This window comes from Cnephaeus nilssonii (genome assembly GCF_951640355.1).
Source record: "Cnephaeus nilssonii genome assembly, chromosome: 3".
Classification (NCBI taxonomy): domain Eukaryota; kingdom Metazoa; phylum Chordata; class Mammalia; order Chiroptera; family Vespertilionidae; genus Cnephaeus; species Cnephaeus nilssonii.
This window is the reverse complement of record NC_137074.1, coordinates 88,027,618-88,099,706: the sequence shown is the minus strand read 5'-3', so window position 1 is coordinate 88,099,706 and position 72,089 is coordinate 88,027,618.

Here is a 72,089-nt window from a genome sequence, read left to right as displayed (position 1 = left end):
TGTACTTCTGATGCCAGTACTATGTTGAATAGGAGTGCTGAAAGTGGGCATCTCTGTCTTGTTCCTGTTCATAGGAGGAATGGTTTTAGTTTTTGCCCATTGAGTATGATGTTGGCTGTAGGTTTATCATATAAAGCTTTATTATGTTGATGTATGATCCCTCTATTACCACTTTGCTCAGTTTTTACCAAGAAAAACTCTTGTTGGATTTTGTCAAATGCTTTTTCTGCATCAATTGATAATATAATGTGATTTGTTTTCTCTCAATTTGTTTATGTAATGTATCACATTTATTGATTTTCAGATATTGTACCATCCTTGCATCCCCGGAATAAATCTCAGTTGGTCATGGTGTGTGATCTTTCTAATGTAATGCTGGATCTGATTTGCTAGGTTTATGTTGAGAATTTTAGCATCTATGTTCATTAGAGATATTGGCCTGTAATTCTCTTTCTTTGTAGTGTGTTTATCTGGTTTTTGGATTAGGGTAATGCTGGCTTCATAGAAAGAGCTTGGAAATGTGCCTTCCTCTTGAAATTTTTGGAATAGTATGAGGAGGATAAGTTTTAGTTCTTCTTTGAATGTTTGGTAAAACTTTCCTGTGAAGCCATCTGGCCCAGGGCTTTTGTTTCCTGGAAGATTTTTTTTTAATTATTTTTTTTATTTTTTATTACTGCTTCAATTTCCTCCATAGTTATTGGCCTATTTGGATTTTTTTATTCTTCTTAATAGAGTTTTGGAATGTCATATTTATCAAGGAATATATCCATTTTGTCTAGGTTGTCCAGTTTGTTGGAATAGAGTTGTTCATAGTATTTTTTTAAACAATGCTTTGTATTTCTGTGGGGTCTGTTGTTATTTTGCCTCTTTCATTTCTAATTTTGTTTATTTGGATCCTCTGTCTTTACTTCTTGGTGAGCCTGGCTAGAGGTTCATCTATCTTGTTTATTCTTTCAAAGTACCAGCTCTTGGTTTCATTGATCTTTTGTAGTGTTTTTTTTTTTTTTTTTTAGTCTCTATGTCATTTATTTCCACTATGATCTGAATTATTTCCTTTCTTCTGCTCACTCTAGTCTTTTCTTGTTGATGTCTTTCTAATGCATTAAGTTGTAGAATTAGATAATTTATTACCAGTTTTTCTTATTGTTTTTCTGTCTTTTGTGTGTTTTTTGTTTGTTTTGTTTGTTTTTTTGAGGTAGGCCTGTAATGTTATGAACTTCCCTCTCAGGACTGCTTTCACTGTGTCCCATAGATTTTTTATTGTAGTGTTTTCATTTTCATTTGTTTCCAGGATTTTTTTTTTTATTTCTTCCTTGATCTCTTTGGTAACCCAATCATTGTTTAATAACATGCTTTTTATCCTCCAAGTGTTTGAATTTTTTTTGATTTGTTATTGTAATTTATATCTACTATTATACCATTGTGATCTGAGAAGATGCTTGATATTATTTCAATCTTCTTGAATTTGAAGAGACTTTGCCTGTGTCCTGATATGTGGTCTATCTTTGAAAATATCCTTAATACACTTTAGAAGAATGTGTATTCTGTATCTTTGGGGTGAAATGTTCTGAAGATGTCAATTAAGTCCATCTGATCTAGTGAGTCAATTATAATTGCTGTTTCTTTGCTGATTTTTTGTCTAGAAGATTTATCAAGTGATGTCAATGGGATATTAAAGTCCCCTACTATGATTTTATTGCTGTAGATCTCTCCCAGAATATTTTTTTTAAATGTATTTGGGTGTTCCTGCATTGTGTGCATATATGTTTACCAGAGTTATATCTTCTTTTATATCGATCACTTTAGTACTATGAAGTGGCCTTCCTTATCTCTTGTTATGGCCTTCACTTTGAGGTCTATATTGTCAGATATAAGTATTGCTACCCCAGATTTTTTTTCTCATTTCCATTTGCCTGAAAAATATTTTTCTCTTCCTTCACTTTCAGTCTGTGTGAGTCTCTTATTCTGAGGTGGGTATCTTGTAGACAGCATATATATGGATCATGTTTTCTTATAGATTCAGCCTCTCTATGGCTTTTGATTAAAGTATTTAGTCCATTTACATTTAAGGTTATTATAGATAGGTGCTTGTTTTTGCCATTTCTATTATTTATGCCTGTGTTTCTTCTTCCACTTCTATTTCTTTTTACAACAGTTCCTTTAGCATTTTTTGCATTGCTGGCTTGGTAGTGATAAACTCCCTTAGCCTTTTTTTTTGTGCATGTGTGTGTGTGAAGATCCTGATTTACCCTTCAATTTTGAATGATAGTCTTGCTGTACAAAGTATTCTTGGATTCAGTCCCTTGCTTTGCATCACGTTTTATTCTTCATTCCATTCCCTTCTGGCCTTATGTGTTTCTGTTGAGAAATTTGAAGGGAGATCCTTGTAAACAACTCTCTGTCTCTCTCTTGAACCTATAAGATTCTCTCTTTGTCATTAACGTTTGCCATTGTAATTATATCATGTCTTTTTGGGTTCATCTTGTTTGGGACTCTCTGTGCTTGTGTGACTTTTTTCTTATGCAAATCAGGGAAGTTTTCTGTTATTTTTTCTTCCAATAGGTTTTCTAATCCTTGCTCCTCTTCTTGTCCTTCTGGCACCCCTATTATATGTATATCACTTTATTTCATGTTGTCCCAAAGCTCTCTTAGGCTCTTCTGCTTTCTATTTTTTTCTCCAATAGCTGTTCAGATTGGGTGTGTTTCTCTGCCCTACCTTCTAACTCACTAATTTGTTCCTCCACTTCTTCTAGTCTACTGTTGAAACCTTCCATAGTGTTTTTTATTGTAGCTATATCATTTTTGATTTCCGCTTGATTCTTACAAAAGTTGATTTTTCTCATCCATCTGGTTTATGAACTGTATGTCCTTACTCAGAATTCTTTTTCTGACATATTGCATGCCTCTGTTCCATTTAGTTTCTTTTCTGGTGAGTACATTTCTTTCCTTGGGGATTATTCCTTTGTTTCCCCATTTTTGCTGTATTTTTCTTGCCCTGGGCACCCTGCTTGGGGTTTGAGAGATTAAATACCCTATCAGGGCAATAGTCCAGAAATCATTAGCTCAGAGGCTGGGTCTGCCTTGAGTCTCATACCTTTATTGTCTCTGCTCTGAGTTGTATCCCCTTCTCCCACTGATCTGGTCCCTCAGTTGTCTGCTTCAGATGCTTGGGGTGGTGGGAGCATGTGCACAGTTCCTCTGATGGGCAACTCCCTGTGAGGACCCAAAGCCCACTGGCATGCAGTTTGCTATGTGGCCCAGCACTTTGGCAATATGGCACCCTAGTACCTTTGGCAGTGCATTTGTAGCATGGTCATGTGGTCCCTGGCTGTGCCCACCTATTTGCTCCAGGTTGCCCTGGCAGCACTTTCATATGAATAGGAGTGAGGCATGTGCTGGGTTGCTCTGGGTAGCCCCTGCAGTTCTGTCCCAGGAGCCAGGGAGAAGTGGATGCATGTTGCTTTGGGTAGCACACACCATCTTTCTTGTAGCCCAGAGTAAGACGTGTACTGGTTACTCCAGTTCACCCCTCCTCTGTTTGGAGCAGGGGTGAGTTGCCCTGGGTAACTCATTCTGAGCTCCCCTGTGGCCTGGAGTGAGGTGTGCATTAGTTGCTCTGGAGGGCTCCAGCACGACTGTCCCAGGGGCCAAGATGGAGTGGTCACTGATTGCTCTGGGATGTACAGTCAGAACTCCCCTGTGGCATGCTCAGGGTTGCTCTAGGTTGCCCCAGCAGCAGGTCCCGGTGCAGGAGGGTGGAGCAGGTGCTGGGTGGCTTCGGGTCAGCCTAGCAGCATGGTTCTTGGGTCCAGTGCAGAGGTGGTTCACAGGGGTCACCCTGGCCTGCACTCACTGTGATGTCTTGGAGCCAGATCCTAGGACACTAGGTCCCAGTGGCCTAGTGAGGAGGCCTGGTGCAGGAGCTCACTCTAGCAGTATGTGCTCCCTGCAGACATCTGGGACACTACCTGGAGGTACTGCACCACTCACTGCTGGGGCATGGTGGTGGTTCTATGTAGAATATGCTGGCAAGCGGCATTCTCTAGGCGTCCTCTGCCCTTCCTTATTGAAAATTGTCTCCTCAGCTGTGTTTAATTTGTTAATTCAGGGTGGATGTTCTCTGATTTAGTTGCTTTTCTGTGTTGGCCCTAGGAGGAGGTGCACAACACTGCTGCCTATTCAGCCGCCATTTTTTCTCTCCCTAAAATCTTATATACTTCAAATGATTTTGACTTAATGATGACTTGCTAATATTTTATTTTAAATGTTATTTTTGAGCATTTATATTTAGTGAAGTTCACTTGTAATTTTCCTATGTCTTTAGTTTTGATATAAAATTTAAAATTATTTGGGTATGTTTTCATTTTTCTTCTAATGTGAATTTGAATAAGACTAATACCTATTTCTAAAAGGCTTTAAGATATTTTCTTATAAAATGGCTGGACCTAAATATTTTTGAAATGTATGATGTGAAAGGTGGATAAGGAAAGGTGAACAATTTTTACTCATTCAATATTCTTTTTTTTTTTTCTTTTTTTTTTTTTTCCAATTTTTTTATTAAGGTATTATATGTATACATATCTTACCATTGCCCTCCCCACACCCCACTCCCATATATGCCCCCACCCCCCAGAGTTTTGCATCCATTGGTTATGCTTATATGCATGCATACAAGTCCTTTGATTGATCTCTTATCTCCCCCACCTCTCCCTAACCTTCCCCTTGTAATTTGACAGTCTGTTTGATGCTTTACTGTCTCTGTATCTATCTTTTTGTTCAAGTTTATAATGTTCTTTATTATCCATAAATGAGTGAGATCATGTGGTATTTTTCTTTCATTGACTGACTTATTTCACTTAACATAATGTTCTCCAATTCCTCCCAGGTTGCTGCAAATGATGAGAATTCCTTCTTTTTTATGGCAGCATAGTATTCCATTGTGTAGATGTACCACAGTTTTCTGATCCAGTCATCTGCTGACGGGCACCTAGGCTGTTTCCAAATCTTAGCTATGGTGAATTGTGCTGCTATGAACATAGGGGTGCATATATCCTTTCTATTTGGTGTTTCTAGTTTCTTCGGATATATTCCCAGGAGTGGGATTACTGGGTCAAATGGGAGTTCCATTTTCAGTTTTTTGAGGAAACTCCATACTGTTCTCCACAGTGGCTGCACCAGTCTGCAATCCCACCAGCAGTGCACAAGGGTTCCTTTTTCTCCGCATCCTCGCCAACACTTGTCGTTTGTTGATTTGTTGATGATAGCCATTCTGACAGGTGTGAGATGGTACCGCATTGTTGTTTTGATTTGCATCTCTTGGATAATTAGTGACGTTGAGCATGTTTTCATGTGTCTCTTGGCCTTCCTTCTGTCTTCTTTTGAAAAGATTCTATTTAGGTCTGTTGCCCATTTTTTTATTGGATCATGTATCTTCCTTTTATTAAGTTGTATAAGCTGCCTGTAGATGTTGGAGATTAAACCTTTATCAGTGATGCCATTTGCAAATATGTTCTCCCATGCAGTGGGCCTTCTTGTTGTTTTGTTGATGGTTTCTTTTGCTGTGAAAAAGCTTTTTATTTTGATGTAGTCCCATTTGTTAATTTTCTCTTTAGCTTCCATTGCCCTAGGGGCAGTGTCAGTGAAGAATTTCTTTTGGCATATGTCTGACATTTTGCTGCCTGTGGATTGCTCTAGTATTTTTATGGTTTCCCGTCTTATGTTTAAGTCCTGTATCCATTTTGAGTTTATTTTTGTGTATGGCGTAAGTTGGTGATCAAGCTTCATTTTTTTGCATGTATCTGTCCAATTTTCCCAACACCATTTATTGAAGAGACTATCTTTATTCCATTGTATGTTCATGCCTCCTTTGTCAAATATTAATTGAGCATAGTGGTTTGGGTCAATATCTGGATTCTCTATTCTGTTCCATTGATCTATGTGTCTGTTCTTGTGCCAGTACCAGGCTGTTTTGAGAACAGTGGCTTTGTAATACAGCTTGAAATCTGGTATTGAGATCCCTCCTACTTTATTCTTCTTTCTCAGGATTGCTGTGGCTATTCGGGGTCTTTTTTTATTCCAGATGAATTTTTGGAGAGTTCTTTCAAGGTCTGTGAAATATGCCGTTGGTATTTTAATGGGGAGTGCATTGAATCTATAGATTGCTTTGGGTAGTATGGACATTTTAATGATGTTGATTCTACCAATCCATGAACATGGTATGTTCTTCCATCTGTTTACGTCTTCCTCTATCTCTTTTTTCAGTGTCCTGTAGTTTTCCGTGTATAGGTCTTTTACCTCCTTAGTTAAGTTTATTCCTAGGTATCTTAATTTTTTTGGCGTGATGGTAAATGGGATTGCCTTTTTAGTCTCTCTGTCTGTAAGTTCACTATTGGTGTATAGAAAGGCCATAGATTTCTTGGCGTTAATTTTGTATCCTGCTACATTGCCAAATTCATTTATTAAGTCTATTAGTTTTTTGACGGAGTCTTTCGGATTTTTTATGTACAATATCATGTCGTCTGCAAATAAAGACAGCTTTACTTGTTCTTTTCCAATTTGGATGCCTTTTATTTCTTCTTCTTGTCTAATTGCAATGGCTAATACTTCCAGTACTATGTCAAACAGGAGTGGTGAGAGTGGGCATCCCTGTCTTGTTCCTGTTCTTAGGGGAAATGTTTTTAGTTTTTGTCCATTGAGTATGATGTTTGCTGTGGGTTTATCATATATAGCTTTTATTATGTTGAGGTATGAGCCATCTATCCCCACCTTGTTGAGAGTTTTTATCAAGAAAGGGTGTTGGATTTTGTCAAATGCTTTTTCTGCATCAATGGATATGACTATGTGATTTTTATCTTTCAATTTGTTTATGTGATGTATCACGTTTATTGATTTGCGGATATTGTACCATCCTTGCATTCCTGGGATAAATCCTACTTGGTCATGGTGTATGATCTTTCTGATGTACTGCTGGAGCCGATTTGCTAGAATTTTGTTGAGGATTTTGGCATCTATGTTCATGAGGGATATTGGTCTGTAATTCTCTTTCATTGTGTTGTCTTTATCTGGTTTTGGTATTAGGGTGATGCTGGCTTCATAGAAGGAGATTGGAAGTGTTCCTTCCACTTGAATTTTTTGGAATAGTCTGAGGAGGATAGGTTTTAGTTCTTCCTTGAATGTTTGGTAAAACTCTCCTGTGAAGCCATCAGGCCCCGGGCTTTTGTTTGCCGGAAGCTTTTTGATGACTTCTTCAATTTCGTCCATAGTTATTGGCCTATTGAGCTGTTTAGATTCTTCTTGATTGATTTTTGGAAGGTTATATTTTTCTAGGAATGTGTCCATTTCCTCCAGGTTGTCCAGTTTGTTGGAATAGAGTTGTTCGTAGTATTTTGTAACAATCCTTTGTATCTCAGCAGGGTCTGTTGTTATTTCACCTCTTTCATTTCTGATTTTGTTTATTTGGGTCCTCTCTCTTTGCTTCTTGGTGAGCCTGGCTAGAGGTCCATCAATCTTGTTTATCCTTTCAAAGAACCAGCTCTTGGTTTTGTTGATCTTATGTATTGTTTCTTTGGTCTCTATGTCATTTATCTCCGCTCTGATCTTTGTTATTTCCTTCCTTCTGATTACACTGGGCTTTTCTTGCTGCTCTTTTTCTAGCTCTTTGAGTTGTAGTGTTAAGTAATTTATTTCCATTGTTTCTTGTTTTTTGCAATAGGCCTGTAGAGCTATGAACTTCCCTCTCAAGACTGCTTTCGCTGTGTCCCATAGATTTTGGATTGTTGTGTTTTCATTGTCATTTGTTGCCATGATGTTTTTTATTTCTTCCTTGATCTCTCTGGTGACCCAGTCCTTGTTTAATAGCATGCTGTTTAGTCTCCATGTGTTTGATTTCTTTGGATTATATTTATTGTAGTTGATTTCCAGTTTTATGCCACTGTGATCTGAGAAGATACTTGATATAATTTCTATCTTCTTGAATTTGAAGAGACTTTGCCTGTGACCCAGCATATGGTCTATCTTTGAAAATGACCCATGTGCACTTGAGAAGAATGTATATTCTGTGGCTTTGGGGTGAAATGTTCTGAAGATGTCAATTAATTCCATCTGGTCTAGTGAGTCATTTAGGATTGCTGTTTCTTTGCTGATTTTTTGTTTAGAGGATTTGTCCAGTGGTGATAGTGGGGTATTAAAGTCTCCTACTATGATTGTGTTGCTATTAATCTCTCCCTTGATATCCTCCAGGAGTTTTTTTATGTATTTGGGTGCTCCTATATTGGGAGCGTATATGTTTACCAGAATTATTTCTTCTTGTTGGATTTCTCCCTTTAGTATTATGAAGTGGCCTTTCTTATCTCTTGTTATGGCATTTACTTTGAGGTCTATTTTGTCAGATATAAGTATTGCTACCCCAGCTTTTTTTTCATTTCCATTTGCCTGAAAGATATTTTTCCATCCCTTCACTTTCAATCGGTGTGAGTCTCTTGTTCTGAGGTGGGTCTCTTGTAGACAGCATATATATATGGGTCGTGTTTTTTTATCCATTCAGCTACTCGATGTCTTTTGATTGGAGCATTTAGTCCGTTTACATTTAAAGTTATTACTGAAAGGTATTTGTTTGTAGTCATATCTATTTTTGTGTCTGTATTCCTTCTTACCTGTTTATTTCTTCTTTTTACAGTATTCCCTTTAGCAATTCTTGCATTGCTGGTTTGGTGGTGATAAACTCCCTGAGGCTTTTTTTGTCTGCAAAGCTCCTGATTTCCCCTTCAATTTTGATTGATAGTCTTGCTGGATATAGTATTCTTGGATTCAGTCCTTTGCTTTGCAACACTTTGTATACCTCCTTCCATTCACTTCTAGCTTGTTGTGTTTCTGTTGAGTAATCATTTGACAATCTGATGGGTGTTCCTTTGTAGGTAACTCTCTGTCTCTCTCTTGCCGCCTTTAGGATTCTCTCTTTATCATTTATATTTGCCATTGAAATTATGACATGTCTTGGCGTGGGTCTTTTGGGGTTGATCCTGCTTGGGACTCTCCGTACTTGCGTAACTTTTATCTTTCCCATATCCGGGAAGTTTTCTGTCATTATTTCTTCGAATAGATTTTCTAATCCCTGCTGCTCTTCTTGTCCTTCTGGCAGCCCTATTATACGCATGTTACTTCGTTTCAGGTTGTCCCGAAGCTCTCTTAGGCTTTCCTCCTGCTTTTTAATTTTTTTCTCCAATTGCTGTTCATATTGAGCTTGTTTCTGTACCTGATCTTCTAACTCACTAATTCGGTCCTCTGCTTCTTGTAGTCTACTGTTGAAACTTTCCATGGTGTTTTTGATTGTAGCTATATCACTTTTCATTTCTTCCTGATTCTTGCATAAGTTGTTGATTTTCTCATCCATCCGATGTATAAATTCCATGACCATTACTCTGAACTCCTTTTCGGTCATGTTGCAAGCTTCAGTTTCACTAATTTCCTTTCTTGGCGACTCCACATTTTCTTTCCTCTGTGAGTTATTTTGTTTCCCCATTCTGGCTATTACCAGAAAGCTCAAGCTTCCGTTTGCGTGGACCTGGGCCGTGTGCTGTGGGGACTTCGCTCCACCCGAGTTTCACTGAAGTGCTCTGACACTAGGACGTGTGGCTGCCTTTGGTTGGTGGGAACCAGACTTGCCCAGGATCAGTGTCCCCAGTGTTCCGTGTGGTCTCGTGTGCACGTTTAGAATCAGGGGCCCTGTCTGCACCACACTGTTGATATGTGCTGAGAATGAGATCCTTAGCATGTGCCAGGAGTCAGAGTTTCCCTGTGTCTGCACCAAGACTCGAGTGTCAAAGTCTCTGTTGCCTTGTGCGGTTTCTCGTTGAGAATCAGGGTCCCTGTGTGTGCATGCACCAACAATTGGGGTCGCTGGCTCTTAGTGTGAATGCGCTGTGAGTCAGGGATCCCAGGCAGCTGTGTCCGGCGTGCCAAATTCCCTGAAGTGGAGCTGCGTCCTGTGTGTGCTCTCTCTACTGAGCCAAACCGGCTAGAGCACACATTCTTAAAAACCTGAAGGTGAGCCGGCTCAGTTCACTCTCCCAAAGTCCTGGAAGGGGGGCGGAGTCTGTCCTGCGCGCCAAATTCCCCAAAGGGAAGCCCCTCTGTGCACGCTCTTAAGAATCCCCGAAGGGGGAGCTGTGACCCGCGAGCCAAATTCCCCCAAATTCCCCGAAGGGGAGCCCTCTGTGCGCACTGACAGATTTCCCCGACGGGGAGCTGCTTCTGTCCCGCGCGCGAGCGCGCGCCAAATTCCCTAAGAGGGAGCCCGTCCGGCAGCTTGGGGGAGGGGCGGGTCTATCAGTTACTATGGCGCTGTCTGTGCGTGCGCCTGTGAGCAGCTTAGGCGAGAGGCGGGTCTATCAGTTACTATGGCGCTTTCCGCGAGCGCTGTGGGCGCTCAGCAGCTTGGGGGAGGGGCGGGTCTATCAGTTACTATGGCGCTATCAGTGCCTGCGAGGAGGGGTATAGGCTCTTTGACTCACGGAAATCTGCCGGGAAGTCTGGATTCTTGTTGTCTGTTGGTCTGAAGCTGTGATAGCAGTTCTCTGTCCCCAGTGGCTGCAGGGTCCTGGTTTGTGTCAGAAGCCAGGATCCGAGTCTCAGGCAGCTCTGTTTCTCAAGATGGCGTGGTCTTCGCGTCCGCACCAGCCGCCGAGAAGTGTCCGCTTTGTGCGCGGGGCTCCGCCGTCTAGGGCTGCCCTGTTCGGGAGCCCCTTGGAAGACCTGCAGAATCTAACTGACCCTATCTCACACACACACACACACACCACACACATCTACACTCTCCTCTATGGGTTCCTCACTCACACTCTCTCTCTCCCTACCTTCCTGCCGGTCGCCATCTTTTTTCGACATCTCATTCAATATTCTTAATGGCATGTGACTACTGAGATTTTATTTATTACTTTTAGAGTAAATAGTGGGAAATTACATTTTGCTCAGCAAATCATTTATTTACATTGTTTTCTTAGCTCAAGAATTTCCATACAGTGTAAATTATTATAAGGATTTTCCCCCATCTGTGAGTAGCATTGACAGTAATAGATCTTCAAATTCCCAACAAAAAGATACAAGGTTTCTTATTATGCTAATTGAATTAAGCCAATTAGAGAAAGACAAAACCATATGATCTCACTTATATGTGGAATTTAATGAACAAATAAACTGACAAACAAAATAGAAACAGAGGTATGGATACATGGAACAGACTGACAGTTGTCAGAGCGGATGAAGGAAGGTGAAGGGAGTTGCCAAAGAACATATGTGCATAACCCCATGGACACAGACAACAGTGTGGTGATGGCCAGAGGGAAGGGGGATGCAGATGGGCAAAGGGGGGAAATGGGGACACTGTAATACTGTCAATAACAACAATAAAAGATACAAAGTTCCTTGGTATTTCCCTTCCACTGTGGGTGTATTTTCTTTCTAATCCAGCCATTCAATGACTTGGAAGCTCTTCAAGGGTTGGCCACATTTCTAATTCTTGACCTTTCACAGATTTATTGCCTAGTATCTATCCTTGTGAACTTAAAAACTAACATTGCAGTTTAATTAGGTGTACATACGATTCCCTGGTTATGACAGTCTCTTCTAAAATTCTTATCATTCTACACTGTTTCAGTCCTCTTTTCTTTTGCCTCCTTTCTCTCTTCTCCTCGTCTTATGAACAAAGTTATAATCCTAATATATAAAAACCCAGGGTTCGTAACATCCAAAATGATTGAAAGTTCATGCCATGCAACCCAGTACTAACTGCCACAGCTGTGGGTGCCCCGACCCAGCACTGACTGCCAAGGGGGCTGTGGATCAGGCCTGAAGAAAGGCCTGGAGAAAGAAGCAGGGTCTGATCCGTAGCCTCAGTGGTGGCTGTTGATCAGCACTTGGCTCTTTCACTCCGAGCCTGGCTAGCAGATGCACCTCTCTTTCTCTTGGGCCTCCCTGGGGCTGCTGATTAGCCCTGCTTCTCTGATCAGGCCCGTTGATAGTCCCGGAGACGCTGACTGGCATAGAAACCAAACAATCAGAACCAAATCTGGGTGAAGTGTGAGGAGCCAATGGCTGCCTAGGAGGCGGAGCTTTTGATGCTGACTGGCATAGAAACCAACCAATCAGAACCAAATGTGGGTGAATTGTGAGGAGCTAATGGCTGCCTAGGAGGTGGAGCTTTTGACACTGACTGGCATAGAAACCGACCAATCAGAACCTAATCTGAGTGAACTGTGAAGGCAGAACCTAAGGTTGGGGCTGAGGAGGGGTTTTAAGGGCAACAACTGTTTGGTATAAGGTATAAGAAAGTAGTTCAATTTTTTAATGACCAGTTTGACAGTATAGTGCATATGGATGGCTCTCAGTCCAGATATAAGGATTATGTATTTTTGTCTGCCAAGAGTATCTCCTTCTGTTGAAAAAGGCTTTCCCCCCACATTTAAGCAATCCTATCCTATATAATCTATTTATACTACTAAAAGGGTAATATGATAATTAGACCAGGTCGACCAGCCATCTTCCAGACATCCGACTTCCTTCCGGACAAAGCCATGGTAGTGGGGGCCCAGGCAGAAGCTGTTAGGGGTGATCACACTGGCAGGAGAGGGCAGCTGGGTGCGAGATCAGGCTGGCAGGGAAGGGCAGTTGGGGGCAAGATCAGGCCAGCAGGGGAGGGCAGTTGGGGGCAAGATCAGGCTGGCAGGGGAGGGCAGTTAGGGGTGATCAGACAGGCAGGCAGAGGCAGTTAGGGGCGATCAGGCAGGCAGGCAGAGAGGTTAGATGCAATCAGGCAGGCAGGCAGAGGGGTTAGGGGCAATCAGGCAGGCAGGCAGAGGCAGTTAGGGACGATCAAGCAGGCAGGCAGGTGAGTGGTTAGGAGACAGCGGTCCCAGATTGCGGTCGGACATCCCCCAAGGGGCCCCTGATTAGAGAGGGTGCAGGCTGGGCTGAGGTAACCCCCCCTTGCAAGAATTTCATGCACTGGGCCACTAGTTATATAATAGTTTTATCTTCAATTTCCAAGATGCTTTCAGTGGGCAAGATTTTTGCCAAATGACTCATGTTTGTAAGTCAGAAAAGCATATTTTAACATATATTTAAAAATCCCTTTCTCTCTAAACTTCTATTCACCTTGGGCTCTTTTTATTGAATTTTAAAACTTTTATTGATTATAAGAATTTAATATTTGTATTAAGGACATTAGTTAGTTATCTCATATTGTTTTCTATATATTTTATGCAATTTATTATTTGTTTTAATTTTTTATATTTTTTAACACTTATATGTCTAAATTTTAGTAACTACATTTTCTCTATGTAGCTTTGGAGTTTTTTTATAATTATAAAGGATTTTACCAAAAGTAAAATAAACAACCAAAATAAAATTAGTTTTAACGTTAGTTTTTTATGCTTTTTATGTATATTTATAACTTTAATCATGTGGAATTTATTTTAGCTTAATAATTAAGTTTGGTATCCAGGTTTATTTTGCCACAAAAAAAGTAGACAGTTAATCTCAAAATAATATGTATTTTTACCACTCAAAATATTCATTTTAAAAATAAAGGAGCTCAGCCAGAGTATAACTTAATATTATAGGTAAATAATAATTAAAGTGGGGCTTAAATTGAAATATCATACAAAATTCAGTCCTCTATTTAATTCTCCTGTGAATCTGTTAGCATATTAAAAAGTGTTTTATAATCCATAACACTCTTAAGATACCAAATATTTTTTTATTAAAGTCATTTAAGTTTTTATTGTTGTTGTGTTTAAGTTTACATTTGTGTGTTTGTGAGTGTAAATGCTCTCAATGAGAAACATCATACAATTAATAAGAACAACACCTTTATTGAGTAGCAAAAAAGTAATGGCCATAATGAAAACTGAGTGCAGACAGTAATAAAGCAAACAGCATTAGAAAGATGTGAAACATGTACGGTAAATTTAATTGGTGTCTGTTTGTTTACATAGAGAAGTAGCTTTATAAAATTGGAGTTTACAGTAATGTGATCTAAAAATGTAACTAATTATTTTATCATACATACTCAAATATGAGTGTACCCTGATTTAAATATAGAGAGATTTGTTGCCCTAATTTTGTTTTATTCTATTTATTGGTTAAAATTATAACAATACTGAAAAATAAATAGGAAACATTTAGATATGTACACATCAATAAGAGAAGTTGTGTTCAGTAATTATTGAATTAAGGCAAATTAATTCTGTGTCTATTTGAAATCATATATATGTATATATGCTGTGTCTATTTGAAATCAATTAGCATGTATGTGAGGTATGTTTATGGAATTATAAAATAGTGCTCTGTTCTTAAATAATTTAATATTTGACAACATAAATATATTGATACACAGATCATTTAAAAACAAGTATATATTATGACTCAGATGTGTAGGAAAGTAAGTGAAGCTCTAGATGCTGAGAGAAATGGGGGTGGTGCAGTCAAAAAATAATGAAGTAAAATTGAGACCTGGATGATTTTTCTGCACCCCTTTAGATAATTTTATATCCAAGTTGATGTGTAATACATTAATTTAAAACACCAGATTTGTTTCCCTAAGTAAGTTTGATATATATATAAACTGAACAAGTTTGATATATATATAAACTGAACAAGTATTGTGGTCACATTTTACCCCATTGTAATAGAAAAATAAACTAACAACTAACATTAGTTGATCCGATTTGCTTGATATTTTGACAAAAAAAAAAAAAAGAAACTACTGGCAGCCCAATTATTTCACCTTTCTTATTTATCTGATATACATGGTAAATTTATTCTAGATAATAAAAGCCTAATATGCAAATTGTCCCCTCAACCGGGAGTTCGACCTGGAGTTCAAGCGCATGCTATGATGTGCATTGACCACCAGGGGGTGGCGTGGAACATGGCGGGTGGCAGCGATGCAGTGCTGGCAGCGGGTGGCAGTGGAGGTGCTGCCAGCCCCAATGGGCCCCAACGAGAGCGTGACTGTGGCAGGATGGTGGAGCAGGTGAGTAGGCAGCACCAGGCTAAGACAGGTGTGAGCGGGAGCGTGATCGACCCTTGGATTGCCCCTCAGATTGCCCTCAGATCACCCCTTGGATCACCCTGCAGACAGACACCAGCCGCAGCAGCAGGGGCGGGGCCACCACCCAGCTCCCAGATCGCCCCACAGGGGGGATGGAGGAGCAGGTGAGGGGGAGGCGCCAGGCCAAGGTGGGGTGCCAGGCAGGACTGCGGGGCTGCGAGGCTGGGGGCTCAAGCTGGGGCCCAATCCCTGCAGGCCATCCTGAGGGACCCCACCCATGCACAAATTCGTGCACAGGGCCTTTAATATGTAATAAAAGAAAATAGTCAACTGTAGAGCACTCACCAGGAACACCAGAACAAGAATTATTTGGTGGTGGAGTCTGGTAGAATCTCTTTCAGTGTGTTTTATTTGAAACGAGGAAAGGGTGCAGTGTAGTGCTGTACAAAAGCAAAGCATGAGGTTTGGGCATGGATGACTGAAGGCTCAGGGTTCCGTTAGTTCTAGGACTTTTACTTTCTTGCCAGGTGATTTCTGGCCCACTGTTTAAATTCTCTAAGCATTAGCATCTTGAATTGCAATACAAGGAAAATGACACTGTCCACAATACCTACTTTTGGGTTTTTATGAGAATCGATTTAGAATTTGTAATGGAATTTACAAATCTATAACATGTAAACTGGGTACCGTCAACCTTAAGGCCCCCTTTGAGCTGCCTCCACATCTGTGTTACTGAGAAGCAGTGAGCCCTGTGAGGAGCAGTGCTACTGGGTCCTGTGATGGTATACTTGTTGGTGCTGGAGGAAGCCTAGGTGTTATTGTGGGGCGTGGTGGACAAAGATTCAGCGTTCAAATACAGAAGTTACAACATTCAAGGCTAGTTCTCAGACCCTTTCATTGTAATGTTGTAGTAAAGGGATAGGGGAAAAAGGGGGAAAAAATCTTAGAATTCTCAGTAAGAGTTTTGAAAGGAAATAGCAGTATAAAAAAAGCAGAGTATATGGTCCTCCATTTGAGTACATACAGACACAGATTTGAAAAGATTACATTATCTCTGTAAAGACGGATGAGATATTAAAACAAGGCAAATTAGAGCAGAATACAAATGAAAAGCCAGAAGCATTCCTAAGGCAGTGAAACTGTGAAGTTCCTCTTAAGACACAAGAGAAGCCTCTGTTTCTTTAAGGAGTGATGCATTATATTATCACACTGTAATATTAAGGGCATTAATTTATAGGATATATTCTTAATGGAAGGCTTTTTATAAAATTGAAAATAAAAAGAAATACAAATACTTTATAAAGAGATCTATCCTGTCCAAATTTCCTGTAATGCTACAATACACAAGCCAAAGGACTTTTATGTTTTGAAACTAAAATATAAAGACCATTCTTAGCATTTCAATAAGATTAATGAACATTTAATGATACTTTATGCATATTGGAAATCATGATAGAGTATTAAAATATTATCTACAGCTTAAATAAACAACTGCTTGAAATAATCACCATCAAATTGTATGTATTTAAAAAAAATAATGATTACTTCATATGTGTTGTTATATTGAGTTTCAGTGGGGTTCATGTATGCAGTGCCTTTGTGCCTTGATAATACCTTCCATTTTTTCAGTAACACTTTAAATAAAACTGCTGCTGCTTCAAATAAGACCTGATTCTGCCATTTTGGATTTATGCTTTTTCTTACCCACATATATTTAGTATGACTGTCTAATATCACTCATGCTAACTGCCAGAATTATCATGCAATAATATAAAAATATTACAGTATTTCCCATACTTGTAAATGTCATATCAGCAATCAAACTGTCCATATATTTTATTGAAACACCTTGTTTCTTTCTACCCCACTGCTTCCTAATAACAAGAGGTGACCATCTGAGGATCTCAGAGCAATTTAGCACAAAGTGTGGCTATGAATAGCAAATGTATTTTTAGGCCGATTCTTACAAAGATAATGAAAAGTCAATGGATAAAGTTAGGTAGGATATTCATCACCCTTGCTCAAATTTTTCTACATTGCTGCCAAAGATGAAACAGATAAACTCAATTTTTTTCTCACCATTGCTTATTTGTTTTAGTTGCTTTAGTTTTCTTAAATCTTAACATCAAGTAAGGTATTTAATAATTTGCTTGTAACCATATTCATTGTCTGTTTTTCCAATTATAAAGTAAGCCTCATGAAGGCAAAATGTCTTTCTTTTTTTGTTAATGTTCATCTCTGTTCTAGTATTTGGCAAATTGTAACCATTAATCGTTGTTTTTTCAATGAATAAATGAAAAAGGATACAGATAGAATGATCAGACACTACAGTTAAAAAATACAATTTTAAATATTTACCTACTATAAAATTCACTCATTTTTGCATTGAGTTGTATGAGTTTTGATAAATGCAGTCATTTAACCACCACCATAATAAAGATAAAAAATTGTTCTATTGACCTGAAATATTTTCTTGTGTTATTCCTTTGTAATCAATCACTCCCCATATTCTTTTTCTTTAAAATATATTTTTATTGATATTTTTACAGAGAGGAAGGGAGAGGGCTAGAGAGTTAGAAACATTGATGAGAGAGAAGCATGGATCAGCTGCCTCCTGCACACCCCCCACTGGGGATGTGCCCACAACCAAGGTACATGCCCTTGACGGAATCAAACCTGGGACCATTCAGTCCCCAGGCCTACGCTCTATCCAGTGAGCCAAACCTGCTAGGGCACTCCCCATATTCTTAACTAGTGGCCCAGTGCATGAAATTTGTGCACATTGAAAGGTAATTAATTAGAGGATATATTTTAATATTGCTATTTGCCCTTTCTCTATAATAGAGGTGTGAGAGATGAAAGGAAATGAGTAAAATGTATATGAAAATAATACATAATTTTATTAATAAATAAACAATAACAAAATGATATAACAACAAACACATGATATAAAAACAAAAACATGATATGAAAACAGCAAAAACATGATATAAAAACAACATTGATGCAAATGATGACTGATAAAGTGATTAAACTTATTCTAATATCTTCCTGTATACCAAATTAAGAGTGAAAACACTTTCAGAGTGTTTGACTAATTTCCCTTGGGATGAAGTATTTACAACTTTAACTTTAATGTCACATGCTCTTCGAACTTGAGAGAAAGCAACATATAACTGACCATATCCAAAAATGGCTTCAGTTAGGAATTTTCCTACTCTGCCTAGAGTTTGTCCTTGTGATTTATTAATAGTCATTGCAAATGCTGGAATCACGGGAAACTGTCATAGAATTAATTTAAATGGGAGGCCAGTGTCAGATGGGGACAAATCAATTTTTGAAATCAGAACAAACTCTTCCTCTGCAGATTCTGTTAATACTTCAGCTTCGATTATGTTAGGTCATAATATTTTGATAATAAATCTAGTACCATTACAAAGACCCCATTTACTATTTAGATTTCTCAATAGCATGATAATTGCACCCACTTTCAATTTTAATTTATGACACGGCATTCCTGAAGGAGTAATACTATTAAGAAATTAGGTAGGGAAATGTTACTTTTCAGCATCATCTGTTGAGTCAATGGAATCATCACTCAAATAGGTGCGAAAATCTCCATTAGTACATCCAAAATTTCTTCATTTAATTTTTGAACATGCTCATTTTTTGGACATTGAATCGCATGTTTAGATATATTTTTAATATTATCTATAGATACACTATTTCCAAAGGTAGCTTCAATAATAGATCCATTACAAATCATTTCATGGGGGATTTCAATAACATCCATTCCTAAATGAAAACTGCTATCAAGTTTGCATCTCCAAGTTTTACTAACCATTCACTATAAGCAGAATTCTCTGATCTCATATTTGTTTTAAGAGACAACTTTCTGAAACATCCCCACACATAACAGTACTTTAAACTCTTTTGTACTATGGCCGATGGCATAGCATGTGGCACAATACTGAGACATTGTTGAAAATCCCCTCCAAGGAGAACTTTCCCACCAAATGCAACATTTAAATTCATAATTTCTCTTAGTAATCTGTCTATGGCATTTATAGCATGACTGGATGCCATGGTGAATTCATAAGCAATGAGAAGTTGGGCCTTTTTAATGGTTTTAGCAACTTCAGTCTTTATATCGAGTCTAGAAATTGAAGTTTCATTTAATAGAATTGGTCATTTATATTGGGAATGAAAGCTTCTTCCACCAAGAAGTAAATTTGCAGCAATTCCTGTAGATGCTGTGGGTAAAACAGTACCACCACGACCTCTAATATAATGTATTAAAACTTTATATAGATGTTTTTCCACTACCACCTGGACCATCCAAGAAAAATCATTTGGGGTGCACAGTTTGATCTTCGATGGTTGAAGGTATAGTCTGAAAGGCTGCCAACTATTTATTATTCAGAGAATTTATCAAAACCTCTGCCTGTTGTCGCTCGTATGTATTTGCATTCATTAATCAAGGACAGTCCAGATGTTTGAAATGTGAACATTTCATTCCATGCAATGTGAATACCTCCTGAATTTCGTTAAGGGCGTGCGTATCACAGTTTACACAGGCACCTTCTCTTCGGTGCAATTTCAAACAGAAATCTTCAATAAAATGAAGATATTCTCATCCCATAATTTGTCTGTGGCAGAAGGACATCCAAACACACATATGTATGCAAAAAGTTGCCGTAGTTGTTTGGGCATATTAAGGATGATTGCATCATCAAACATATCTTTCCAGATAGTGTCCTCAAGTAATAATCTTCAGTGTTTAGCAGCTACATGAAATGTTTCATAAGTTACACTTCCTAGAGTTCACAGATCCTCAAAACTTATCGCACCTTTTACATGCAGAAGCAAAAGTCTAAGGTAATATTGTTCTGGTTCTCTAAACCTCACAGTGAACAGTCTACCTAATACTTTATTCCCACCCTTTCAGTGTTTTGTCCACAAAGAATTATTAAACACACTAGAAGCCCTGTGCATGAAATCCATGCACGGGGGATTTGTGTCCCTCAGCCCAGCCTGCACCCTGTCCAATCTGGGACCCCTCAAGGGATGTCCGCTTACCCATTTAGGCCTGATCACAGGACTGCTGGCTCCCAACTGCTCACCTGCCTGCCTTCCTGATTGCCTGTAACCGCTTCTTCCTGCCAGCCTGATCACCCCCTAACCACTCCCCTGCCAGCCTGATTGATGCCTAACTGCTCCCCTGCCAGCCTGATTGACCCTAACTGCCCCCCCTGCAGGCCTGGTCACCCCTAACTGCCCTCCCCTTCAGGCCTGGTCCCTGCAACTGCCCTCCCCTGCAATCCTGGTCCCCTCCAACTGCTCTCCCCCCTGCAGGCCTGGGTCCCCATCAACTGCCCTCCCCTGCTGGCCATCTTGTGGTGGCCATCTTGTGTCCACATGGGGGCAGCCATCTTTGACTACATTGGGGCAGACATCTTGTGTGTTTGAGTGATGGTCAATTTGCATATTACTCTTTTATTAGACAGGATAGAGGCCTGGTGCATGGGTGGGGGCCGGCTGGTTTGCAATGCAGGGTGTCCCAGATCAGGGTGGGAGTTCCCTTGGAGCATGGGGTGGCCCAGGCGAGGGGCCTGTGGTGGTTTGCAGTCTGGCGATGCCCCTGGCGAACTAAGCAGAGGCCCTGGTATCTGGGATTTATTTATCTTCTATAACTGAAACTTTGTAGCCTTGAACGGAGGCCAGGGCCAGCCAGGGCAGGGCAGTAAGCTTGGCTTCCTCCTTCTCCAGGACAACTCAAGTCTCCTGCTCTCTCAGTGGCAACAGCCATCTTGGTTGGGTTAATTTGCATGCTCACTCCTGATTGGCTGGTAGGTGTGGCTTGTGGGTGTAGTGGAGGTATGGTCAATTTGCATGTTTCTCTTTTATTAGTGTAGATAATGCTGTGTAATCTCCCAATAATAATAATTACATGCATCAGAATCTTCTCTATTCAATAAGAACCAAGCCATCAATGTTGAGTTATGCCTTTTAGCTCTATCTAAAACTTCAGCAAAATCATCAGTATGAAAATACAAATTTTGTTCATTTGGCAAATGAATAGCTGATCTTGTGATTGAATGAGATTGGTCATGCATTCGCATTACAAAAAGTCTCCAAACAGCCTCAGGAGTGCTCACATCCTGGAGTCAATGAAGTCCTATACTTCATCATGATTGATAATATTTTTTTCCCCAAATTTGAATATTTGCACAATCGTGCCCTTTACATATGTATTTAAATTAATATTTGACACTTTTAATTGATGTGCAGACTTCAATCTTTATATGATAGTTATAGTTTAGGCACAAATACGGGTTATAAGGAACAATCCAAGTGTTATCCACAACTTTATTTCCAATAGACATGGTGCTACCAGATCTTCGTTTGTATTTGGGATATCCACCAATATTTCCAATAGTCACATTTTGAAATTATTTTGGATATCCCTTTGAACATTTTCCATTTCCCATACATGGACTATTTGCATTTTGTAGTCCACATGGTCCATGTACCATATTTGATTTTACAATTTGAAAAAGTTGAGGACACTGGTCTTCATCTGGAATTTCTGCCTTAACTATATGGTCAGTGTCATCTTCTGTTTGTAATTTGAATTCTCTTTCTAATATCAATAATATGTGAGCATGAGGCAGTCCATGTTTCTGAAATTCAATGACATGAATCTTAGCTATAACTTTGCCAAATAAATGGAATTTACATATATCATTTAAAAGAGCATTCAGCTTAATATTAAAAACTCTGGCTACCAAGTCAGGTCTGTTTTCAACTTTTTCCAGTGTTGTAAATTGTTTGTAATATCTGGCCATTTGGGGTTGTATGTTATGAAGAAATTGGGCTTGACATACTTCTTTAAAATTGCCATAGCATCTTGATATGCTGCTGCATATTTCTGGGACTACCCTCAAAAGACGAAGGAAGTATTATCATTTTACCAATTGGCACATTGTCATTTTCAGATCTAGATTTGAGGTAATCCATCAAACCACTATATTTTTCAACTCTCAACTTAGATTGGTTTGATTTAATGAAATTTATCCAATTGGCCTCCGTTTTTTAATATGAATCCACAATAAACTGTTGAGTTAATTTTCCTGCATTTAAAATAGGATTGAATGTGTCCCATACAGAGAGATGAAATCCAGAATACTGCATTTGTGTGACTCGTGTCCTTACATTTCATCTAGTATTATTGTCAATTATACTGTTGTCTCTGAGTCTTAATGCAATATCTGTTCCCCAGCCTTTTTCACCATGTGGAAAAAGAATAGGATATGTCATTGCATCTAATGTAAGAAACAGGATACTGATTTGTTTCATTTTAGTGGCATTCAAATTACTGGGATCTGGTTTACAATGAATGAGCAAGTCCCTCTCAAAAGGAGGTTCTCCATCTTCATTTCTGAATATGATGGAAATTTTGGTTACATGGGGATAATTATATCTACCTGGGTCATTGTAACAAACATATTTAATCGCCATTATTACTTCCATGGGAGCAATACCTTTTGCCACTGCTTCAGATTGGGCTTCCTTTTCTACCTCATGTAGCATCTTGTACAATTTTGTTATTTCATTTATTTCAGGCATGAGGTTGTTGATGTTGATGATTAGTCTTTCTGAGCAACCTTCATTTTTTGGCATTGCTAATCTTTTCCTCATTGCTTCAGCCGTATCTAAAATATAGAGTTAAGCAAACTTCCGAGAAACACCATCCGAAGGATGTAAAGTTCCAGTACGGTGATAAACTTGTCTGTGTATTATAAAACAGTATGGCCCATATCCTGATGGTGAAAAAATATTTGCACCCATGGAAGCAAAAGCAAAAGAATTATTTATAGAACGAATATTTTCCATGAAATTTTTACTGTCTGAATCTTCATTTGTCATTAATCTTTTTAAATATGCCAGGTATTCTGGAAAATGTGTATCATTTGGACAGACTTTCCCTTTGCTACAACATTGAGTAAATTTCCCATCAGATGGTTTTCCATCAGAGAACTTTAGTGATAGGCAAAATTCACATCTAACAGTCATCCCACCACAGCTATGTTCGAGAATTGCATCCTCATGTACTCCATTTTTGCTGAGCAGGCAGTCCCTACCAGTATTGGTAGTACTTGTTGATGACTGTTCTCTAGACAGATTCTGTTGTTGCCACTGCCTTCTTTTAACTTCAAAGGCACATTGGTCTTCAGACATTTTCTGTCGATGATGCTTCCTTTTTCGGCTTCAGAGCAACATGTTTCCAATAACTGCTCTTCAGATACATTCTGTCACAGGCACCGCCTTCTTTCAAAATCAGACGCATGTTGCTCTTCAGACATTATCTGTCGATAATGCTGTCATCTTTCAGCTGCAGAGGTATGTTGTATCAACAACTGTTCTTTAGACATAGTCCCACCTCCCTGCTGTCACAGTCTAGATGCAGGTGAATGAGATTTCTGGCTGTCAGGCCACTGAGAGCTATCTGACCAATGGCTGATTCTGGCTGATTCTGTGGGGGTGGGACTTCCTCCTCCCTGCTGTCAGTCTCTACAGTAGTGATGAGGAATCTGGGGTGACCCAGGATGCCAAGCCTTCCCACCCACTCTCCGCCAGCTCCATGGCTCCAGCCAGCACCACCATCTTTGTCCCATCAATTTGCATATTCCCTCCTTTTGGACTGTGGGCACAGCCATCTTTATCGTGAAGTGATGGTTAATTTGCATATTTCTCTTTTATTAGATAGGACTAGGGGCCCGGTGCATGAAATTCATACACTGGGGGTCGGAGGTCCCTTAGCCCAACCTTCCCCCTCTCACATACTGGGAGGCCTCAGGGGATGTCCTACTATGGCTGAGGCTCGTGCCCCACGGGGAGCGGGCCTAAGCCGCAGTCTTGCCTCCCTTTGTGGGAGGCAACTGGGCTGATCAGGGGAAGGCACCAGCCCCATCACCCCACTGCTGCAGCCACTGCCAGTCACCACAGCCACCAAGGTTTATTCATCAACACAGACTCCAGTCCCTTCACCAAGAAAAAATGACAACTTTCTTTAGGCATTTTCAAGATGTGTCTTTCATAGTATATGCATTTATTTATTTATTTTTCATCCTCACCTGAGGATATGTTTCCATTGACTTTTAGAGAATATGAAAGAGAAAGGGAAAGACAGAGTAACATCAAAGTGAGAGGAAAACTTTGATTGGTTGCCTGATATGGGCCCCAGCCAGGAAGGAGCCTGCAACCTAGGTACATGCCCCTGATCAGAATTGAACCCAGACCCTGCTGTCTGCAGGCCGAGGCATTATCCATTCAGTCAAACCAGATAGGGCAAGATATGACATTTCTTAGCCCTCCAGCAGCGGACCTTCATTTTTTTCTCCAGAAGTGTGGTGGAAAAACTCTAGATCAACTTTTTGGATTCTTATTACCCAAGTTACTAAGAATATTACCAGTGACATACAGGAAGCTTAGCCAATGTGCAGTCAGAAAAGGTGTTTCCTCTATAGTTCACACCAATCAATGGCTGGGCCCTGCCCAGGCCTAAAGCCTCTGGCCAAAGCTTTAGGCCTGGGCAGGCCCCTCCAGCTCCCTCTGATCACTGGCTCAGCCCCTGCCCAGGCCTGACCAGACCGAAAGCCTCTTGGGCAGGAGCAGACCCCCAGCTCCCTGCGATCAATCGCATGGGGTCCGCTCCTGCCCAGGCCAAAAGCAGACCCCCAGCTCCCTGCCCAGGTGATCGATTGCAGGGGGTCCCCTCTTGCACCAGGCCGAAGAAACCCCCAGCTCCCTGCGATCGATTGCAGCGGGTCTGCTTCAGCAGCAGTCCAAAAGCCTCCGCCGGAGGCTCTCAGCCTGGGGCCGGAGCGAACACCTAGCTCCCTGAGATCGATCGCAGGGGGTCCGCTCAGGGCGCCTATGTATGCAAATTAACCGCCATCTTGGTTGGGTTAATTTGCATACACACCCTGATTGGCTAGTGGGCGTGGCTCGGGGCATAGCAAAGGTGTGGTTAATTTGCATATTACTCTTTTATTAGGTAGGATTCCTAACCACCAAAGAACTGTTCTCCATTTTTATAATAACGCCTTATCCAGAATGGCATAAACATGGAATCACATGATTTGTAATCTTTTTAGTCTAGCATGTTTCACTTGTACTTTGTGGTTTATCCATGTTGTTGTATGTATAAGTACTTGATTCATTTTTATTGGTAAGCAGTGCTTTATCATATTATATGTGCCACAGTTTATTTTTTCACCGCTTGAAGAAAAAACTGGATTGAATTTAATTTTTTGCAATTAAAAATAAAACTGCTATAAATATTCACAAGCAGGTTATTTTTCTTTAGTAGATATCTGTGCTCAAGTTTACTGTTCATACAGTTTGCTTATGCTTAACTTTATAAAAAATTACTGAATTCCTTTATGAAAAGGCAGTGCTATTTTGTGCTCCAAGCAGCAATGAATGAGAGTTCTATTTGGTCTACAACTTCATCCAGATTTTTATTGTTAGTTTGATGTTACTGTTGTTACTGTTTATTTTTTAATCATTTATTTGCTCATTTGTTTTGATGAAGCTCAATTTATCAGTATTTTAGATGGACCACACTCTAGTGTCATACTTAAGAACATTTTGCCTAAAACAAGGCCACAATCGATCTCCTATGTTTACTCCTAAAAGTTTTAGGTTTAACATTGACAGTAGTCCCCCTTACCTGTGGTTTCACTTTCTGTAGTTGCAGGTACCCTCAGGCAACTGCAATCTGAAAATATTAAAAGGAATATTCCAGAAATAAACAATTTATGTCTTAAAGTGCACACACTACTGAGTAGCATGATGAAATCTCTCACCCTGCCAGTTTGTACCACAGGGTACATGAATCATCCCTTTATCTAATTTTATAAGCTACTCCTCTCCCCTCTCCCAATCCCAATCCTATCCCCCTTGTTAGTCACTGGTCACTTACTTGCAGCCCTCTCTATTATCAGATTGGCTGTCACATTTTGCCATACTGTATTCAATTTACCCTTATTTTACTTAATAATGACCCCAAGTGCAAGATATGCCAAGGAGAAGCTGTAAAATTCTTCATTTAATTGCAAAGGTGAGTGCAGCACAGTAAAATATTTTGAAATAGAGGGGGACTATGATCACATAACTTTTATTATAGTACTAGAGTACCTGATGCACACAATCCATACAAGAGTAGGCCTTCTTTCCTCCGGCTGCCAGCACCGGCTTCCCTCTGGCACCCGGGACCCGGGCTTCCCTCGCAGCCCCAGCTTCATCCAGAAGGTTGTCCAGAGGATGTCTGGAAGGACATCGGTATAATTAACATATTACACTTCTATTATTATAGATATATTTATAATTCTATTTCATTATTAGTTGTTGTTAATCTCTTACTGTGCCTAATTTATAAATTAAACTTTATCATACTATATATGTATGGGAAAAAACATAGTATATATGGGGTTTAGTACTATCCTGCACATTTTTCCCTGCAGATAAGAAAGGACTCATACATCTGTGGTCTGTTTTGAGCTAATATCTGTATATAACACTAGAGGCCCGGTGCACGAAATTCGTGCACTCAGGGGGTCCCTCAGCCCTGCCTGCGCCCTCTCACAGTCCCCATGGGGAGCAGGCATAACCCAGCAGTCGGGTTTCCTTAGCACTGCCGCAGAGGCGGGAGAGGCTCCCGCCACAGCCGCTGCACTTCTGGCTGAGCAGCACTCCCCCTCTGGGAGCACACTGACCACCAGGGGGCAACTTCTGCATTGAGCATCTGCCCCCTGGTGGTCAGTGTGCGTTATAGCGATATATTGTTCTGCCATTTGGTCGATTTGCATATTAGCCTTTTATTATATAGGATGAGTAAATTGTTTGTACACCAGTGTTTAAATTTTCCAACAGCCTTTGTTGAAAAGACTTTGCTTTCACCTTAAATTACTATTTCACCCTTGTTAAAAATCAATCAATCAATCATATATGTTAGATCTATTTCTGAACTCACCATTTTGTTCTATTGATCTATATGTGCAACCATTTGAGAGTACCACACTGTCTTGATTACTATAGCTTTATAGAAAGTATTGATATTGATAGTGTGAATTCATTGACTCTTATTTGCCATATAAATTTTAGAATATTTTTAATTCCTACAAAATTATTCTACTGGGATTTTGATTTGGATTATGTTGATCTGTATGTCATTTAGGAGTGTCAATATAATACTATTAAATCTTTCTTTTTTGTTGTTGTTATTGTTAAATTATATTTAATGAGTGGTCTTTTTAGCTTCTGTTTGTTGTTTTTTTTAATTTGTGAAAATGTTACATATGTCTCCTTTTCCCCCACTGACCTCTCCCTGACCACCTCCATCCCTCCAGCACATGCTCTCACACCCTACTATCTATATCCATTGGTTATCCTTATATGCATGCATATGATTATAAACTTAATATATTTCTCAATTTTTTATGTCTCATTGATTTCTTTCATCTATATTTTGAAGTTTTTGGCAGACTGATTCAGGCCAGGTTGTGTTATTTTTATAACTAAGTACTTTATTTTGTTTGTATGTCTTATAAATAATTTTCAAAAATTTTAATTTCCAAGTCTTTGGTACTACTATTTAGGAAAACAACTGATTTTTGTATTAATGACCTTGTATTTTTCATTCTTGCTAAATTCACCTATTACTTATAGGAGCAATTATAAATTGTCTGTAAATTGTTTTATTTCCCCTTTCCAACCTCTATTTTGTTAATTTCTTTTTAGTTTCTTGCTGTATGTCAAGGACTTCCAGCATAATATTGAATAGGAGTGTATGAGGCTAATTAATTAAATTTTCAATCTTTTTCTTTCTACTATTTATATCAGAACATTTTTACTACTTTACAGTTCCACTGATTCTTTCTTCAATCATCCCTATTCTTCTATTGAGATCATCTAGCATTTAAAAAAAATTAGCTGTTATATATCTAATTTCTAAAATTTCCATTTAGATATTTTCTGATTTTCATTTCACTGCTATGAACACTTTTACATTCAGGAGTATTTACCTTTACTTCATGAATAATGTCTTAAAAGTTTTTATAAAGTCTTTGTGTGATAATCTCACTGTCATGGTAATCATTGGTTGACATCTTTTTATCTTTTCACTTGATGATTAGTTTCTTTGTTTTTATTTTTGTTTTCCTTTGGTATATTGTGATTCTGTACAGTGGACATTTTGAATATTATGTTTGGATATCTGGTACCTGGTCAAATCCTATGGAGAATGTTTGTTGCACTCTAATTTTTATTTTAGAGAGAAATTAGCATGGGTAGGTTCAGAAGGCAAATTCCATTTCACCTTCCATGGGCAGTAATTTTAGTGTTAATGCACCAAAAACTCAGCTATGTATTTGTGCCCCCATGAGTCATCTGGGACTAAACTGCACTATTTGCAATCTGGATATTCACATTTGCCGAGGGCCAATTTAAGTTATACGGAGATGTTTTTTACTGTGTGGGGGCGTGGATGCACCTAATCCCTATGTTTTTCCAGAGTTAACTGTATTTGGTTGGTGGTTTTTTTATCATAATTAAATTCTTAGATATTTTGTTTTGTCTTATTAGGTGTTAATCTTGGGGATGAACCCAGGCCCCTGTATTGGGCCTTCCTACAAAGGTTAGAGAGATTTGCTTGCTTACCTCTCATTTCTTCAATATTTCCTCCACAATTTCTAGTTCTCAGGGGCCTCATTTCCCAGTTCCGCTGTATGGGAAAAAAAAAAAAAAAAGTAGTTTATTTCAGAATACAGTTCCATACATGTGGGCTCATCTTTGAGGTCAAATAATAAGAGAGAATAGGATAGTGGTGATTCCTTATATACACTTTAGAACACAGGGGTGTCTCTGGCTAAAGATGTATGTTTTCTCTCTTTAGGGGCTTAGGAATCCATGCCATTGTCAGCACCATAGTGATGTAGCTCTGTGACTGAGGATGGCTTGAGAGCAGGGTTGAGAGAATAAAAATACAAAGGCAGGGGGAGGATCTTTCTCTCCCTCCTGGGTTCTTAAAGTACCCTGTCCAAGTCTTCTGTACAGACAGAAGGGTTCCCTAAGAGATTTTATTTACTACCTATTATGCAATTCTGCAAGTCAGACCACACTCAGTTAAGAAAAAGAGGGAGGGAAGAAGAGAGGGAGAGAGGAAAAAAGAGAGGGGAGGGAAGAAAAGGGGAAGGGGAAGGGCACAAGGAAGGAGAAGGCGAAGGGAAGGGGGAAGGGAAAAAGGAGGAGGAAGGGGAGGGAAGGAGCGGGAAGGGAAGGGAAGGGAGGGTAAAGGAAGAAATGAGGAAGGGAAACAATGGGAAACTGATCACCCTCCCAGTCATTCTTCAAATTTTGACTTTTTCACCCAATCTGTCTGCTACTGTTTACTTGAAAGAGTCCTCATGTAGTTGTTGTTTGTATTCTATCCAGATTTTTAGTTAAAATCAGTTGGCAGTGAGAATGTAGTGGGTTTTCCCCATCTTAACAAGAACTAGAAGTCAGAAAATGCAGCTTTATCTCTCCCTTTACTGATAACCTAAATCCGTGGTCGGCAAACTGCGGCTCACGAGCCACATGCAGCTCTATGGCCCCTTGAATGTGGCTCTTCCGCAAAATACCACGGCCTGGGCGAGTCTATTTTGAAGAAGTGGCGTTAGAAGAAGTTTAAGTTTAAAAAATTTGGCTCTCAAAAGAAATTTCAATCGTTGTACTGTTGATATTTGGCTCTGTTGACTAATGAGTTTGCTGACCACTGCCCTAAATGGAATAACAAATCACGTAAATTTTACTTGTTAATGATAGAAACCATTAATGTATCTCTAAATGTAAAAATATAAAGTATTATATGTGTGGTTTATTAGCTATGTATTAGTATTTACTAAATGATTAATGGAAGATATGAGATAAATGTGAGTATTAGGAATTGATAATAACGGTATCCAAATGTAAGATGAGGACCAGAAGTTGAAGAGAAGCCAGAAACCTCCTTAATGCCACAGAGCCGGAAAGAGAGAGCACGATTCAAGCTCAGGTCTTGCAGTTCACAGACCTGGGTTCATAAGCACTATGCAATGCATATTCAAAAAATAACTGTATTTTCTGACTTACAACTTTAACCTAATATTTAACGATTCCTGTCATGATAGCGTGATATAATAATTTATGAACTTAAAGAGAAGAGTCAAGAAGAAAACAAATATCAGGATATTCAGTCATTCATTTGCAAACACTTTTTGAAGAGTACCTTAAAGATACATATGTTTATATTGTAAGTATCATAAGCAATGGAACCTTTCCTTATGAAGTTCATATTGAAATAGAAATGGTGAATTTGTAAGTCATTACACAATTACAAGGCAGTCTAACTAGTGCTGTGGCAAAGTGAAGTGTAAGGTTCAGAGTGCATAAAATGGCAAAGGTTATCTCTCCCTAGGAAAGGAAAATTAGGTTTTATTAAGACCTGGGCCTTACAGAATGAGAAGCCAGGTGATAAGGAAGGGATGGTCCTACCATGTAGAAGGGCCAGCACGTGCAAAGGCATAACAAGAGGAAATAAATGGCCAACATTATCTCTACTCTCGTAGAAAGAAAAAGGGATGTGACCAGGATTCTATTAACCAAATTTACTGTTACTATATACCAGTGTTAAGTTCATAAAGGCACTATTTTATGATAAATTTCTGTTGAGCATGTGACATTTGTTGCCTGTCATCAGGAATTAAAGGCCCAACACTTTCGTCCACTGCATTTTGGTATCAGAGTGTGCAAAGGAAACACAATGCAATCAGCGCCGCGTAGAACAACGCTTTGCTCAAACACAGCAACATCAGCCTCTTAGTGGGTGCCAGTCCCGCACGGCCAGAGCATCCCTCCTGGCAGCCACCACAGACGACTGGCCTGCACACACTCTTCTTGTGCTACAGCAGAAGGATTCTGTCCCTGCTCACAGGGGACAGGCAGAGCAGAGGGGTTGGCCAGGTCCCATGTGAGACACACAGTTAAACAGAACAAAGGAGTGCACATTGAGTCTGAAACAGGGAAAGACATTCCCACACAAGGTGATAAGCCAGCACAGCCTGCCAGGGCTCTTTATCTCTTGTAAGGAAGTATTCCAGGAGCAAGTCCATTCTTTTGCAGCCAAGAGGAGGTGAAAAGAATGTGCATAGAAGACTGTCTTTCCCTGTAATTTATAGCCTTCTAAATACTAAAATGGCTTTAAATTGTTTATCTAAAGTCCTTTTTATTAAAAATTGCTTTAGAATCTGAACTTTATATACTTGATTGACTATCATGAGAATCTAAATATAGAAGCCAGGGGTCCTGACACACAGCCATGAGCTTTGTCTGCTGATTTTTAAAAATGTATTTATTCTTTCTTGGCTACTTTTAACTTGTGAAGAGAAAGCCAATCAAGAATAACCTAAGAATTATTGCCATATCAATTAACATGTTTATTTAGAATTGGAATATGAAATTTGGTCAGGTTCAATTTTCATTTGAAGGGTCTAACAGGACTCGCCAGTGCTGTTGCCTTTAATAAAATCAAATGCTTATTCTACCATCCTGTAGCTATGAACTCCAAGGCAATGAAAAGCTGTGACGAAAGGATTTAACTACCTCTTTGCAATGGAATAAATAGATAGCTCATCAGAAAAATACTCGGGTTTTAATATAAAGACTCTATTTTTATTATCTTCTGTGGTTTAGAAAATTTTGATTTAGCTTTCCTCTTTCTTCTTGTCCTGTGGCTGGCTATATATTTACCCCCTTAAAATCCTTGGCCATTTTCCTGAAGGGAATAGAGTCAGTGGCCTGAATAGGATTAGCATCAAACGCCACCACTGCTTTCCCAAGCAGAGTTTAAAAATAGGATCATTGAATAATAAGGGATTTAAGTCTCAACCAAGCAGGGTGCGAAAGGAAATTATTTGGATTTAGACTAGTAGAGATTAGAGTGTGATTACAGACTACCATGTTCTTTATATCAGATTAAGGGACTTGAAAGAAAGACTTGCAGGAAAAAGTCAGGTTACAGAATTTTCCACCTGCTTCCCTAAATAAATCAAAGAAAGATCACACTTTTTCTGTATATTTCTGCGTGAGAGTACTGACTGAAGCTAACACAAAGAGATAAGGGTCCAGCAGTGTGACAGTGTAAGTTTTCATGAAAATTACCTTTGGGAAATAGTCAATACAGGAATCAAGGAACCCAGACAGGGAACCAATAATAATAACTTGTATATAAATCTCTTTATCTTAAAGAATCCCAAAACAATTTCTAAGGAAGAAAATGCATCATATTCAGGGGAAATCTATCCATCCCTAGAGTGAGACATTTATATTTAATATAGAATTCTTGACAGGATAAACAAAGAGAAAAATTTTTCTTCAATATATGGTTTATATTGCTTAATCAAAGCTTAGATAAAAAGAAGAGTTTCTCTTTCATTTTGCTAAGATATTTTGGTGAAGAAAAATGCCTATATGAAATCACTTAAAAATGTTCCCCAATCCTATGTAATAAAAACCTAATATGCTAAGTGTTCGACTGTTCCTTCGACCATTCAACCACTCACTATGATGCACACTGACCACCAGGGGGCAGATGCTCTGACCAGCAGGTAGCTTGCTGCTAGGGTCCAGCTGATCAGGACTGGGCTAGATGGGCCGGACATACCCTGGAGCCCTCCCATGGTCCCTCCCCAGCCCTGATCGTGCACCGGTGGGGTCCCTCGGCCTGACCTGTGCCCTCTCGCAATCCAGGACCCCTCAGGGGAATGTCGGAGAACCGGTTTTGGCCCAATCCCCACAGGCCAGGCCGAGGGACCCCACCAGTGCACGAATCCGTGCACTGGGCCTCTGGTCAGATATAAAACTGAAAGCAACAAATAAACAAGACAAACAAACAAAAACTCAAAGATACAGACAACAGGATGATGGTTACCAGAGGAAAAGCATTACTAATATAATTGGTAAGAATTTACTAAAATATAGTGAAGTAATTAATATTATTCTGAAATTGAACTGGAGACAGTCTGTGTTTTGCCACACTTATTAGTTTAATCATGTTTATCATGACTAAAAACTGGATTGTTTGGTTCATTTACCTAGATTAACTATTTTAAATAGTAACTCTACATGGGTAGTTGTGAGTGTGTGATTGTGTGTGTGTGTGTGTGTGTGTATAATATACATATATTATTCAGAAATCATGTAGCTATATAGTTAGGTGCAGAGTTTATGAGAGTCTTCAACATATTTTTAAACACTTTATTGAGGTGTGATTGATACACAAAAAGCTGTATATATTTATTGTAAATACAACTAAATGAGTTTGGAGAAAAGAATATGTTTATGAAACCAACACCACAATTGATTCCATAAATATATCCATTGCATCCAAAAGTTTCCTTCCATCTTCTTTATTTATTATAATATTTTCCTCAAAAGTCATCTTGAATCATGATGTTGTTTGCCACCAAGATTAGCATTTGTTATATTGCTCCAATATAATGTCAAAATTCTACTAATAATTGAGTAAATAGTTTTAAATATGAATCAATATTGCATATTGCTCATTTTTTATAGAGCATTGTTCACTCTGAGAAGTAAATGTCATTGTTGCCATAATCTGTTAAGTGTCCTGAAATTAAAGAAAACTTTTAACAATGTAATAAAAACTAAATACTACTTTGAAAATATGTTCCCATTAATAATCTATTATTTATTTGAATATCATCTTACTATAATATAAAGAGGAAAATGAATTGTGTTTAGAATAGTGCCTAGAACATAGTAAGATCCCAATAATTATTACCAAATGTCATTATTCCTAGTCATCTTAGATTTGGTTCCGCCCCCCTCCCCCCACCCGCCCAAAATTAATGATAATAATACTTAGCTCATTGGATGTCTTAGGAACAAGTGAGTTAATGCATTATAATAATTTCCATTATTTTTTAAACTATGCTAACTAATAATACCTAATAAGTGAGGTATAGTTTGATAAAGCCTGCTATTATTGTTTTCACTTGGGATAGAAGGAGGAGTCATCTTGCAGGAGTCATTTTCAGTGAGACTCATGAGTGTGTTGATTTGGGCATGTGGATAAAGAATGAGGATAATGTGTGGTATGGAAGGTGTGCACATACAAAGCCTGAGGTTGAGTAAGTGGTTTGGAGCACAGGGAGAAGTTGTTGATGTTCATGGAATTATGAAGGATAAAAATATCAGATTAGTCATAAAACCTGGTAATATGACAGAGCAAATTGGTGGAAAGCCTTAAAGTCAAGTAAGCAGCTTGGATTATTCCATATTTTATTTAAACTTTATTGTGAAGAAGGTTTTTTTGTAAAATTTTACATTATTGTTTAGAAAATAAAATTTTCAAAAGTTTTGAGGATTGATTTGATTGTGAGAATAATAGTCATGATGATGTTAAGGTTTTGAAAGATTATAATAAAAAAGACATTCAACAAGGTTGTTTAGAATCTAATCAGTTGCTATGTACTATAAAGTATTTCAAACATACATATGTGTTATTCAAAAAGGAAATAAATCATTGTCAGACATGGAATCAAAAAAGAAAAGCATACCAAATGTTTTTGCCTACTTGGGATATTTTGCTATTCTCCTGAAATCTGGGGCTAGTTATTTTGATCAATGTTGAGAGGCTCTGGAAATGACTTCCCTCAAAATCTTGATTAGGATTGAAACCCATCTCTCTTACATGGCTTAGTTGTAGTCCTGCCTGGAGCCAAAGGATAGATAACCTGAAATAGAATAAGAGACCCAAAGGAGGGGATTAAGCCACTGGATTAGTGGTGACCATGTGTTCTCTAGAAGGTTCATAAAATTGCTCATTTCCATGGGAAAATACCGGATTTTCCGGCGTATAAGACGACTGGGCATATAGAAGATTTTCCTGGGTTAAAAAGTCATCTTATACGCCGGAAAATACGGTATATGTTTTTCTCAGTGGCTATGGATTTTATTAAGAGAAAAATGCCAGCCATTTTTTTTGCTTTATTTTATTGTTTTATTTTGTATTTTGTTTTAATGCCCATTAAGACTACTGGAGTAAGTAATCTTTCAAGAATATTTTTGTTCCTGATATAAAATCCCTAGTTTGTTAATATAAAATCTCTCTTTTCCCTTTTTCTTAACTCCAGCTCTCCTTATTTCCCTTACCCTCTGTGTTCCCTTTCTCCCCTTCTTCCTCCTCATTCTCTCTCCTACTCCCTCTCTGACTCCTTTTCTCAGTCCTTTCCTTTCTTAAAAAATATTTTGAAACACTTTCCTAATTTTTTCCAGATGCTATGTTTTATTATATGACTTAGAAGAGAACATCCTAAAAAGAAAACTTTTGAATTGAAGGCATACTCTCATTTACATCAATTCTTATTAAGCATGAAACAAAATTGTTTAAGTTACTTTTCTAAAAGTAATTCCATGCTGCTATAAAATATTGTACATCAGTATGTAGTTATAAAATGCTTTCAAAGTTATTTAACGTCTTCCCTTTGTGTTTAATTTCTCCTTTACTTCAACCTATAATATAGGTCTTTCTTTACTCTTGCTGAAAATTATTTTTTTATGAGACCATTAACTCAGAATATAATTTTTTTTTAACTAGAAAGGTCTAACCCAAAGGATTTTGTTTCATTTTTTTGTCTCTCTGCATTAATTAGCACTTAAATGAAGTAATTCTATTAAAACGTAATGCGAGTTAATGTTCTCAGAGAAAAAATTAAAATACATTAATTATCGTTATGTTCAAATGTTTCTATTATCAAGGAAAACTTATTTGTGGATCTACTTAAATGTCATACATGAGAATTGAAGGCCATCTAATTGCTCTTGTCTTCACATCACCTGTTTTTTCTCTGACTTTCCTTAGACTTCTGTCTGCCTGGAATGTCTACCTCTGTCTGTCCTACCTCTTTCATGTCCCCACTCCAATGCCTGCCTCCAACGGCACCTCTCCGATGGCATATTTCTTGACCCCTCTTTTATGACCTCTGTACGTAATATGATATGGTTCTTTCTTCTCAAAGTTCAAAGTACTTTATTATGGCATTTCTTACTTTTTGCCTTGGAATAGAAGTGCAAGCAATAAATTCTATCTCTTCTATAGACTGTAGACTCATTGAGGGGAGGGACAGTTTCATATTTATGTAAGTATGGCTGTGAACAGGTCATTCAATGTCAGGGACATAGGTGTCCAATGATTATTTATTGAATGAGTGGATGAAATGCCTTATTCCAGATCTGGAACATGGAGGTCTTACCTCTTGTTTAAAGCTTCCATTTATTATAATCTGAGTCTTAAGGGATGTACTCTGCTCTTTCTTTTTTCCCCCTTTATTGATTAAGGTATTACATATGTGTCCTTATCCCCCCATTGCCCCCCACACACTTTTTCTCTATCTGAAATGAATAAGCATATTTTAATAATATATGCTTGGCCAAATATAAATTTCCTAGTGTCCAAACTCTCCCTGTTAAAACCAAACATGTCAAAGTAAGAAGTGAAAACCACAGCCTAAATATGTAAGGTTACTTGGTATGAAAAATTATAATTTTCTCTGTAGTCATATAATAACAAATAGTAAATAATAATGATCATTAATAATAACCACTTACGATACCCTAACAACTTGCACTTTTAAGTACTTACTCTGTGCCAGGCATGTTCTATGAGTTTTGCCCATTTGCCTTTGCAAAAGCTGTGTGAAGAACCTGAGTTAAAAGAGCTCATGTTACTTTTCCTAATGTCATACAACTAGGAAGTATCAGAGCCAGGGTTTGGATCCAGTTAATGCAGCTCTAAAATCCATAATCTTAACCACCATGCTCTATTGCTTCCTAATGGGTAGCAAAGGTATACAATAAAAGATCCAGTAAAATGTGTATAATAGGTTCAAAAGGAAATTATTGAGCATGTGTTGTGCATCATCACTGTAACATGTAATCCAGGTAAAGCTAATTTATGTCTATACTCGAAGAATGCCAAGTTTACTTTTATTGAAGTTTAGTAATAATAAAATATATTTCGGCTAACATGAAGATATCTCAACATATTTTAGCCAAGGTTTACTAATATTTTCTTAATATAACTGATCTATATTGTGTGTTGCAGTGATGATCAATCTGCAGATTACTCTTTTATTAGATAGGATAGAGGCCTGGTACAGGGGTGGGGGCCAGCTGGTTTGCCCTGAAGGGCGTCTGGGATCAGGTGGGGGTTCCCTTGGGGTGTGGGGCGGCCTGAGCGAGGGGCCTGTGGTGGTTTGCAGGCCGGCCACGCCCCCCGGCAACCCAAGCAGAGGCCCTGGTATCTGGAATTTATTTTCCTTCTACAATTGAAACTTTGTAGCCTGGAGCGGAGCCAAGCCTGGGGCTCCCTCCGAGGCCGGCAGCCATTTGTGTTGGGGTTATAATTGAAACTTTGTTGCCTTAAGCGGGTGGGCCCGGCCAGGGTGTGAGGAAAGCTTTGCTTCCCCTGTTGCCGGCGGCAACCCTGGCCTGCTCTCTCAAGCTCCATTCTGCCACCAATTGTTTAAATTTGTTTACCTTCTATAATTGAAACTTTGTAGCTTGAGTGGAGGCTTAGTCCTGGCAAGGGCAGGTGGAAAGCTTGGCTTCCTCTGTTACCTAGGAAACCTTGCTCTCTGTGGCTGTAGCCATCTTGGTTTTGGTTAATTTGCATGCTCGCTCTGATTGGATGGTGGGTGTGACTTGTGGGCGTGGCTTGTGGGTGTGTCGGAGGTGTGGTCAATTTGCATATTTGTCTATTATTAGATAGGATATTTTATACCTTAGAGAAATATATGTTTTACAGGGATATTTACCACTTAATTGTAGTAGGAATCCCATCTTTCAATTTACAAGTTTCATAAAAGAAATAAAACCCACGTAATTTATAAGTTATCATTGCCTTTCATATTTGTAGTTATGGTAACATTAGATTTTTTTAGTAAAACTACAAAAATGATAGAGTATTATATCTCATTTGAGAAAAATATATACTATATTGCAAACAAACCATTATCAACTAGAAGCATTTCTAAATTATATTTCTCAATAGCATGCTCCTGATATTTTCAAATTTTAATAATTTGCTTCAACATTGTTCATGCAGGCACATAGGGCTGGAGCAAGACATTTGAGCTGGAGTTTAAGAGCACTATGAGATTCCAAATATTTTTTTTTCCCTTTTCCTGAGTAGTTAATTTAGAGAAGGCTGTCAAATATAACCAAAATATTCTCTGCTCAAAATGTATTTTTTGGCATAATTATAAATAGAGATTCATCTAGGTGAATGTCTCCTTTAATAATTCCTAAAACTTCCTTCAAAGAAGAAAACTGAACTAAAAGTAATATAGAATTGGCTACTATACTTTATGGCTTCTTTGATACCAAAATTTCATTTCTAGGAAAATGGAGTAGTTTATCACTAGGGATAAACATCTATAATAGTAAAAGTATAATATGCTAATTAGACTGGACAGCCGAAAGACCTTCTGGACATCATTCCAGATGTCCTTCCAGACTAGGCCATGGTAGTGGGGGCCAAGGCAGAGGCGGTTAGGGGCATTCAGGTAGGCAGGCAAGCAGTTAGGGGCCATCAGGCAGGCAGTCAAAGTGGTTAGGGGTAATCAGGCAGGCAGAGATGGTTAGGGGCGATCAGACAGACAGGCAGGCGAGCAGTTAGGAGACAGCGGTCTTGGATTGTGAGAGGATGCAGGCCGGGCTGAGGGACACCCTCCCATGCATGAATTTTGTGCACTGGGCCTCTAGTAATTTTTATGTTTGTGTTTGCTTTAACAAAGAGCACAAAGAATGTCAAAAACTTGCCATCTCAAGAAGCATCAAATATATATGTTGACATAGATCATGTTACTCCTCAGCTCAGAACCCTTCAAAGGCTCCCATCTCATTCAGAGGAAAAGCCAAAGGCCTTACAAAGGCATTCAAACCACTTGATCATTTGCTCCCAGCCACCATCCTTAGCAGCACTCTCTCTTCTGAGCTACATTTATCTCGTCACTAGGGCCAGGTGCAGAAATTCGTGCATTCAGGGCAGGGGAGGGGCACACCAGCCTGGCCTGTGCCCTGTCACAGTTCTGGAGCCCAGCAATCCATCACCCCAAAGAGGTAGGCCCCACCCACCCATCCGGGGCTCCTCAATAGATTGCCCCAAAGAGGTAGGCCGGAGCCGGGGGAGGCCTGTAGACATCCGGCCGGGCCCACTGTGGAGGGGCTTCTCCGCACACCTGCAGACTTCCGGCCGGGGTCACGGCAAAGAGGCCCCTCTGATGCAGCCCCACCCCTGTTCCCGATGCTGCAAGTCCCCGCCCACCTGAGCCTGCTGCACACGCAGCTTGCTGGTCAGTCGTTACTGTGATGGTGTCCTGGCCAATTTGTATATTACCCTATTATTAGTATAGATGATTCCTTAACTAGAAGCCTGGTGTACAAAATGTGTGCACGGGGAGGGGTGCCTCAGCCCTACCCGCACCCTCTCCAATCCAGGAGCTCTCAGGCGATGTCCAACTGCCAGTTTAGGCCCGATTCTGCAGGCATAAACTGGCAGTTGGATATTCCTCTTGCAACCTGGGACATCTGGCTCCTAACTGCTCACCTGCCTGCCTGCCCTAACCACTCTGCTTGCTTGCCTGATCCCCCTAACTGCCCTCCCCTGCCAGCCTGGTCACCCCTATTAACTTTTGTTTTTTTTTAACTTATCCCCTTCACACACAATTGTATTTGACTTTCTTATTGGCTTCTCCTTCTCACACAATTTTTCTCTCTCCTTTATGTAACACTTTTTCTTACTGACTCATCATTTGTAAACTTTTCTTTCCTCCTTATTTCCTACTTCTGTTCCATCATCCTTCTTCCCATCTTTCTCCTACCCTCCCTCTCCACATTCCTTATGTCCTTTATCTTTACCCCTTCCTTCCCACTTTAATTTTTTTCTTCACTTCCTCCCTCAGCCCTGCTTTGCTCCCTCTCCTATTTCTTCCTTCTTCCTATTCTCCCTTTAAGCTCTACTGGCTCCCCTTTAAAACTTTTCTTCCCTCCCTCTTTCTCTCTCATCCTACCTTTCCCATATATTCTTCTCTACTTACTTCTACTTTTTTAATATCTATCTATCAACCTGCCTAATTATTCACTATCATTTATCTTTTTTGTTTTCTGACTCCTACTTTTAAAATCTGTCCCCAGTACACAACTATACTTGATTTTCATTATAGCTCCTACAGTTCACCCCTACATCCTCTTTCCTTCTTTAACTTGGCTCTCTCCTTTATAAAGTTCTTCCCTCCCTCCCTCCCTTCTTAAAGCTTCTATTCAAGGGGGTGGAGGGCGTTATCCCCCAGCCCAGGGCTCAGCCCCGGCCAGGTGTTTGCCACCCCCACTTCCCCGGCCTCCCCGCTGCTGTCTTGCTCCCATTCCTGCCCAGGACGCCCAGCCCAGTGAGGGTGGCCGAGGCCCACATGGCCCAGGTGCTGCTGCCGCTGTGAAGCAGGAGTACCTCCGCCCAGAAGGCCTCAGACCATCCACCACTCCATCCTGGACCCATGGGCGCCTCCCCACACTGGGGGCTACCGCCCTCCTCCCGCCTCTGGGTGGGTCTCCCACCTCACCCCTCGCTGGGTGTACCTGCTCACCCCCTCCTGCAGCCGCCACCCCCTCCCACGTGCAGCCCCACCGTTTCCTTCCCTTTTCCATTCCTGCATCTTTTTCTTGTTCCCTTTCTGTATTTCTGTTTTTCCTCTTGGTCTGTCTGCATGCAGGCCTGCCTTCCTCTCCCTCTCCTTTCTTATCCCCTCCTATCATATCCTATCCTACCCTGGGCCTTGCAGTTGCCTGAGCAGCGGGCGGGGATGCAGCCTGCTGATCTGGTCCTGATGTGACACTGTAATGGATAATTTGAATATTTCTCTATTATTAGTATAGATTTCCAGTTCTGTATTATCGTTACTATGCCTGCAAAATATAGTACCCAAAATGTAATGAAATAAAACAACTATTGTGGTCAGAGATCCTGAGCATCATGAATTTGGAAAGGACACCAGAGGGATAGTTTGTCACTCCTCCTCAATGTATGGGGCCTCAACTAGAAGGTGTGGAGCCTGGGGACTCTAATCATCCAAAGGCTTGTTCCCTTCCATGGCTGGCAACTGATAATGACTGTCAGTTGGGGCCCTGTTTCTCTCCACATGGCTTTCTCCCTGTAATCCTTGCATGTAGAGTAGTTTGGAATTCCTCACAGAATGAGTATTCTGAAAGAGAGAAAGAAACTATGAAAAAAAACTTTATTTCTTATCATGACATATGTGGAAGACACATACCATCACTTCCCCCACATTCTAGTTGCTAAAAGCAATTACATCTGAGCCAAGTAGAAGGATAGGATATGAAACAGTTGTTATCAAAGTCAAAAATGACCTTGGTAACATTTCTTTAGCTTACTTAAAGTCAGAAACATTTGGCACAGTTAAGCACTCATTTCTTCTTGTAATGCTCTTCTCTTGACAACACTTATTTAAGGTGTTCTCTTTACTACAATGTTAGCTTCTACATCTCTTTTTCTGCTTCTACCTTCTCTGTTTGTATGTTGTTGTTTTTCAAATATTGGTGAGCCAGTGGGCTTAGATATTAAGCTAACTTTTCTATTTTATCTGCACATTTTCCCTAGAAAATCCTGCTTATGGCCTTACATATTACCTCTATGCCAATGGCTTCCAAGTGTGTACATCCAAACTTCACCCAAATGTCTACTTTATATTTTACATTTGGATATCTGAATAGCACTTCAAACTAACCAGTCAAAATTAATCCATTCCTTTCTTCCTTAAAGCCTTGCTTTTTGCATATCAGTAAATATTACCACCTACAGCATAGTTCATATCCCTACAGCAAATCTATTTATTCTATCTCCATAACATATTCTGAATCTATCCTTTCTCTACCTCCCCTATTGTAATCTTGGTTTAAGTCATTAAAATCTCTAGCCTGGATCACTGAAGTAGTTTCCTAACATGTTTCCTCACATAGCAGGAACGACTTGAAGTCCATGAAAGATTTAGACGCCCTTTCTAACCTGGAGAGTTATTGTTTTGGCTTCCCAGTCAGGTACTACATTTAAAGTTCCTTGCAGAGGCAGGTTGAGAAGGGATGTGACAATTTCTTGCCAAGTAGTTATGTGTCAAAATGAATAATGTCACTTTGAGTCCAGGTGGCTTAGACGCAAGTGGACTTTCCTTACTCTATCTTTTCCTATCCACTGTCCAAAATCAAAGGATTATATGAAGTCCTGCAAATGGAGGAGACAATAGATGGAAGAATCTAAATCTCTGAATCACTGTATTACAAGTTGCCAGGCAAACATCTATATGAGTTGTTATGTGAGCAAAAGTATAATTTCTATTGTTTTAAACTACTTATATTTTATAGCATTATTTTTTATAGAAGTCTCTGTCATATAATTTAGTAACTATGCTTTCTAGGTCCTAGAGTAGTAGTCCCTAAGAAAATAATTCAAAAAGAACAGTGAAAAAATTATTAAAAAAATAAAAATGTTATACTAGGAAATATATACATAATTGAAAAGGAGAAACAAATTAGTAATGAACACATAGAACCAAAAAGAATGAGTACAGACATAAACCCAACTACATAAATAACAGCATTAAATGTGATTGGTTAAATCAATCCAATCAAAGGCAGAGGTTGTCAGTGCGATTTAAAAAAAAAAAAATCTAACTACATGCTTTCTATAGGAGACATTTATATAAAGATACAAATAGGTTGAGAGTATACTATACTTTTATTCTCTACTTCCTTCCTCCAATCTATTCTTCATTCAGATTCTACTGCTTAAAATCACTGAATTGCTTTCCATTACACTTAGAAACAATAGAGTAGATGCAAATTTCCTGTCCTGTCTTCAAAGACCTACATGATTGGTTCATCAAGTGGGTCTTCAGATTGGAAGCATGGGCATCCCGTGGGAACTCATTAGAAGTGCAAATTTTGGGTCCCGCCCTGGACCTACTGAATTAGAAGATCTAGAAGGGGAACCAACAATCTGTTTTGTTTTTATAAATCCTCCAGGTTTGCTTGAGTTGGATATCCAGTACTCTATATGATCAATTAACTACCAAACTAATCTGTGCTCTCATTGTACACTTCTCTATTTTCCACTGTCCTAGAGCTCCTTGTTTTATTTCTGTTTATTGAAGATGCCAAATTCATTCTGGCTTAAGGTTCTTAGAGTATTTTTTCTCTTCACCTGAACCAATTATCTTTGGTCTTCCTGTGGCAGCCCTTTCCTTTCATGTCTCATATCACATGTCACTCTCAGAGAGACCTTTTCTTATCCTCTTATCTAGAGGAGTCCTGTCCCATAGTCTGTGTCTCTTTCTCTCCCCTGATACTATTTGTTTTCTTCAGTTATTTATCACTCTCTGAAATTACCTTGAGCACTCATTGGTTTATCGCTTTCTATGAATCTCCCTCCTTTCAAGTATAACATCCAAGAAATACGAACCTCCTTCTCAGCAGTCCCTAGAACAGTGTTAGACTTAGGGTAATTGGTATAATTGACCACAATTATATTTCAAAGACTTTTAAATATTTACTTTATATTATAACTTAATTAAAATATATTTTGATACTGAGTGTAATTTAGAACACTACTTCTTAAAGACAGCTCCTTCTCATCATATATTTGAGAGATCTAGGTGGTAATTTCTGAATCATACATACCAACAATGATTTTCTTCCCATTTATTTTCTAGTTCACCTTAGACTACCTTTTATTTTGCCTCCTCCAGCTCGTGGACTGCAGTTTCCCACTGGTACAGTGCTACAACTTTTACAAAAGCTTCCAGAAAGCTTTCGTTTAGGCTTTTGATAGACCAAGCTTTCTTTCATTTTTCTGGATTATCCCTTACTTTTTATACACACTATCAATATGCTAAATTGTATTGGGCCGAAACCGGTTTGGCTCACTGGATAGAGCGTCGGCTTGCGGACTCAAGGGTCCCAGGTTCGATTCCGGTCAAGGCATGTACCTTGGTTGCGGGCACATCCCCAGTGGGGGGTGTGCAGGAGGCAGCTGATCGATGTTTCTCTCTCATCGATGTTTCTGGCTCTCTATCCCTCTCTGTTAAAAATCAATAAAATATCTTAAAAAAAAAAACACAACATCTTTCCTTACTCCAAATTCTGACATTTAAAAAAATAAATAAGTAAATAAATTGTATTGGTGCACCATACTTTACTAAAGAACAATAAAGTATTGCTGCAAATGAGATAAGTTTTAAAGTATAACCTGTAGATTTTCACCTGGCCCAAACAAAAACTTTCAAGAATTTAATAGCTCCAAAAGAGAACTTTATGGATGCACCCAGTTCCTAAATTTGTTTTTATGTCTGCAAGATCACTCTCATCTTAGGACTACTCATCTTATATATGTGTGAGCATTTCTAACTGCATTTTGTGGAACCTCACTCCATGTGCAATTTCCTCCACTAATCACTACATCCTGGCAAGTCTTGTCTAGCAAAACTTTGTAACTCCAAAGCAAACTAGGGAAGCATTTTTGAGCCTGCTTCCCTACAAGATCTTCCAACTAATGGCAGATGAACTTTGTAAGTAAAATACAAACCTAAGAACCTGTAGAAAAATATTTATAAAAAGGTGATTATATAAAAAGAAAAAATATCTAATAGGAAATATACAATTATCAAGTTAATTAAAATTGATAAAATGGGAGAAAGTAGCCCTGGTCAGTTTGGCTCACTGGATAAAGCTTCGGCCTGGGGACTGAAGGGTCCCAGGACTGAAGGGCATGTATCTTGGTTGCGGGCACATCCCCAGTAGGGAGTGTGCAGGAAGCAGCTGATCGATTCTTCTTTCTCATCGATGTTTCTGACTCTCTATCCCTCTCCCTTCCTCTCTGTAAAAAATCAATAAAATATATTTTTAAAAAGTGGAAGAAAGTATTTGTGACACAAAGTTATTTTTTTAAACATGTAATTGAAGAAAAATCAAATAGGCAAATTAAAGAGGAAATAGTATAAAGAAATAATAGGCACAATGAAAGGTGTTTAATTTTGTTAAATTAATGCTATTTAACCTTTTAAATTGTGTAGTACCTCGTATTAGCAAGTAATTAGAAAGGAAATATATTATTACACATTATTTTTCTGATTTCAGACTTTGGGAATGTAACATGGAAGTGTTTATCCACATTTGAAATGTATCTATTATTGGAGAGTGACATCATCATGGAGGCATGATTGTTCCTACTTTTCTCTCCTTTTGTAAACAACTAATTGGACATATCCATAATCAAATAAAAGTGCTTCTGCACATTATAAAAGGACACCTGGGAGGTTTCTATACACAAGTGCATCTGAAAGGGGGCAGAGTGGGAGAGAGGTCCTCAGTGGGGGCTGCAGATCCAAGAAAGACCGAGGCCTTGCCTCACTCCTACTCCCAGCTATCAGGGTGAAAAAGAAACCTGAACAGTGCAAAAATACAAGGATACACAGGCACAATAGAGAATCTGTAGAAGCCCATCATGCCTGACAGAAGAATCCAGCACACCATCAGAAGGAGATAGAGATGAGTTTGTAGGCAGAAGAGAGGAAGGAACTCACCAATGTGGTCTCCCTCCCCAGGGCAACACTAAAGGGCACAGGGCTTTCTTAGTAGATGAAGTCAGTGGCAATGTCTCCCAGAGAGAACATAGCCAAAGTGGTAATTGAATGGCTGGCTATTCCAATTGTGTGGCAATTAAAAATCAGGAGGGATATCTTAGCTGTGGGGGTTCTTCTTGAGGAGCAAAAGGTCCCAGACTCACATCAGGCTCCTTAGCCCAGAGATCTACTGCTGGGAAGAGAAGACCCAATAACTTCTGGCTGTGAAAACAGGCAGGGATTGCGGCAGAAAGAGACAGAGGGTTGCTGGAGTCCCAGGAAGTTCCTCTTAAAGGGCAACACACAGACTTATTCACTCTGAGTTCCAGTGCTGGGGGCAGCAGATCTAAAGGTACCAGGGACATACTGGAGAAACTGAATTTTCTGGTTTCAGGGGTAAGGCTGGACGGGCAGCTTTCCCCCTGACAGAAGTGCTAGTAGAAGCCATTGGTCCTTTCCTGAGCACTCCTCCAAAAAGTACAGGGGAGGGGCATATCTGTGTCCCCACCAACCAGGCTAACACAGTTCACTCTGCCCTGGTGGTTCCCTGAGACTCCGCCCATCCAAATTGCTGGCCCACCAAAGCTGCTTCAATTGGTGTTTCCATACAAACAACCTATTTTGGCTCATGATATGGACTATCATAAAAATCTCACAAACAAGCATCATCTGTCCTTAACATGCCCCACACCTCTTGCAAAACATCCCCAAGCCTGGTAATAGCAGCAGCTGGCCTCAGTTCGCAGCTGGGCCTCTCCTGTGCAACTCCAAACCCAGAACAAGTGGCAACAACCTGCAGATCACTTTTTAGCTCATTCTGGGTGGCCCCAGGCAGGGCACAGGCAGTAGCTGACCTTGGCCTACACCCCCCAGGAGGCTCCAGAGCCAAGCACACAGTAGATAGCTTCAGACCATCCTGGAGAACCACCCAACCACCTCCTCAAGCAATACACTTAAGTGGCGGACTTGGCAGGCACAAAAGCCCTGCTTAACCAAGTTCTCCTCCATGGGATAAGCCCCTGAATAGCAGCTACTTTGCTGTATTTGCATCTGGTTCTCACAACCCCATGGGCCTAAGGGCAAATCCCTCTAATTAATTTACCAACAGCAATCAAGTCCTATTACAACAGGAGAATGCACACAGCCCACATGAGGACCATAAATGAAGTGCCATGCTCAGTTGACTGAGGAAGGCTGCACAACTGGACCCAACAAGACATGTACTATATAAGGCCACACTACCAAAACCAGCAGGTGTGGAAGGTATACCTAATACTTAGAAACAAATACAGGGAAGCAATCAAAATGAGAAGATGAAAAAACATGTTCCAAATTAAAGAACAGAACAAAACTCCAGAAAAAGAACTAAATAAAATGAAGACAAGCAATGCACTAGATGCAGAGTGCAAATCACTGGTTATAAGGATGTCCAATGAACTCAGTGAGAACTTCAATAAAGAAATAGAAAACATAAAAATAGAGATACATAACATAAAAAAGGACCAGTCAGAAATAAAGAATACAATAACTGAAATGACGATAACACTAAAGGGAATCAACAGTAGATTAGATAAATCAGAGGACTGAATCAGCAATGTGAAAAACATGATAGCAGAAAACACCCAATCAGACAATCAGAACAGCAGAAAGAAAGAAGAATTAAAAAAAAAAAAGAGGATAGTTTAAGGGACCTTGGGGACAACATCAAGTGAACCAGATTTTATATCATGGGAGTGTCAGAAGGAGAAGAGAGAGAGTAAGGAATTAAAAACCTACTTGAAAAAAATGACTTGAAAACTTTCCTAACTTGATGAAGGAAATAGATACACAAGTCCAGGAAGCAGAGATAGCGCCAAACAAGAAAAACCCAAAGAATCCCACACCAAGACACATCATAATTAAAATTCAAAAGGTTAAAAACAAAGAGGGAATCTTAAAATCAGCAAGAGAAAAGCAGTTAGGTTACCTATGAGGGATCTCCCATAAGACTGTCACCTGACTTCTCAAGAGACACTTTATAGGCCAAAAGGAATTAGCACAAATATTCAAAATGATGAAAGCAAGGGCATACAACCATGATTACCCAACAAAGTTGTCATTTAGAATCAAAGGATAAAGAGCTCTCCTGACAAAAAAAAAAGCTAAAGTAATAATTCATCACCTCCAAACCAGGATTAAAAGAAATGTTAAAGGATCTACTTTAAATAGAAGAAAAAAAGATAAAGAAATGTGAATAACAAAATGTCAATAACTACATATCTATCAATAATTATCTTAAATATAGATGGCTTAAATGCTACAATTAAAAGACATAGGGTAACTGAATGAAGAAGAAAACAAGACCCATATCTATTCTACCTACAAGAAACATGCTTTAGAGGGAAAGACACATAGCGACTGAGAGTAAAGGGATGGAAGAAGAAATTTCATGAAAACGGAAACTAGAATTAAAGTTGGGGTAGCAATACTTATACCAGATATAACAGACTTTAAAACTCAGGCTATAATAAGAGACAGAGAAAGACCCAGCAATGTCACTTCTATGTATTTATAAAAAGAAACCCAAAACACTAATTCAAAATACATATGCATTCATATTTTTATTGCAACATTATTTGCAATAGCCAAGATATGGAAGCAATCTAAGTGCCAAACAATAGATACATGAAGAGAAGATGTGGTTCATATATACAATGAAATACTACATAGTTATGGAAAGAATGAACTCTTATCATCTGTGACAACAGGGTACTTGGCTGAGTAAAATAAATCAGAGAAAGACAAATACCATTCTGATTTCACTAATGTGAAAAATCTAAATAACAAAAGAAACAAACAAAACAGAAACAGTCTCATAGATAGAGAGATTGTTTTGATGATTACCAAAGGGGAGGAATGTTGGGGGGCTGGGTAAAAAAGATGAAGGGATTAAGAAGAACAAATTGGTAGTTACAAAATAGTCACGGGGATGTAAAGTATAGTATAGGGAAGATAGTCTTTAATATTGTGATAAATATGTATTGTGCCAGATGGGTACTAAATTTATTGGGTAATTAGTTCATAATTTACATAAATATCTAATCACTGGTTGTACACCTGAAACTAATATAGTATTGTATATCAACTGTAATTGAAAAGTCAAGTTATTTAAAAAATAAAAATAACATCAGAAACATGGCAAAGATGTCAAAATTACTATTTCCATTCCACTTAGTTCTAGATGTCTTATTCAGAGATAGAAATGAGAAAAATTAATGAAAGATAATTATTGAAATGGAAAGAAAATACTATGTCCAGAGAATTGGGTTGTCTACACAGAACATCCAAGATAATCTACAAATTATTCAAGCGAATAAGAGAGTTCTGCAAGGTTGTGTGTTTTGAAGGCAATATTAAAAATTTAATGGCATTCCAATACACTAGCAACAACCGATTAGAATGTAATTTCAAAATTATTCTATTTATAAAAGCAACCTAGCAATATAACTGACATCAAAGATACAGAAGACTTTTATGGAAAACATCATAGTGTATTTCTTTGTAACATAAAAGAAGACTTAATTAAATGGGCAGATAGAATATGCCTGTGGGTGAGAAGATTCAGTATGATAAAAATGCTAGCTCTTCTCCTGAATTAATGTACAAATTTAATGCAAACCGAAACATATTTTCAGGAAGCTTTATCTTGAGTTTTGAGAAGCTGAGCCTAAACTTAAAGTGAATATAAAAGGACCAAAATAGCTAAGGCCATTTTGAAAAAGAAAAAAAAAATAATAAGATATCATCCTTCCCAGCTCTCAATATTAAAACAATAAAAAGTAAAACCATGTGTCATTAGAAAGGGATAGAGAAATAAACCAATTAAACAGACCAAAAGAGAGCTTGCAAATGTGGAAATTAGTTATATAACAGAATAGTGTAAATTATATGGCAATTTAGTAACTGATGTAAGAAACAATATGTAACCACATGGGTGTGTTTGTGGCGGGGAGGATTAGCCCTTCATCTCACACCATACACATACTCAATTCCAGGTGGATTAGACTCAAGGGTAAAAAGCAAAACTTCAAAACTTTTAGGAGATAATGTAGGAGAATGTCTTCATAACCTCAGAGTAGAATTAGTTCCTACAGATGATTCAGAAAGCACAAATCATAAAGACAATATAATTACATTGAGTTATTTCAAATTAAAACTTCTTTAAGACAAAATATATTAAAAGATGGACCAGAGAAGGTATGTATAATGTATATGTCTAACAATGATTCAGTAGTCAAACTATATGAAGTATTTCTATAAATCTAAAGTCAAATACCCATTAAATAACTGGAAGTGACATAAAGAGTAAATTCAAATAAATGAAAATATAAATGGACAATCAATAGAAAAAAATGTTGAAATAGGTCAGTAATCAAGAAAATATAGTTTCAGGCCCATCAGATTGGCAAAATATCTGACAATACAAAGTGTTGGTCCAGAACAGATAAGGCTGGCAAGAGGAAGTTGATACAAATACTTTGAGAAATAATTTGGCATTATACCAGAAAAAGAGAAGAGGGATTGAGAGTTTATTTAAAGAAATAACAGCTGAAAATTTCCCAAACAGGGGGAAGGAATTGGATATACAAGTTCATGAAGTTAATAGAGCACCCTATTTTCTCAATGTAAAAATACCTTCTTCAAGGCAGAGTATAATGAAACTATAAAAAAAAAAATCAATGATGAATAAAGACTCTTAAAGGTAGTCGAGAAATAAAACAAATCTGCTGTTAGGCTAATAGCAGATTTTTCAGAAGACACTCTGCAGACCAGGAGAATGTAATAACAAATTCAGTATTGAAAGATAAAAATTGTCAACCAATAATATTTTACCGAGTGAAGTTATTTCTCAGATATGAAGGAGCATAAAGACTTTCTCAGGTAAACAAAATATATGGGAGTTCACCATCACTGAAAATACTAAAAGGAATTCTTCAAGTTGAAATGAAAGACCTCTAATCAAAGTACAAAACACTCTGGTATAGGTGAAAAGGAAACAAAAACAGTCAGAATCACAAAGCTGTACCTCCATGGTAAAATGATGTGTTAACCACATAACCACAGAATAAAGTTTAAAGGAAAATGTATTAATCATAAATATAGCTATGTTGACTCATACACAGCATAAAAGAGATAAATTGTGACTTCAAAACTATAAAAGATGAGGAGAAAAAGGGCAGAGCCTTTATAGACAAATTAAGATAAGTTGCTATCACACAGCCAGTATAGTGGTTAGAGCATCAGCCTGGGTAACGGAGAGTGGTGTGTTCAATCCTCAGTCAATGGCATGTACCTCAGTTGCATGTTTGATCACCAGCCCAGTTGGGAGGCAATCAACCAATATGGTTTTTTTTTTCATCTCTCTCTCTCTCTCTCTCTCTCTCTCTCTCTCTCTCTCTCTCTGTCTCTACCTCTCTTTCTCTATACCCCTCTGCTTTCTTTAAAAATCAATGGGAAAAATATCCTGGGTGAGGATTAACAATAGCAAAAAGATAACTTGTTATCAATATAAAATGGACTGTTTTATCTATTAGTTGTTTTTAGTAACCTCATGGTAACCACAAAACAAAAATCTAGGGTAAATTCACAAAACATAAAAAAATGGAGGAGGTTGCAGGCTCGATCCCGAGTAGGAAGCAGCCAACTAATGTTTTGCTCTCACATCAGTGCTTTTTATCCTCTCTCTCTCTCTCTCTCTCTCTCTCTCTCCCCCCCCCATTCCTCTCTCTTTAAAAATAAATTTTAAAAATCTTTATTTAAAAAGGGGAGAATGATTATACCCCCATGGAAAAATACCAATTTGCAAAGGTAGTCAGAAAGAGAGAAAAAGAAAGAATGGATGTTAAGATGGCAGTAGCAAGCTCTTACATATCAATAATCACTCTAAGTGTAAATTGATTAAATTCACCAATTACAAGGCACAGAATTGTGGGATGGATTTAAAAAGCAAGACCTAGCAATATGCTGCCTACAGGAGACTCATTTCATTGCTAAAAACACACATACTCAAAGTGAAGGGATGAAAGAAGATATTCCCTGCAAGTGAAATCAAAAGAAAGTAGGGAAAGTCATTCTTATATCACACCAAATAGAGTTCAAGTCAACAACAGTAACAAGAGACAAAAAAGGTCATTACTCTATGTAATAAAGGGTTTTATAAATCAAGAAGATACAACATTTGTAAATACATATGTACCAAACAATGGGGCACCTAAATAATAGGAAAAAACAAATGAAATAATCTGAAGGGAGAAATAGTCAACAGTAGTAGAACACTTCAGTGTCCCACTGTTAGCAATGAGTAGATTATCCACACAGAAAATCAACAAAGGAACATGGAAATTGATCCTTACTTTATACCAAATGGATTTAACAAACGTATATCAGACACCCATTCAATAGCAGCAGGATACACATTCTTCTCAAGCACAAAAGACTATTCTCCAGGAGAGATTATATGATAGGACACAAAGCAAATCTTAGCAAATATGAGATTGAAAATCATCCAACTATCTTTTCTGAACACAATGTTATGAAACCAGAAATCCACAAGAGGAAAGCTGAAAAACTACAAATACATGGAAGCTAAACAACACACTTCCGAACAATCATTAGGTCAAAGAGGAAACTGAAAAGTAACTAAACAATTATTTCAAAACAAACAAACAAAAAAGTAAATATAACATATCAAAACATATGGGATTTTTGCAATGGTAGTCTGAAAGCTTATAGTTATAAATGCATATATTAATAAATTAGAAAGATTTTATATAGCATAACTTGACATCTCAAAGAACTAGGCAATGAACAAATTAAGTCCTAAATTAGCAGAGGGAAGAAATTAATAAAGATCAGAGCAGAAATAAATGATATAGAAACAAGAAAATAATAGAAATAATTAGCAAAACAAAGATCTAGTTTTTAAATAAGACAGACTACCTAAATTATGAAAAAGGATTCAAATAAAATTAGAAATGAAAGAGGAGACATTACAGTAATACTGCAGAAATACATAGGATCATTGGAGATTATTATGAACATTTATATACCAACGAATTAGATAATCTAGAAGAAATATATAAATTCCTAGAAACACAAAATCTACCAAGACTGAATCAAGAAGAAACAGAAAATCTGAACAGACCAATAACAAGTAAAGAGATAGAATTAGTCATCAAAACCTACACACACACACACACACACACACACACACACACACACACACAGTCCTACAATCAGGTGTCTTAACTGGTGAATTCTAGCAAACATTCAAGAATTAACATCAAACTTTTTTACACTCTTTCTAAAAATTTAAGAGGAAGAAATTATTCCCAACTCATTCTATGAGGCCAGTATAACCCTGACAATAAAGCCAAATAAGGACACTACAGGAAAACTATAGACCAAGATCTCCAATGAATATAGATAGAAAATTCTCAACAAAATATTTGCTAACTGAATTCAAAAATACATTAAAATGATTATACACTACTAGAGGCCCAGTGCATGATTGAATCACGCACGTGTAGGGTCCCCTACACGCTTTCGCTTTCGATCGTGGTGGAGCTGGGTGCCTGTCCGCTGGTGCACCAGGCCTTTTGGAAGCCTCTCGGCAGAGGCTTCCGAAAGGCCTGGTGCCGGAGCAGTCAGGCACCCAGCTCCCCCTCTTTTGATGGTCCGTGGTCCGCGGTGGGACGTGAGCTCACTGCCCCAGAGGCCCCTTCTGTGCCGCAGCACAGCCATGGCACAGACACTGAGCTCGCGCCACCACTGGCGACGCGAGCTCAGCGTCCTGCGGGCCCAATCAGCTACCCTGGCAACCCCAAGTCCCGCCCCCTGTGCCTCCCTCTGCTCCAATCGTGGGCGTAGAGGAGTGATGGTAATTTACATATTACCATTTTATTAGGTAGGATGGCCAAGGGGGATTTAACCCTGGGGTGGAAGGATGGTTCAACATCATCTATTCATCTCTAATAAAATGGTAATATGCAAATTAACCATCACTCCGCTACATATGCCACGCCCACTAGCCAAGCCACGCCCACCGACCAATCAGGGTGAGTATGCAAATTAACCCCAATCCAAGATGGCTACAGCCACAGAGAACAAGGTTTCCCAGGTAACAGAGCAAGCCAAGCTTTCCATAGCTGTTGCAGGCCTAAGCCTCCACTCAAGCTACAAAGTTTCAATTATAGAAGGTAAACAAATTCAAACAAATGGCTGCAGAATGGAGCTTGAGAGAGCAGGCCCCGGTTGCCAGCGGCAACAGGGGAAGCAAAGCTTTCCGCACACCCTGGCTGGGCTCACCTGCTTAAGGCTACAAAGTTTCAATTGTAGAAGGTGAATTAACTGCCACAGAAATGTCTGCCGCCACACAGGGAGCAGCAGGCTTGGCTCCGCCCCAGGCTACAAAGTTTCAATTGTAGAAGGAAAATAAATTCCAGATACCAGGGCCTCCCCTTGGGTTGCCAGGGGGCGTGGCCGGTCTGCAAACCACCACAGGCCCCTCGCTCAGGCCGCCCCATGCCCCAAGGGAACCCCACCCTGATCCGGGACACCCTTCAGGGCAAACCAGCTGGCCCCCACCCGTGCACCAGGCCTCTATCTTATCTAATAAAAGAGTAATATACAGATTGATCATCACTGCAACACACAATATAGCTGCCCCCATGTGGTCAAAGATCCTGCCCCCATGTGGACACAAGATGGCCACTACAAGATGGCCAGCAGGGGAGGGCAGTTGGGAGGCACCCGGCCTGCAAGGGAGGGCAGTTGAGAGGGACCAGGCTTGCAAGGGAGGGCAGTTGGAGGTGATCAACCCTGCAGGAGAGGGCAGTTAGGGGTGACCAGGCTGGCAGAAGAGAGAATTTGGGGGCAAACAGGCTGGCAGGGGAGCAGTTAAGCATCAACCAGGCTGGCAGCAGAGTGGTTAGGGGGTGATCAGGCTGGCAGGCAGAAGCGGTTAGGGGCAATCAGGAATGCAGGCAGGCAAGCAGTTGGGAGCCAGCAGTCCTGGATTGTGAGAGGGATGTCCGACTGCCCGTTTAGGTCCGATCCCAGGGATCGGACCTAAACGGGCAGTCGGACATCCCTCCAGGAGTCCCAGATTGGAGAGGGTACAGGCTGGGCTGAGGGACAACCCCCTGCCATGCATGAATTTCATGCACCGGGCTTCTAGTATAAAAATAAATTAATGTAATATATCACATTAGTAGAATTAAAGGTAAAAGTCACATGATCACCATAATAGATGTAGAGAAAACACTTGAAAAATACATCCTTCATAACAAACCACACAAAAGGTTGGGTATAGAAGAAATACACCTCAACATAATAAAGGCCATATTATACTCAATAGAGAAAAATGGAAAGTTTTTTCTCTAAGATCAGAAACAAGATAAGGATGCTCATTCTCACTACTTTTATACAATACTAGAGGCCTGGTGCACGGATTCGATTTGTGCACTGGTGGGGTCCCTCAGGCAGGCCTGCATCCTCTCACAATCCAGGATCCCTCAGGGGATGTTGGACTGCTAGTTTTGGTCTGATCCCCGCAGCCCAGGCCGAGGGACCCCACCGATGCACGAATCCATGCACTCGGCCTCTAGTATGCATATAAGATCTCTGGTTAATCTCTTTCTACCCTCCCCTCTACCTCCTCCCCTCTTCTTTCTGAGATTCATCAGTCTGTTCCATGTTTCCATGCCTGTGAGTTGAGTGTCTGCCCCCTATTGGTCAGTGAGCGTCATAGCCGCTGGTCAAATGGTCGAACGGTTGAATGGTTGAACAGTCGAATGTTTGCTTAGGCTTTTATATATATAGACTAGAGGCTCGGTGCATGAAAATTCGTGCCCTTGGGGGGGAATCCCTCAGCCCAGCCTGAGCCCTCTCTTAGTCCAGGAGCCCTCGGGGGATGTCCGACTAACAGCTTAAGCCACAGTCGGACATCCTTAGCGGTGCTGCAAAGGTGAGAGAGACTCCTGCCACTGCAGCTGCACTCAACAGCCATAAGCCCAGCTGGTGGCTGAGCGGCGCTCCCCCTGAGGGAGCACACTGACCACCAGGGGCCAGCTTCGTCCCTCCCCCTATTCCCCTGCCATTGCCGCTGCCAGTGGCCTCCCTCTGTGGGAGGTGACCAGCGGGCTGATTGGGGGATGGCGCCAGCTGGCAAGCGGCTGGCCCTGTCCCCTGATTTCCCCTCTGCCGCTGGTGGCCGCCACCCACTGATCACCATCCCCTCCCTCTGCCTTCTGGCACCTGCCTTGGCTGTCCTGGTGCCGCCTGCTCACTGGCCCCACCCCTCGCAGACTGGTCATTCCACTGTTCTGTTAATTTGTATATTAGGCTTTTATTATATAGGATAGTTTTGAAAGTCCTTGATAGAGGAATTAGACAAGACAAAGAAATTTAAAGCATTGGAATTAGAAAGGAGGAACTAAAACTGTCACCACAGTCAGATGACAAGATACCATATAAAGAAAATCCTAAATACTACAAGCACACACACACGCACACACACAAACCCTATTGGAACTAATAAGTGAATTCAGTAAAGTTACAGGATACAAAACTTATATACAGAATCGGTTGCAAGTCTACACACTAATAACAAACTATGAGCAAAAGAAATCAATAATACAATTTAGAATTGTGTCAAAAAGAATAAAATACCTAGGAAAAAATTTAACCAAGGAAGTAAAAGTTCTGTACAACAAAACTATAAGAATTTGCTAAAAGAAATCAAGGACACAAACAAATGGAAAGATAGCTTGTGCTCATGGTTTGGAAAAATTAGTATTGATAAATTGTCAATATTACCCAAAATCACCAACGATTAAACACCAATTTCCATCAAGATTCAAATAGTATTTTTTTTTTGCCAGAAATGGACAAAACCCAAATATTTGAATGGAACCACAAAAGGCCCTGAACAGCCTAAGCAATGCTGAAAAAGAAGAACTAAGCCACAGATATCACACTTTCTGATTATTACAAAGAGATAGTAATAAAAAATTATAGTTTTGGCATAAAAACAGATTCTTAGACCAGTGGAACAGAATAGAGAGACTAGAATTAAACTTCCAAATACACAGTCAATCAATATCCAACAATGGAGCCAAGAACATCCAATAGGGAAAAAATACTCTCTTCAACAAATGGTGTTGGGAAAACTGGATAGATATATGTAGAACAATAGAACTAGACCCCTATCTCACATCACTCACAGAAAATAACTTAAATGGATTAAAGACTCAAACATTAGACCTGATACTACAAAACCCCTAGAAGAAAAGATAGGCAAGAAGCTCCTCAACCTTGGTCAAGGAAATGATTTTTCTGGATATGATATCAAAAACACAAACAACAAAAGCAAACATCAGCAAATGGAACTTCATCAAACTTAAAAGCTTCTGCACAGCAAAAACAAGCAAATAATAGTAATAACAGCAAAATGAGAAGGCAACCTTCAAAATGAGAGAAATTTTTTGCAAACCATATATTGAATAAGAGGTTAATATTCAGAATATATAAGAAACTCATACAATTCAATAACAACAACAAAAAAAACCAACATTTTAATAAACGGGCAGAGAAACTAAATAGACATCTCTTAAAAAAAGGTATCCAAATGTCCAACAGGCATATAAAAAATTGCTCAACTTCACAATTCATCAGAGAAATGCAAATAAAATCCACAATAAGATATCCCTTATACCTATTATAATGGCTATAATCCAGAAGACAAGAAATATGTGTTAGCAGGGATATGGAGAAATGAGAAATCTTGCACATTGTTGGATGGAGTGTAAACTGGTTCAGCCATTATGGAAAACAATATGATATGAAGGTTCCTCAATAAATTAAATAAAGAACTACCATATAATACAACAATTCTACTTTTGGGTATACACCCCCTCAAAAAAAATGAAAACAGGATATCAAATATAGATATATGGTTCTAATATTTATTACTGTATTATTCACAATAGCCAGGATATAGAAACCACCTAAGTACCCATCAAAGGATGAATAGATAAAGAAAATGTGATACATACACACACACACACACGATACAATATTATCAGCTATGAGAAAGGACATCCTATCATTTGCAACAACATGGATAGACCTTTAACACATCCTGCTATGTGAAATAAGTCAGACAAAGACAAGTATTGTATGGTATCACTTATATGTGGAATCTAAAATAGCCAAATTTCTATAAACAGAGAGTAAAATGTTGGTCACCAGGGAATACATGCCAGGGGGATTAAACAGAAGTTGTTTATGGGTATAAATTTGCAACAAATAGCAAATAAGCCCCAGAAATCTAATGCAGAGTATGGTAAATATAGAGAACAATATTGTATCATAATTGCTAAACTTTCTAAGATACTAGAACTTTCCAACCACTAAAAACAGGTAATTATGTGATGTGATGGAGGTGCTAATTATTGCTATGATGACAAACATACACAATATATAAATGTATCAAATATGGTGTATACTTTAAATTTATAAGATGTTATGTCACATATCTATAATAATAAAAGTATAATATGCTATTTAGACTGGTTGTCCTTCAGGACAACCTTCTGGACGAAGCTGGGGCTGGGAGGGCCGAGGCAAGCCGCCATGGCGGCGACTGACTAGCGGGCTGTGGTGGGTGGGCAGGGCCTGCCTCTGCGAGGGAAGCCCGGGTCCCAGGTGCCAGAGGGAAGCCGGTGCCAGCAGCCGGGGAAGTAAGGCCTACTCTTGCACGACTTTCGTGCAATCGGGCCTCTCTAATGTTTTAATAAAAAAGAGAAATGTGAAATTACTTGTAATATATTTAAGAATTTTGTCTGAAAATACACACATGCAGAAAATACCTTCAAGAATTTTCATTATAGCCCTAGCTGGTTTGGTTCAGTGGATAGAGCGTCGGCCTGCGGTTGAAACGTCCCAGGTTCGATTCCCGTCAAGGGCATGTACCTTGGTTGCAGGCTTGATCCCAATAGGGGGTGTGCAGGAGGCAGCTGATCGATGTTTCTCTCTCATCGATGTTTCTAACCCTCTATCCTTCTCCCTTCCTCTCTGTAAAAAATCAATAACATATATTTAAAAAAAAAGAATATTCATTATAGCATGATGGATATAGTAGAAATTGGAGAAATTCAAATAGTAACTAAAGGAGAATGAATAAATTATTATATAAATAATAACTACCATCAATAAATATCTTCACAAAATAAAATATTGAATAACAACCTTCAAAAAGATGCATAAATACTCATATGGATTATTTTATATGTAATGTATTAAGTGAAAAAAAGTCACATCAGAGACCAGGATATATAGTATGATCACACTAAATAGTATATGTGTGCACACAAACTTATAAGAGTTTATATTATCTACTTGTATGTGTATACAAAAAGATCCAGGAGAATACATAGAAATTCACATACCAATATATATATTGATTTCAGAAAGGAAGGGAGAGGGAGAAAGAAATTGAAACATCAATGATGAGAATCATTGATTGGCTGCCTCCTGCACACCCCCTACTGGGGATTGTGCCCACAACCTGAGCATGTGCCCTTGACTGGAATTGAACCTGGGACACTTTAGTCCACAGGCCGATGCTCTATCCACTGAGCCAAACCAGCTAGAGCTACACTATTTTTTTTTTAGAGTGAATTGGGATATGATAGAAAAGTTCACTCTCTTTCATATTTTTTTAAAAAACATATTCAATCAGAATGCATTTATTTGCAATTTTTAAAAGCAATATTTTTATAAACGTAGAATATATGTTCAGAGGTCCCTTTGTTAGGTAGAAATTAAAAGTAGTAAATCATAATACTGATAAATGGGAATTATACAATGCGGTGTTTTAACTGTGATGGCTATGGCCTAATTTAAAAATTGCTGCTTTCTAGTTTTGCTAAAACATTTTATTTATTTTTTTTTTAAAATATATTTTATTGATTTTTTACAGAGAGGAAGGGAGAGGGATAGAGAGCTAGAAACATCGATGAGAGAGAATCATCGACCAGCTGCCTCCTGCACACCCCCTACCAGGGATGTGCCCGCAGCCAATGTACATGCCCTTGACCGGAATCGAACCTGGGACCTTTCAGTCCGCAGACCGACGCTCTATCCATTAAGCCAAACCGGTTTCGGCAACATTTTATTGTTGAATATTAATTATTTAATGTGTCCTTGAGCATATCAGTGCACTCATTAATATCTTGAAGTGTAAAATACTATGGTCTGCATGCAGTAGTTCAATTTCTGCTAAAGTGTTATACAACATTTTTTTACCAGTTTTCTGTAATAGTTTTCATTCAATAGTTCCTATCTATTATATTTTTCCCAGGGGCAATTTTAAAAGTGTCCTTAAAAACATATTAAAGCAAAACAAAATATATTTTACATTTTGTATGCATTTATGTGGGTATCTATCACATATATTTAGAGCAATATATTTAATGTGAAAAGTCTTTTATTATAACTCTGAAGCTATAATAAGAAAGAGGATTAATTAGAAATAATTTAAAATATAAAATTTAAAATGCCAAGGTCACTATAGGTATTAACTATTTAAAGGAGACTTAATAAATATTATTTGTTAATGAAAAGCACAAATTGAGGTTTTAATAATTCTATTGCTCTGTATCTGCATTTAAATGTGCTAAATAAACCCAAGAAAACTAAAACATTTTGAAAGCAGTATTGAAGGAAAGAAATTGTAAAGGTGATGTTGTCTATGTGTGATCAGGAATGAGGACCGAAGTCAGGCAGGCTTCTTCCCTGGAGGATTATTGAATGAGAAAAGTGTGATAAGAGAGAACTTATTGTGACCCTGCAGAAAGTTAAAAACAAATCAACTACAAGTTCTTCACCTTATGACTCTGTACAATGCACTGAAGAGACTCAGAATGCCTGGCTATCCACAATAAATTTTAAAATGAAGATTGAGACATTTATCTATTTTTAAAATAGGATTTTCCTCCTCTTTGAACTCATCTACAGTAGATGACTGTAGATGACCTCAGATTTGGTTATTTCTACAAGCAGCAGCATTTATTGAATTGGCTACTTACTCCAAATCATTGTCAGCCTATCCCAGCCTTTTTCTCCTGTAGATGCTGATCTCTCAATCAGTGGCATCAGGACCTTTCAAATCCTGAGTCATTACTAACCAGGGCTTTCACAGACTTACGTCTACTTGTTACAAAGTCTGGGGTTAGTCTTGCACTGGGCCAGTTAGTCTTGAACAGGGCCAGTAACTTCTCAAAACAAACAAACAAGCAAACCTATACACACGGGTTATCATTTTAAAATATTTTAAATAGTATTTTCATGTATGCACTATTTTTACCACAGTGTTACCACTATATTTTACTTTCTGAACTGGGTCAGTTAGTCTTGAACTGGGCCAGTAATTTCTCAAAACAAACAAATAAATAAACATATACATAGAGACCATAATTTTAAAATATTTTAAATGATATTGTCATGTATGCACTATTTTTACCACAGTATTACCACTATATTTTACTTTCTGAACTTCCAAATGCCAGGCTTTCTGACTTGGGTAATGATAAATGCCATAAACCTGCTACTTTTGTGCTTCCCAGTAGGGGCTGGACCTGGCTTTTATAATTCTGGCTATTAACTCTTGGTTTTCAGTGTTCTCTGCATAGTGACATCAAGGAGAAACCAAAGCACCTTCTGTTCTAATTTTCTAGTAGCAGAATCTATATCTGCATGAAGCAAAAATGGCCAGGACACTCAATAATGAAGGAGCCAGTACTGGTGGGGTCCTAGCTACAGAACTAGACTGGGTGAAGATGTTATACAAAGTGTCCAGTAGCAGAAAACATCAGAGATGAAGAGTATGTGCAAGCCTTGTCCTAAGACACACCAGGGCTTCAATAGGGAATCTAAACCCTCCTGCTAATTTCAAGTGAGCAAAAAGACTGAAGCCATTGAACTGAAGCTAGAGAAGGGAGGTGGCAAGAAAGAAAAGATCAGATAATTTTTCAAAAAGGAGAATAGAGTGACTGAGGCACATCAGTTGACCTTTAGAATACTACATGCAGTGGGGCTATGGTATAAGTCAAGGTTATCCTAGCTGTTCTTATAGATATAGACCAATGGAAAATGTATACTGGTTCAAGCAGACTACCACTATTTCTTGCTCATATAATACTACAACATCAAAATAAAAAGTTTTTTGCATAGCAAGAGAAACCATCAACAAAATGAAAAGGGAGCCCAAGGTATGGGAAAACGTATTTGGCAATGACACATCTGATAAGGGATTAATATCCAAAATATATAAGGAACTTACACAATTTAATAAAAGAAAGACAAACAACCCAATTAAAAAATGGGCAAAGGACCTAAATAGATACTTCGCCAAAGTGGACATACAGAAGGCCAACAGACATATGAAAAATGTCCAGTCACTAATGATCAGAGAGATGAAAATTAAAACAACAATGAAGTATCACCTCACATCTGTAAGAATGGCTACCATCAGCAAATCAACAGATAATAGGTGCTGGTGAGGATGTGGAGAAAAGGGAAACCTAGTACACTGATGGTGGGAATGCAGACTGGTGTAGTCACTGTGGAAAATACTATGGAGTTCCCTCAAAATATTAAATATGGAACTGCTATTTGACCCAGTATTCCACTTCTAGGAAATATCCTAAGAAACCCAAAATACCAAACAGAAAATATGTATGCATGCCTATGTTCATAGCAGCCCAATTTACAATAGGTAAGATCTAGAAACAGTCCAAGTGCCCATCAGTAGATGAGTGGATAAAAATGGTGAGGTACATTTACACCATGGAATACTATGCAGCTGTAAAAAAGAAATATATCTTACCCTTTGAGACTGTATGGAGGGCCCTGGAGAGAATTATGCTAAGAGAAATAAGCCAATCTGAGAAAGGTAAGTATCACATGATCTCACTCATTTCTGGAATTTAATCAAATAAACTGGTGAACAAAGTAGATCTAGAGACATAGAAGCATGGAACAGACTGTGGAATCTCAGAGGGAAGGTGGGGTGGGTGGTTGAGTGGGTGGGGTGATATTAATCAAAGATATTAATAAGTATATGCAAAACTTATATGCATATAAGCATAGCCCATGGACACAGACAATAGTGTGGTGAAAGCCTGGGGAGGTGCATGTAGGAAGAGGTCAATAGGGAAAAAGTGGGGAACATCTGTAATACTTCCAATAATAGATATACATTTAAAAAAATACTATAAAATGGTATTGGTGTTTTATTGTCAACTATCTAGTAATAATTAAAGTATTGTGGTCTAGCTATGTACCCAGGAATGAGAAAAATGGGTGTGGTTAAATAGTCGGTCAGTCTCTACTACAAACATTCTTGTTTAAAGATACTGATTTTGATATACGTGGTATCTAGGAGATAACTGCTGTGCATTTCTAATGACATGAAAATGCTTTGAAAGAGTGTAACTATATAAATGCAAATAATAAGGCAAACTACACACTGTATGAGTGCACTTTACCCTGATCATTGGTGGTGTCTCCTTTCTGCTATATGTTCTTGAGCTACGATTCATGGTAGGTACCTAGTTCTTTGTGGGAAAATAATCCTCTGCAGTGACCTCTGTGGGTGAACAATACAGGTGACAGGGATAAAGTTTGAATTCCCACCTAGTCTCTAAAATAGAAGAATGAGCAGAACTTTTAAATACATAGCTTTGCAGGTTGCTCCAATTTTGTCCCAATACTCATGGAACTGCATCATGGGATTGGCCTGCAAATTATATGCTGTAGTGTTCTCCATAGTGTCATTTGCACTGCACCTGTAGCTCCCTACCCTGTAATGACCAAGTCCATCAATATTGAGATGTTAAAAATATAGGAGAGAATAATTGAAATATAAAAACTGAAATATAAAATATATTAAAATCTTATATCCTTATTCTTGCTTTTCTTCCTGTTTTCCCTCCCTTTACATAATTTTTCAAACATCCAATTCAATAGGTCAAATAAGCTTTTGTTGAATTTGAATGTATTGCTCTCAGTTGACTTCATCTCTGAGTAGTATAAGATTCCTAAATGTGTGGGGTCATTCCAAGTTCCCTCTTATCACCCTCACTAGTCCTTTGTAAGTTCTATATTCCCTGTGGAGGAAGAAGAAGAAGAAGAAACAAATTACAGAGAATTTAAGGTGGCATTGCTGCTGCTATGTAGAGAACTGCTTGTCCCTTAAATCCGACTTTGTGATAAAAGTATTGGAGCCCTCTGTCCTCAGGTTGGACTCAGGTAAACATCACCTCTGATTTCACTCACAAGTCAGCACCTGAAGCCTGCCACACTGAAGTAAAGAAAATAACTAAAATCAATGACTGCTGCTTTTACAGCCTAATTTCCTTGCCATCTAAATGCAGATAAATAGAAAATCTAATTTCATTGTACCTCACCTACAACTTTTAATGAATATTAATGTACATGGATGTGGCTGACCTCACTTTAGACTTAAAATCAATAGTTGTTGATTAAGGTCTTTGGGGCAGCATTTCAAAGATGAAGACTCACTATTTATTCTCATTGCCTATTCTCAGATCCCTAAACAGGTTAACAGAGCACCTATTAAGAGAGGTAAAATATTGGAGTAAAATCTGATCATGTAAGAATATTTACATGATGTATGCTTATTATACCTGCATGGCTTAGGCAATATTGTTTATTAATTTTCATCACCTGTGATTTCAATTTGATTTTCACCTTTTGATGGCCATAAAGGATACTCTTGACAGTTTCTTTTACCACATGCATGTCCAGGGTAGCAATTTAACACATTTTTAATTCCATAATTTCTTACTGGTTTTAGTTATTGATTTAAATCAACATCCAAATTCCTCAGAACACAGAGCATCTGTTTTATCTAAGGACACCTTTTGTGACCTTGAGTTTGATTACTAGTTAATAGTATAAATATTTTGTATTTAAAAGTATTTTAAGCATGTTATTCTTTAAACAATCACTTGGTGCCAGATACTATGTTAAACACTTGAGGCTCAAAGGCAAGTAGCAGAGCCCTGGTTGGTGTGGCTTCCTTGGTTGGGTGTCGCCCCATACCCAGAGAGATTACTGGTTCTATTTCCCAGGACACATGCCTGGGTTGTAGGCTTACTCCCCAGTAGGGGAGTGCAAGAGGCAGCTGATCTATACTTCTCACTCATGTTTCTCTTTCTCCCCCTCCCTCCCCCCCCTCTCTAAAATCAATAAAACATTTTTTTAAAGGAAAGTAGTGAACAGTGTCTACCCTTGTGGAAATTCTGACAATGAGGAATATAAGGACAACTAAGTAATATAGTCAAAGAGTAAAGAGTAAAAATATATGTTTAGCTGGAACAGAGTAAATGAAACTGGGTGGTAACACCAGTGTAAAATGACAACATGGGAAGTCTTGGGTTTCATCAAACCTTAGCATCAGATGTGACAATCTAGATCCTGTTTATCTATGTATTTGTTGCAGTATGTGGGAATAACTTAAACTGAGTAAAATTCCCCGAACAAATGCAGATAAAGACAAAAACGTACAGCATCCATCACTGAACCGTAAGGATCCATCTGGGGATAAGGGAGGATTTAGTAAGTAAGATGCTGAATAAGGAAGAAAAGATTAAGTCACTCAATAAGAGGGCAAAACTTTGAAATGGAGAAATTCACAGAAACATCCTTCACACCCCACCCGGAGGGAAGGTCAAAAGACCACAACTGAACACTTCAGAGACCAAAGGCTCAGGCTCACAGACAGACATCATTTTATTTTTTTCATTCTTTTAATGAAGATCTTCTAATAGAGAAACTGATATTTTTTTTTTGTTTGTTCTTCCTTAAGTTGTTGTACCATTAATAATATCAATATATATTACCTATGTAACTGAATAGAAATACCTGGGCATAAAAAGAGTTCGGAGAATGTTAAATGCCAAGTTTGTGGGCATCTAGTACCTGGCTCAGTGTCAATGACATATTTAACTGCTCTCCTCACCCAAAGAGAGGTGAAACTTGCAAAAATTTCAAACAACATAATGCTGCTAATCCTAAATACAGTTATTTGAAGTAAAAAGAGGGAACTATAAAATATCATAATTAATATATATATATATATTTTACATATATAATGGCATTATAAAGAGCGAGTGAGTTTGATTTCATTAAATGGGGGAAGGGGCATAAGGATCTTACTACCATTTGTAATACGTTTTATGAGAAAAAAATTCAACCCATGTTCCAATATGTGATTTCCAGACCTTTGAGGCTTGCTGCCCTTGTATTGAATACTGCCTGTGTTAACTTGTGGCATTTAGAAACCACCTAGTGACCCTACAAGGTAATCATAGATCAAGAATTTGTTGTAGGTTTTTAGACACTATTATAGCATTTTTTGGTCCCTGGCAAGGTGCCTTTGCTTTCCATGGCAGATTTAAAACACGGTGGTTTCTGCAATATTCTGAAATGGTAAACAAAAACTACAGTAAAGTGTTATTTCCACTAAGCCTGTATATTTCATCTGAAGCATGAGTTGAAAACTTCACAAAAATGCAAAGCCATAATCCAACCTTCAGGTAGCAAACTGGTTATATACTGTGTACTTAATACAAAATTAGAAATATATCTGGTAACCATGCCAAAATGTGGAATAAAAATAGGCACCTATGAATTACAAAGCTTTGTTGCCATCAAGAGGTTCTTGTTGACAAGAAAATTACTCTGCAATTTAAAAAAAAAAAAGCTTTTTAAAATTTCCTAATTAATAGTTAGGAAATATTTTAATATATTTCAAATGTTTGTGAAAATTATGAAATAAGAGTTGAATGTTATATCTTACATGCATGGTTTCTGTTTTTAATACAGACATACTTTAGTACCTAAAGGGCTGATCTCCATCAATTATATCTCCTGAAGAAAAATAATGGGAGCTAATAAAAGGTCATTTTATTTTGTAACTTTAACTACATGAGCCATGGTATTTTTCCACGAATTTGTTCTCTTAAGGATTGGCCCAAAGCTAAAGCTTTAAGACAAAAATCAATCTTACTTTGCCCTTCCCTCTACCTTTCATTTCTTTCATTCCCTTTTTTATTCTTATGGTAGCACTCAACTTGGTCTATTTTTTGTGGATTGTGACTTAACTTCCAATTCCAAATAAAAACAAATAAGCAAACTCAATTCCATCACTTCATTATCTATATTTTCATCAGTTATTGTGAAAAAAATCCCTGAAAATAAGTCTCAGTGAGGTGCTCATGAATGATACCATATAATGCTGTACTAACATTTTAAAAGATTATTAAGTACAATTATTAAGACAACATTTAACATATTCAATTTAGTTTTGCAAATATTAATAGTATGGTTGTTTTGTGAAAGGCACTGTTTTAGATGATAGAATGGTAGAAATGAATGGAAGAGAAAAGAGGATTGTGATCTAATACCTTATTGTTTTTATGTATTATTTCATTTCATCTTCATAGTATTGTAATACCTATGCTTTTTCCCCCATAAAAATCTTAAGTTACTTACCCATGACCAAATTAAAAGCAAACAAACAAACAAAAAACACAACACTATAAATTTGAATCCACATCATCTGCCTTTATGGAGCAGAATAGGAAAATTTCCACACTCTCACAAAAGCCCAAATGAAGGCTGTAGAAAACTGGGGAAGGGAAAAGATGTAGAAAAGGAAATCATAGCTGCCTGGATGGATGAGAAAACACATCACAATGAAGATTGGATTTCAGATTGGTTTAAAGTGTAGGTGGATAAAATTAGCTTAGAAGGTAGGAGTATTATAATTATAAAGCCCAGACCTTAATGAAAGATGACTTAATAAAAATGTAGGATGTGATAGGAAATAAGAGAAACATTCATTTGGCAAAACTATGAGGCTTAAATAGTGAAAAAGTATAAGATGAGACTGGAAAACAGATCTAAATGTTATCACAAAGATGCAGGCATATAAGATTAGGGGTTATAAGAGATGCAAACGACCAAGGAAATCTTTGAAGACTTTTAAATAAAAAGTGAAATTTATTCAGTTTGCTTTTTAGAGAGTATAACAGGTAAATATCTAAATAAACTAAATGGAGTTCAGGAGGTGAGTCTAGGTAAGAACTAATAACATTCTAAGCTAGAGTAGTATCCAGGTGGGAAGAAAATATGGATAAAATGCAGGTACATTGCTGAGATTCAATATACTTGGCAACTGGTTGGTTATCAGTGAATGAATATATAAATATCTTTATGGTTTGGAACTGGATGACAATACTAATAGAAGATGAGGAAGAGGAGCATATTATGGGGTGATGAGTGATGACTTATTATTTGTAATTCCTGAAGAAAAGTCAAGGCCAGATGAATTAAAAATGATCACAAAGTTCTGAAGTTAGTTTAGGCTCTGCAGCAAAGTTTCAACATGTTCTACATTTAGTTTATACCCCTCTAGTCAACAATGTCTACTGATTTAAAGCTTCTGCACTCTTTTATCTCCCTCACTCTCAGAAAATTTTAGTTTTTACTTGACTGGAAAGAGAGTATCCCCTAAATGTTAAATTTTGCTTCCAAGAGAATAAATTTAGATACATTTACATAAATCCCAATTCTCCTTAATTTTTCTTTGCACTTTGGATAAACTTATCATCTTTTTCTCAAAGGTCAATAAAATTTATATTATAGCCCCTATTAGCTTCTCAGGAATTACCACCTTTATATAACCCTCATGGGCATCATCAACTTATATTATATTTGGGGTTTCCATTATCATTACATATTTAGAATCTTTGATCTTAGGATAGTAATATCTACAACGAAGGGGTAGTCTTGGGAGAGAGGAGGGGGAAAAATGGGGGTGAGGGAGACTCTAATAATGTCAACACTAAAAAAAAATTTTAATTAAATAAAAAAAAAAAAGAAAATAGTTTCACATAGTTATTGTGGGGAGGCATGGGACAGGAGTTGGCTTAAGGCAGCAGCCACTGGCTTGACTTTTCCAAACAAGTTCGAACCCCCAGGGGTTTTGCTGAAATCTCTGTTTAGTCTTTAGACCTGACCTTGTAGAAGCATGTGCTTTCTCAAGGATACTTTCCCTGCTGATTGTATCTAGAGGTTAATTTTAGTTCAAGCTGTTGTGACAATAAAAGGCTAATGAGGCAGGCAATGGGGCTTTTTTTGACTCCCTATGCCAACTAGCCCCTTAGCCTCTCTTTCACAGAAACGTGTGTCAGAGTAATCATTAATCCATCATTCAGGATCTGTGGGTCAGTCCCAGCAAAGTGGTGCCCCATGTGAGGAAGCCAGGAATGCAACAAAACTTGAGGAAACCCTCGAAAACACAAAGAAAATGGAAGTAACTGTGCAGTAAATCATGGGAGCTCACTTGGGATTTCTAAGTTCAAAGGAATTGTTTCTCAGCTAAGGAATTCACTATCTCTGTTATGCTTCTTAAGAATGTGAGTAAATTTTCCATTGAAAATAAAAAAGCTTATTTCTGAAAGTAAGAAAAAAAGTTTTTTTTCCTGTATTTGCCTAGGAAGCAAAAGTTTTATATATATTATTAAAATGATTATGTTATGTTAATCAGGAAGTTAATTACTTTAAATTAATAGGTTACTTAATACTTTTTAATAATAATAATCCTATATAATAAAAGCCTAATATGCTAAGTGTCCAGTCATCCATTCAACCAATCAAAGCGTAATATGCTAGTGATATACTAAGGCCACTCAACTGCTTGCTATGATGTGCACTGACAATCAGGAGGCAGACACTCTGACCGGTAGGTTAGCTTGCTGCTGGGATCCTGCAGATCAGGACTGAGCGAGACAGCCCAGACATGTCCTGGAGCCCTCCCGCGATCCCTCACTGGCTAGCCAACCTCTTGCATCCCTTCCCGGCCCTGATTGTGCACCGATGGGGTCCCTCATCCTGGCCTGTGCCCTCTCGCAATCCGGGACTCCTCAGGGGATGTTGAAGAGCCAGTTTTGGCCTTATCCCACAGGCCAGGCTGAGAGACCCTACTGGTGCACAAATTTATGCACTGGGCTTCTAGTAATAATAATAATAGCATAATAATATAATATATTTGAACACCTTCCCAGGGTTTAAATTTCAAGATTTGCTTTCTCTCCTTATGAAGGAAATTTTATACTTAAGGTATATGGGAATCTCTGTCAAATAAGGAAATTATATTCTATTTATGTTGCATATTTAAAAGATTCTAATATGTTTTCATTTATAACTAATCATTATAAGTTATAATATTATGAAATATTGTGTTTTGCATAAAGAACAAGAGTACATATCATTTATATTACTGTATTTTCCAGCGTATAAGATGACTTTTTAACCCAGGAAAATCTTCTATACGCCCAGTTGTCTTATACACCGGAAAATACGGTACTCTATAAAGTATCTGGATTTATAGAAACACTGGCAAGAAAAATCAGGAGAAAAATAATTTGATTATTGGACTAAATGAACTAAAAATAATTATAGTTTTAGTAACTATTGTTCTCATGGTAATATGTCTGTTTGCATGAACCCAACAAGAATCTGATTTCTTCATAATAGAACATAAGTCAGTTTTCAATTGTAGTTTTATTAACCAAAACTTTGCTGGAATATCATGCCTTAAAGAGAGACATGCCAGGACTCTGAATGTCACCAGAAAGCTCTAAGGAATGAAGATAGACTTAGAAGCCGATAAGCCCCTTGGATAGCCTGGTACCTTGCTTGGTCATGTAGTTCATAGCAGTCTTTCCAGGTAAGGAATGAAGGCTGCTTTCCTGAGAGATGGCATAAAAGAAACCTCAAGACACCTGTGGGGAACTCAACTTGAAATTGAAATGCACCCCAATTCTGGAGATGTTACAGGCAAAGCTTGATGGCAACTATGTAGTTTGGCTTCTTTACCCTGGAAGTAAACATTCTCATGAGATTCCAGCAAAGCATATATTTTAATAGCCTGTATGATCAACTGTTATTCTTGTTGTGTTTCATGCAAACAATAAAGGCAAATTACAATTAGACTTAATACAGAAAGTATATTAGTCTTTGATAAAAATGAGGGTGATTTTAGTAGGCCTCATACTAGACACTAACTAAAAGTAGTTGAATAGAACAGTAAAAATTAAATTCCTATAGTCCATAGAATACACAGCCTAACAGAACAAGCAAGTTTTGTAACATTAATCTATGTTATTTTTATCATATATTCATATAGAGAGAATTAATTAGTTTAATTAATACTTGTATATTTTGTATCAAGGCTAAAATCCTGCCAAAAACAAAACAAACAAAAAAACACAAAAAAACACCTTATTCTAAATTTATGAGAGTGACATTACCACAATGGCAATAGAGGTCATTCCTGACATTGTTCCCCTTCATAAGATGAACGACTCAAAAGCATACGTGGACAGCACACCCGAGAAACCTGGGACGTGGGAGTGAGGCCGAAGCACCTCCTGCACTACAGAGACCAAGAAAGACTGCAGTAAAGAGTAAGAGGAAAGGCTACATGCTGACCCCATTGACCCTCCCCTTATGTTGGGCAACACTATTCTGAGAGGAAGCCCCAAGGCCATGGTTTCTCCAATGAGAAATGAGAGCCAGGGTGGACATCCAGTTTTCCTGGCATTGTAGATCATTTCTTGGGAGCCCCCACTCTAGTCTGGCCCCACAGGTGTGGCAGGGAAATGTGTGGGGCCTTATCACTGGGAATGAGGTTGTGAGAGAGAAGAGGGAAAGGGATTACAAAATCCAATGCTTGGATATTGGCAGTCCAAATCCCTGCCTGTAGCACCCAAGCAGCAGTCCCTGCCTGCAGCTTTGCTAATCTGCATAGGAAAGGCAGTGACACAGTCTGACCAGAGAACTCAGCAGGGTATAGGTCTGCCTGATTCAGGTACTCAAGCAAAGAGCCTTGGTAATCCTAGATGGAATTTGGGGCAGTGGTTGGCTTGAATCAAGACCATAAACAAAGAGCTTTTTTGTCCTTGGAGATGGTTCTCTTTTTTTCACCAGGACAGACAAACCAATTCTTACCCCCACCCATTGCTGAAGACACTCTTTATCCTTCCTCACCAGGTAACCAATCAGGACACATGGAAAGCTGCATAGCCCATTCAACTGCCCCACATACAGTGGCA